Here is a 60,948-nt window from a genome sequence, read left to right on the forward strand (position 1 = left end):
GCAGACTAGCTAGCACACTGAGGGAAACCAATAACTGGCAGTGATTGCCAGTCTTTGCCCGACCTTTAAACAAAAGCCTCCGCTCAGGGGCGGAGAGAGGGAGACAGCCAACTCCCAACAGAACATAATAAAAGGGAGCTCGTGCATAGCAGCTGCAATCACAGGTGCGCCACCAGCACCACGCCGCCCACACCTGCCAGGCACCCACGCCCTCGGCAGCCAGACAACAAGCCGCGGGGACGTGCCCCGACTGCGGGACCCCGCTCACCGCTGCCCCGGAAGGACCAGCAACCGTTGCATGGTAACAAGCCATGTGTTTTGTATATCTGTGCAGGTGGCCAGACATGTGCCCTATGTGCAGTCCTGTTCCATGAGGTATGCATGACCTTGTGTGTTGATGTGAACAGCGGCTTGTTCTGTATGTCTGTGTAGGTGGCCCAACATGAGGTGTGAACTGTCATGTTTTGTGTGTGTGAACAGTGTTGTGTTCTGTGTTTTGTGCATCTCTAGAGGTTCATAATCAGAGATAGCTAGGTTACAGATGAAGACAGCTGTCCTTATGGAGACAATCACCCTGCTTTTAGGCAGGGATGCCCACTTTCCCTGATTAGTAAAGAACAGAGGTCCTCCCATCTTTACCTGGAGAGGTGTAATTGGTCCTTGCAACATTATGAGAATTGTTGCGGTTTTATTAGGGCACCATCTTGCGTCCGTGCTGTGGTGTTGTGCTTTAGTGTGCCGCATGGACATAACATAATGACCATCCTGACCTTTTTGCTGCAGACTGCTGTGGTAGGTACCTGTGTTTGATTCCTTCTGCTGCCTGACATGTATGCCTCCTACACTAGGCCCATATGGATAAGTTCTATGCGATGTTGTGTCAGTAGGGAGGGTTGCCATCTGTTCCCCTCTGGATTTGTGCAGTCTCTATGCAGGCTACACTTAGGTGGCCTTTTGGTAGGAGGGACAGTGATCCTGCTTAGTATGGTGCACAATAATTTTTTACTCCTTCATATTTGCCATCTTTGCCTTGGTGTCAGGGCCTTTTTTGATAAATCCTATACAAGTGTGTGGTTTGTAGACGTTGCATATTTTTTTGTATTACCTTAAGGGTCCAGAGGCCGCTTTTTTAAAAGGGAAGGTACTGTTAGGTTGTGCATCTGGAACCTGTGGTTCTGCAGGTTTCTATGAGCACAGCTTCCCAGGTAGGGGCTAATTGAGCTGGCTGAGTGTAGTATTCCCCACCAGCCAATCCTACTGGTCTTCTGCACATATTTACCAGCATCTCTAGGTAGTTGATGCTGGTCATTTTACTTATTTCCCTCTGTTGTAGCACGCTGTGCTAATCCCACTCAGAGCTGCAGTTATGTATGCTTGTCTGAAGTATCTCTCACCTTCCCTGAGGACGGTCTGGACACCGTCCCTCCCCTTATTGCGTTCTGGGGTGCGTGCATTGAGTAGTGTGTGACATAGTGATCGCACAGTTGTATACACCCACAGGTTTATCCCTAGCCCTTTGCAAGTGCGGCCTCCAGACGTATGATGTCTTATGTGTGTGTCAGATGGGTGATGCCGGACATTGTTTCTTGTCTGTCAGCATGGTGACTGACTCTCTATCACCTTGTTGTGCGAATTCTTGGACTAGCTATGGGTTACTATCTGTATGCATGTGAGTACTGGGTGGGGTTCCTGTTCTATGTGGTATGCATAACCTTGTGTGTTGGTATGAACAACAACTTATTTTTTATGACTATGCGGGTAGTCAGACATGCTCTATGTGCAGTCCTGTTCTGCTTCGTATGCAAAACCTTGTGTGTCGGTGTGAACAGTGACATGTTTTGTATGTCTGTGCAGGTGGCCAGACATGAGGTGTGAACTGTGTTGTGTCCTGTGTTTTGTGCATATCTCCGGGTTCCTAATAAGGGATAGCCAGGTCCCAGATGAAGACAGTGGAGCTGTCCTTATTGGGACACAATCATCCAGCTTTTAGGCAGGGGTTGCCCACTTTCCCTGATTAGTAAGGGACAGGTGTCCTTTCATCTTTAACTGGAGAGGTGTAATTAGTCCTTGCAACATTATGAGAGTTGTTGCGGTTTTATTAGGACACCATCTTACTTTCATGCTGAGGCGTGGCGTTTTAGTGCGCCACATGGAAGTAACAACTAGGTGGGGTGTTCTAAAAAAAAGTTGAAATGTACTGGCATAAAGCCAACCATGGACATCTGTGGGGAGTGTTTATTGAATAGCTTGTAAAATGACAGTACTGTTTAAAAAAAAAAAAAAAAAGTAAAGCTTTATAAAAGGCAATAAAGGGCTGTTTGGAACATCCTAAGAACATGCATAAAAGATGATATTTCTTTGATAAAATTATGTAAAAGATCGCCTATCTATAATAGGGTCTGCAGTGACCGAGACACAAGGCCCATGCTGAGGAGATGACGGGGGTAGAGATGGCACTTGTCACGGTGGCCCTACCAAACTCCTCCCCTTAGGGATGCATGCAACCTTGGCCAAGGTACTGCTAGTTCTCTTCCAGGCAACGCTGGGACAGCGGTTACCTGTATATGTGTAATGGACAGAAGAAGTTGTCACTCATGACGCCACTGTTCCTTCACACCGATGATTCTCCAGCGGTAGAAATAATAGAGTCTACACACGGTTAACTTTGGAAACTCAGTCACTGGGAATGGGCAGTGATTGGAAACTATACTTCACACTTGCAGAATACAGCGTTACATGCCAGTGCAGAAAAGGCAGTTTTAGCAGATGATCAGGGAGGAAGGCTGCAGGATGAAACCAGGCCTACAGTTGCTCTCTGTATGACTCCATTCTGGACACACACACTTTGCAATGCAGGATAACACCAGAGAGGGACACAACACTCTGCAGACACTCACTTGAGAATTAGTAGCTTAACCCCTTGAGTGGCACGCCCGGAAATTTTCCGGGACGAGCTCCACTGCTCATAGCGAGATAGCCCGGAAGATTTCCGGGCTATGTATCACTATGGGAGCTGCAGAGCACAATGCCACAAGCTGTGACAGTGTGCTCTGCCTGCACAGACCCACAGTGAACAAAGCAAGGGCTATGACAGAAGCAGAAGATATTGCCGATCTGCCGGCAAACTCCTGATTCTAATTCTCCTGCTTTGTTTACAGGTTGCCATAGAGACCATCGGCTTGTCAGAAGCAAGCCGATGGTCTCTGTGGCAGGGAGAGCTTGGTGTTTGGCTGTCAGAGGACAGCTAGCTACTAGCTCTTACAGCAGAGATCAGAGAAAACCTCCGATCTCTGCTGTGTTAACCCTTTACATGCTGCAGTCTATGTGACTGCAGCATGTAAAGGGCTGTAACTGCAGCATGTAAAGGGCTGTCACCATCGGACCCCCGGAATGTGATCAGGGAGTCCTGATGGGTCTCTGTGGAAGTCCACTAAAGGGACAAAAATAAAAAAAAAGTTTAAAAAAAAGTAAAAATTAAAAAAAAAAATAAAATAAAAAAAATTTAAAACACTTGTCTCCCTTTACTTTGTGAAAAATTAAAAATAAAACTACACATGTGGTATCCCTGTGTCGTAATGACCCATAGAAGGAAGTTAGTACATTATTTAACCCCTTAATGAAACGGTCCCTTTTTTTCTTCTTTCCCCATTTCTTTTTTTCCTCCCCCCGTTTAAAAAATCATAACTCCTTTATTTTTCCATCGCGGTACTTGAGCAAGGGCTCATTTTTTGCAGGACATCCTGTAGTTAACATTGGTACTATTTTGGAATACATACGACTTTTTGACCGCTTTTCATTGCATTTTTTCTGGGAGACAGGGTGATTGAAAAAGTGCATTTCTGGCGTTCTTAATTTTTTTTTCGGATTACGTTCACCGTGGGGGGTAAATAATGCACTACTTTGATAGATCAGACATTTACGGACGCGGCAATAGCAAATATGTATTTTTCTCTTATGATTTAGATTTTTTTATTATAGATATGTCAAAAGGAGGGTGATTTAACTTGTATTACTTTTTTCCCTAATCTCCCTACAAATTCTTTCACAAAAGTTATGCAATACATTATATATACCCAAAAATGATGCCATCAAAAAGTACAACTTCTCCAGCAAAAAACAAGCCCTCACATGGCTGTGTCAATGGAAAAATGAAAAAGTTATGGCTCTTGGAACGCGATTGCTAAATTAGTTGAAATTAAATGATTGGCCCATTTAAAAAACCTGCCCTGATGGGCACGACAAGTGGGTAAGAAACCTGCCACTCAAGGGGTTAATTGCTGCACAGCGGACTCCTTCTCCTCTCTTTAACTCCTCAAAGAGGGTTCCTGGAATTGTTGACCTCAGGATACCTCCTCTTAGCTTTCATCTCTTCACCACATGAGGGTTGAAGGTACCCCCATTTGGCCAGCACTCTCACTCCACTCTCAACCGTTGAAGAAGATGGATCCACCCAGAACTCTCTCAATCACTCATATTAATCTCATACAATCATCACGTGACTAGATAAACTTGTTACATTTTCCAGACATATCCCAGTCACTTCCAGAAATTAACCTCTTACATGCTGCAGCTGTGCAACACACATAACTAGAAACAATACACTTTGCACAATGCATCCACACTGAAGACATGTCATGTTTGACAATTATGGAGGGGCCAGATATATAGACTTCAGGCCACTACAGGTCCGTTCGCTTTCTGCTCAGCAGCCTGCATTTAATACATCAGTACAGAAAATGTCTATAACTATGGACTGGATTTAACTTTAAACTTCTGTATATTTTTCTTCAGAAACTCCTTTAACCCCTTGAGTGGCACGCCCGGAAAGTTTCCGGGACGAGCTCCACTGCTCATAGCAACATAGCCTGGAAGATTTCCGGGCTGTGTATCACTATGGGAGCTGCAGAGCACAATGCCACAAGCTGTGACAGTGTGCTCTGCCTGCACAGACCCACAGAGAACAAAGCAAGGGCTTTGAAAAACCAGCAGAAGATATTGCCGATCTGCCAGCAATCTCCTGGTTTGTTTACAGGTTGCTATAGAGACCATCGGCTTGTCAGAAGCAAGCCGATGGTCTCTGTGGCAGGGAGAGCTGGTTGTTAGCTGTCAGAGGACAGCTAGGTACCAGCTCTTACAGCAGAGATCAGAGAAAACCTCCGATCTCTGCTGTGTTAACCCTTTACATGCTGCAGTCTATGTGACTGCAGCATGTAAAGGGCTGTCACTGCAGCATGTAAACGGCTGTCACCATCGGACCCCCGGAATGTGATCAGGGGTCCTGATGGGTCCCTGTGGAAGTCCCCTAAAGGGACAAAAAAAAAATTTTTTTTTAAAAAAAAGTTTAAAAATTCTAAAAAAAATAATAAAAATACTTGTCTCCCTTTACTTTGTAAAAAATCAAAAATACAATCACACATGTGGTATCCATATGTCGTAATGACCCAGAGAAGGAAGTTAATACATTATTTAACCCCTTAATGACATGGCCCCTTTTTTTCTTTTTTCCCCATTTCTTTTTTTCCTCCCCCCTGTTTAAAAAATCACAACTTGTCCCGCAAAAAACAAGCCCTCATATGGCCTGTCAATGGAAAAATGAAAAAGTTATGGCTCTTGAGACACAACTGCAAAATTAGTTGAAATTCAATGATTAGACCATTTTAAAAAACCTGCCCTGGTGGGCACGACAGGGTGGTAGGAAACCCGCCACTCAAGGGGTTAAGTGTCTCAGTAGAGAAATCCAAAATAAGGAAACCTGATCAATATTCATATTGCCAAAGGAGGATGGTAAGGTTGATGATAAATGCCCAAACCTCTCATTACGTAATTGAGAAAAACACACCTTTGTATGACTAAGATAGTAGTATTTGAACAGCACATTAGCAAATAAGTTCAAACCATTTCAGATACCATGTAGTGTAAAGGCAACACCTTGTAGAGGATTGTGTGCAGTGCTTTTAGAATGAAATCCGACCTTATTGCAAAGGAAAAGGAGGAAAACCAGTGTCAGTCATTCAGATCAGAGTCACCAATAGGAGGACTGCTGCATTCATATGCAAGTAGTCTCTCCCCGAAGGCCGGCACTATTAAAACACAAGCTTTCAGAGGAAACAGACACACTGTGATACAAGCTGATAAACATCCTTCTTTCCAGGCAAAAGAGGAGGAAAATGATGACACCTGGAACCCACAACTAGAGGAAGATGAGGTTTTTAAACAAGTACGATACGTTTTTTATTTGTTTGACCCTGGAGAGAATGTCCCTATATTTTCATTTATTTATCTTTGTTCTTACCTTGGCAGTTGTGCTATTGTTCCTTTGTAGTTTCAGCCAATTGAATGGACAGAATAATTTTCACAGATTTCAGTTTTCCCACGACGCGTCTTTGTTACAAATGACTTGTGACAAACTAGCCAAACAGGAAAATGCTTTTATTTGGGTAAATTCTTTACCAACGCCTCTAAAAAGAATGAAATGTATGGAAGACCATCTAACCCAGAATCACTACATCACAGCTCCTCTCTCTGCCGAAGAGGCAAATTTTCCCCTAGCCTACGCTATTGTCTTGCACAAGGAATTTAATACATTCGAGAAACTGTTTAGGGCTATCTACATGCCCCAAAATGTATACTGTATCCATGTGGATGAGAAGTCAAGTGCCGATTACTTGCAGGCGGTCGGTGATTTTATAAATTGCTTTCCTAATGCTTTTCTCGCCTCAAAAATGGAGCCTGTGGTTTATGCTGGAATATCGAGGCTGCAGGCGGATCTGAACTGCATGAAGGATCTGCTGAAGTCAGAGGTGCGCTGGAAGTATGTGATCAATACGTGTGGACAGGATTTCCCTTTGAAGACTAACAAGGAGATTGTGCAACATTTAAAAAAGTTTAATGGGAAAAATATCACTCCCGGGGTCCTGCCTCCAAATCATGCCATCCCCCGCACCAAATATGTCCATCGTGAGGATATAGCACATGCTTATGTGCGGAGGACCGACATTGTAAAGCCTCCCCCTCCTCATAATATCACCATATACTTTGGGTCGGCATACGTTGCTCTGACAAGGGAATTTACCAAATTTATTCTAGAAGATCCGAGAGCTTTAGATCTACTGAAATGGTCTAAGGACACTTACAGTCCGGATGAACATTACTGGGTGTCACTGAATAGAATACCAGGTAAGTGCACTGCAATAGTATAATGGTGTATTTAACTGCAAGTATTTATTTAGTAATATAGTAGAATCCTTTGCAGACCTCTTTAAAGGCAAACATAAGGCTCCTTCTGTGTGAGTCGGTAGACATTGTCTTTGGCATGGTACAATGTTGACAAAGGATTTAATGTAATTTAGTATTACACAATGCGGTTTATTTTGTAGGTTATGAGTTTCAGTTACCTCTACGGTCAAAGGGAAATGGAAGACACATACAAAAGGACAATATGAAAAGAACACATTTTGCTTTACTCAACTCTTGGAGAAATGCCACTGCTGCATATAGCTTCTATAGTTGACAAGTACAACCATTTACTTCCTCCGGGTATTCAAAGGACCCTATCATTTCCTATAGGCACCAGAAATTAAGTTATAGAGCTTGTAGGACAGGTCCTGCCAAATCCAGGGGTGTACATTTTATATAGTTAGTGGGTTTCCTGTTCCCACGTTGTCACCCTGGGAAGTCGACACTCTGTCTATCAGTATGACATTCTGACTTTTCATGCATTCCGTATGCGCACACGCCCATACAAAACACAGGAGTGCACTCACAGACACAAGGAATGTCATACTGATAGACCGAGTGACAATTTTCCAGGATGACGGGGTGTAAGTAAGTTTAAAAAGTACTATATATCCCCAGACTTTGCTGACCTCTTCGATAGGCACCATAACTGAGTCTATGGTGCTTATAGGAGGTGGCAAGACATTGGGAACTGCATAAAAAGGGCACATAATATTGGCAAGATTTACCATGACTGTCATGCATTTTTACGACACATTCAGACTAATTACACTGTTGAATTCAAGTAATTATCTTGATATAATGGTCTTGACTAGAGATGAGCGAGCATACACGCTAGGGGCAATTGCTCGAGCGAGCATTGCCCTTAGCGAGTACCTGCCCGCTCGAGAGAAAAGGATCGGGTGCCGGCGGGAGCGGTGAGTTGCGGCAGTGAGCAGGGGGAGCCGGGGGGGGGGGGGGAGAGGGAGAGGGAGAGGGAGAGAGAGATCTCCCCTCCATTCCTCCCCGCTCTCCCCCCCCGCTCCCTGCCCGCCGCCGGCACCTGAACCTTTTCTCTCAAGCGGGCAGGTACTCGCTAAGGGCAATGCTCGCTCGAGCAATTGCCCTTAGCGTGTATGCTCGCTTATCACTAGTCTTGACATAAGCAATCAGAATAACAGAGGCATTCGGGCTTTAAAGGGGTTGTGTCAAGATGGCATCCCCTATTCATATGCCTGGTAGACTTTCTGCCATCCTGTTTTTTCAACGCGGGCATTTGTGTGAATGGCCATTCTGTAATACTTCATTTGTAGATACAGCAGCTGATGGAGGGAAAATGTCAAGATGACTTCGGATTCCCCTAGCAAAAACATTTGCATGCCAGGAGTGCCAAGAGCGGGACCAGGGGCAATCAGCTGATTGTCCTGAACCCTGCAAGTTCCAAGAAGTTGTGTATCTTAGTGTATTGGCACCCCTTTAAGATGCCAATACACATCAGAGAAAAGGCACCTGAACTTGTTGATTTAGGTGGGATTGGCAAACTAGCTCATGTGTATGGGAGCGTCTTAACTCTCCTGGCAGATATCAGAGGAAGGGAGTAGCCATGTTGGATTTCAACATATTTGATTCATTGTTCCTACAGGTGATAAGACACCTTTGACAGCAGCTTATTCCCCTCTCCCTATTGAAAACATATGTACATTCGGCCGAGCTGAGTGTTTATGTATAATGGGGAGTTGGGAAGTATAGCTGTTGGCCAAATGACTGTTTGGCAAGTATCGAAGTTGTATGAGCAACTTTAGGGATCTGAAGGATACAATTAATTACCCAAACCAAAGTTTCCATCATGATGTGTTCCATAAGGCCTACCTTTGAAGGAAGGATACTATACTAATCTGAAGAAGCCCTTAAATTTCTAGTGTCCATCCTGCAACTACCTTTCTGATAATACTGTAGATAGATACAACTTATAGAAGAGTTGGTAAGAAAATGCCACTTCTGGCCTTACAACAAATGGAAGGAACACCTAACAGGGAAGAGCACTACGTTTGATGACAGATGGTTTTTAAAATGTAGCACAGATATGTTGAGAACGATTAATATATTAAGCTACTTAACTGTTCCCTCTACTATTCCATATGTATTTTTTCCTTTCATTAACATACTGTGCCAATATGATGGGAAGCAATCAAATTATACGGCCATTTTAACCCGTTTAGGACCAGCCACAGTAAATTTACGGCGGCTGGTCCTGGGCTTAGAGCACCGCCGATAGTAAAATTACAGCGGTGCTTTAAGTCTCCTGTCTCAGCAATCAGTCAGAGACAGGAACGGGTTATCAGCTGTTAGTGACAGCTGATAACCCGGAGCAGAAGGCAGGAGCACAAGGCAGGAGGGGTTTTTAACCCTTCCTGCCTTCTGCTTCCCCAATATACAGTGCTCAATGAGCACTGTATGGGGAAAGTGAAAGTAACATGTACTTTCACTACGGGAGCCTCGGGGGGGGGGGGGGGGGGGTCATGTGACCTCCCGGGATTCCCTGCTACTGCAGAGCTGGAGGGTCAGTCTAGACCCTAGCAGCTCTGCAAGTGACTAATGTCACCACATGGCTTGCTTTCCCCTGTAACTAGGGCTCCTATGGACGCCCCAGCTACAGTGGGAAAGTGTCAAATAAAGAAAAAAAAATATATGTGAATATCCCCCAGAGGTCTTACATGACGTCATGGGGGACACAGATAGTAAAAAGCACAATTACATACATCAGTAAAACAAAACAACAGAATAAAACAACAATACACACATAAGAAAGAGAATAACACAAAGCAGACGCCAACAAAAACCGTTGCCGTATGCGTCCTGTAAACCAAAACCATGCATACTATATATCAAAATGTCCGAAACAAATAGAGGAGCCCATTCCCATACTTTATTTTAGTGTAAATATAAAAATTTTTTATAAATGTTAAAAAAATGATTTTTTTTTTAGCTTCTTACCCACAATAAAACTAAAACACGGGAAAAAAAGTGAGTGAAAAAGATATAAAAAAAATTGCCCTATATGTCACAGGAAAAAAACGCAGCAAAAATAATTTTGGTAGCTAAAGGAAAAAAAATAGAGCAGTAAAACCGCCACATGGGTAAAATCCCTAAAAAGTGTCTGGTCCTTAAGGTACAAAACAGCTTGGTCCTTAAGGGGTTAATGTCGGTATCGGCCTATAAATTAACTGAAATCATTCAGCTTGATCAACACTGCTTTTAGGTCCTTTTTAGACAAAGCAATTTGCTCCAGTAGTTGAGTGCTGATCCATGAGTACTCAATTAACAGGCCTTTAAAGAATGAATGTTTGCTTATCATTGGATGATGGGTGACCCCTTCACATGTGCTGATAATTGGGCAAACTAATATTCCTAGGAATGTTCTTACCTGATCATCAAGCCAATTCAGACTCTCTTATGGGACAAATGGTCGTTTATACAATCGTTTGTCCCCATAGAGGTTGGTCACTGTTGGAAGCCCATCCTTAAATCCCACAGGGATGTGGTGTTGGCCATCCTGATTTTTTGAAACATGCGATCATCCAACAAATGAGTCATTGAGAACCTGGTGACACTTTTACGTGTCCTGATGATCTGGGAAACAAGTGTTCATAGGAATGTTGTTACCCGATCATCAGGCTGTGTAAAAGGCTCTTTAGGGTACCCATATACATTAGATAACAGTTGGCCGAACCAGGTTCCGAATAATACTTTAATGTGTAGGGCAATACTCTGACTCCTTCTTGACAGCAGATAACAGGGCAAAAACATTCAAAATGTTGCCAGAGAAGCCCAGTAAGTATAGCTTTTTTTTCCAGTACTCTGCCTACACATAGTAATAGTGTTGATGAAGTAGTGGAAACAGCAGATCAAGGTGCAAAGCAATGAAGTTTCTTTATTTCTTTCCTCCCAGACAGAAAAACACGACGTTTCGACTACAAGAGTCTTTGTCAAGTGACAGAAGTTGTGTTTGGACCATTCTAGTACAGAAAAATACCGTATTTGTCACCCTATAAGACATACTTTTCTTTATGGTCAAAGTGGGTAGAAAAAGTCAGTCTGTCTTATAAAGCGAACATGCCAAAATTCGGACCGGCCGGCACCTGTGTGATAAGGAGCCCACGTTCCTATAAGACAGCTGCCAGCAGGGTCTGCTCCATAGCAGGGGAGGAGAACTGCCCGTACATACCGCTGATTGGTGGTGAGCGCCAACGGGAACTGACTTTCCTTCAAAGACGTGAAACTGGAAGAGCCGTCTGCATATATCTATGGCTCTCTGCATTTAATCTTGTCTTGGCCTTCTCTCTCAATTGGCGGCTACTGCTGGCTAAATACTAAAATCACTGGTGGCAAAATAGGGGGACATGTGCATGTATCCTTCAATATTTAATAATCAAACTTATTTATAGAAGTATTTAGTGTTTTAAGGGATTATCTGGTTTCATGACTACAGAGACCAAAATTACCTACAAACCAATGATGGCGCTCTTACTCTCAACGTAAATAACGCACACCACCGCAATAATTTATTTGGCTGGATGGGGTCAGTCACAGCTTTTCTTTTTTAAATTCAACCACCAAACTGTTAATATTTCACAAGATCTGAATCGATATGCCGATCACTGGACTCCCAGTGAGTAAATCTGCCTTCAACTTCGCCACTTCGTCTCCACAATGACTATCAACCATCAGCTGTGGTTGGGGAAATGGGTGACAGAAAAAACTCAGTGCTCAAGCGGTGTTCTTATCAGAGAAGTAATGACAAGGCAAATAACTTACTTCATGGGGGTGCCCGTGCTCAGGACCCCCAGTCCCAGTAGGCGTATAAATCGTGGTCGGCAGCAGAAATGAATTCCACAAGTTTATTCTGTACAACGCGTTTCGGCCTTCCCAAGTATAGGCGTTTTTCAAGGACAATATAACAATACAAAACACAAAGATATATATATATATACTAATAACTAATTACCTCTCGCCCCCCAAGCTGCTGTCCGCCAAATCCACTTCCGGCGTGTGGCAATGACGCGGTGGTCAAAATAAGATCTAGTTGGAGTGATGGAACGCTGTTTGCATTCCACCTCTATGAGTCTGATCATCATAAAGTTACGCTTGACGTCCCGAAGCTCTTCCGGATACAGGCGTGTCCCATCAGGGCACGTGACATAAGACGTGATGATGCAACCTTACGAGGCCCTGACGGTGAGGGGCTTAGTCACGTGACTACTCATAGTGGAGACGTGGTGACGTAGCAATCATGTGATCTCAGCTTTACGTCACAGAACTTTTCCGGATACGGACGTGTCCCGTCAGGGGACGTGACATAAGATGTGATGACGTAACCTTACGAGGCCCTAACGGTAAGGTGCTTTGTCACGTGACTACTCATAGCGGAGACGTGGTGACATAGCAATCATGTGATCTCAGCTTCACGTCACAGAACTCTTCCAGATACGGACGTGTCCCGTCAGGGCACGTGACATAAGACGTGATGACGCAACCTTACAAGGCCCTGATGATAAGGTGCTTGGTCATGTGACTACGCATGGCGTAGACGTGATGACGTAGCTATCATATGATCTAAGCGTAGGGGCTTATGGTCACCTGACACAGCGGCCAAACAGGTAGAACCGATGAGTCACCATTGCAACCAGATGTAATTTCCTGGCATCCGGGTCTGCCATGTTTAATGATCGTTAGCAGTAGCAATAATACATTACTGATACGACAGGTACTGCAATGTATTTTCACAGTGATCATAAAATTGTTGGTTCAAGTCCCCTACAGGGGCATAAAAAATGTAAAAACAAAAGTGGTAAAAAAAACCCACATTCTTATAACTCAGCTGCCAGCCGGGTCTGCTCCATAGCAGGGGAGGAGAGCTGCCCGTACATACCGCTGATTGGTGGTGAGCGCCAACAGGAACTGACTTTCCTTCAAAGACATGAGACTGGAAGAGCCGTCTGCATATATCTATGGCTCTCTGAATTTAATTAAAAATCTTGTCTTGGCCTTCTCTCTCAATTGGCGGCTATAAGGTTTTAAACTAACCGTATAATCTATACTTTAACCATCCGTTGCTCAACACACTGTTATGATACACCATTACCCTCCGCAGCTACATAATAACCATCTCTGCAGTATCTGTGCTGTTACACCCTGCTAATTACATGATAAAGAGGATTCATTAAAGGCATGTTCCCTAATAAATCTAGTGTTTGTGTCACCGTCCCAAGGGCTTAAACTCACGGAGGTCTTTTTCTGCCCTTATACAGTCATGATAATCACGGCTGCATGACGGGAGAAAACTAAGGGTGCCTGCACACGAGTGGAAATTCCGCGGTGGGATTTCCCACTGAATTTCCGCCCCTGGAAGCTGCCATAGGATTGTGTTAACAAACGCAATCCTATGCAGACGGCCGCGATTTGGCCGCGCGAAATCTCGCGCGGCAAACAAATTGCTGCATGCTGTATTTCTGAGAAACGTCACTCGCCGGCCCCGCTCTGCGCATGCGCTGGAAGCCCGCACATGAAACAGCCGGGGCCGCGGGAGAGGTGAGTGCCCGCGCTGCTCTCTGCAGACGCTCGGGTCGGGTCCCGCTGCGACAATTCTCGCAGCCAGATCCGACCCAGCCGTCTGCAGGTGGCCTAAATCACTGATTTCTATAAGCGTTCAGTTTCACCATTGGGGTTCTTCGGTGTGAATACTACAGTCAAGAAAAGATAGGACTTTCTCTATCATCCCCGCACGAAGTGAATACATTGTGAGGGGAAAAAACGGGCAGCCGCTGTCTTCACGCCTCGTTTTTCAAACTCCAGCACTCTGGCGCAGGAGTTTCAACTGACAGCAAGGGAGAAGAAATCTCCCTCATTCAGCCGCTGCTGCGCTCCTTACTTCCTACGGCACTGTGTTTTACCACTATTTTAGGACATTCACCATGTGAGATAAATAAAATATTTTCATTGCCTCGGTTGTTATGAATGTGGTAATACCTATTATGTTTGCTTTAAAAAAAATTATGGTATTTTATTCATTTTAAATGAGTTTTTGTGTGGGGAAAAATGCCTATTTTTTAAACTGGATTATTTTTCTTTAAATGAAACCTCATAGAATGTTTTGGACACTATTTTTTAGTCCCTGAATGGAATTTGAAGATGCAATTGTTCGATCACTAAAATAGTACACTGCATTACTTATGTAGTGCATTCTATTAAGCCTATGATAGCAGTCTATTAGACTTCGCTGGAGGTGGGGCCTAATAAACTGAGTTACATGGCAGACATGAAGGTCTTTGTAAAGGTTCGTTTACACAGAGCGATGATCACTCAAAAATCGCTAAAAAACGATCGTCTTAGCGATAATCGTTGCATCTAAACGCACGCCCATCGTGTTCTTTTCGTGCACTGCTAGCTGATCGTTAAATTTAGGCCAACCTAAAAATTGTCCTCCGGCCCTATCAGCAGTTCTCCACGGGTAGTGCTGATAGCATTATTTCCTGTCAGAGAACAAAGGATCTGAGCGCAGATAAGAGCCCTAGGGCTATTAACTGCATTCAGCTAAGGCTTCATTTGCACACTTAATTGCTATTAAGTAGCTGAGTAGCTACTTAATAGTTTATGCAAAGTGATCGCTCAAAGCTGTCACTCAGACTGTCATTTGAGCGATCATAGCTCCATGTAAATGGGACTTAAGGCTTCTGACTACCATGAGAACCCATTGGTACTTTGCGATCACATTGCGTGGTGCTGATGGGTGACATAAGGAGCCCCCTGTCATCTGCTTACATACAGATGACAGTGGCCATAAGGGGTTAAATTGTCAGGATATGAGGTTTATCTACTAATGGCTATTAAAGCAGGAGCCTGGTTTAACATGACACTTTCTGTGCCACAGTTTATTGTTTACAGTGGATTTTGCTGTGTGTCGGACAGGGTTTGTTCTACTGGATTGGCACATAGGAAATTTGGTGCAGATATTAAAAAAGGGGTCAAAAAGAGAACCTGGAAACTGCAGGCCAGTAGATTCTATTGTGTGTAAAATGTTTGAAGGGTTTCTAAAGGCCCATTTACACAAGCAGATGATCGCTCTAAGATCCCTCAAACGACAGTTTGAACTACAGCTTTCAGCTATTATTTTGCATAAAAAATAATTGGTATTTAAGTAGCTACTCAGCTACTTAAATACTAATTATGTATGCAAATGAAGCCTTCCTTGAATGCAGGCTAATATCTGTGCTCAGATCCTTTGTTCTCCAAGGAGAAACAATGCTATCAGCACCTCCCCATGGAGAACTAAGATAAAAATGAGCAATGATTTTTAGGTGAGCTTGATTTTAACACTCACCTAAAAGTGCCCGAATGCTGGTGCCCCGTGCCTATTTACACGCACCGATTATCGCTAAAATGATCGTCGATTAGCAAATTTTTAGTGATAATCATCCCGTGTAAATGGGCCTTAAAGGGGTTGTCCCGCGGCAGCAAGTGGGTCTATACACTTCTGTATGGCCATATTAATGCACTGTGTAATGTACATTGTGCATTAATTATGAGCCATACAGAAGTTATAAAAAGTTTTTTACTTACCTGCTCCGTTGTTAGCGTCCTCGTCTCCATGGTGCCGACTAATTTTCGCCCTCCGATGGCCAAATTAGCCGCGCTTGCGCAGTCCTGGTCTTCTGCTCTCTTCAATGGAGCCGCTCGTGCAGAATGCAGGCTCCGTGTAGCTCCGCCCCGTCACGTGCCGATTCCAGCCAATCAGGAGGCTGGAATCGGCAATGGACCGCACAGAAGAGCTGCGGTCCACGGAGGAAGAGGATTCCGGCGGCCATCTTCACAGGTAAGTAGAGAAGTCACCGGAGCGCGGGGATTAAGGTAAGCGCTCCGGTAAGCTTTCTGTACGTCCCTGCATCGGGGTTGTCTCGCGCCGAACGGGGGGGGGGTTGAAAAAAAAAAAACCCGTTTCGGCGCGGGACAACCCCTTTAAGAGATGCTCTACTGGAGTGCCTCAATAAAAAAAAATAGCCTTATGACTCCATATCAGCGGGTTTATAAGGGATCGCTCCTGTCAAACCAATCTAATCAGCTCCTGTCAAACCAATCAAATCAGCTTCTACGAGGACATTCAAGACTGCTTCGGGGAGAGTCATTGGATCTTGTATATTTGGAATTTTTTCAAAATGTTTGATACTGTGCCGCATAAAAAGTTGGTATATAAAATGGGAATGCGAAAATGTATGTAAGTGCGTAAGTAATAAGTAATTGTTCAGTCATAGAAAGCTGAGGGCGGTTTTAAATGGTGCATACTCTGATTGGGTCACCATTACCACAGGGGGCAGTACTGGGCCCTATTCTTTTTAACATACTGTATTTATTAAGGCCGCCTGCAGATGGGCGGAAATTCTGCGGCGGGATTTCCCGCGGAATTTCCACCCCTGGAAGCTGCCATAGGATTGTGTTAACAAACACAGTCCTATGCAGACGGCCGCAATTTGGCCGCGCGAAATCTCGCATGGCAAACAAATCGCGGCTTGCTCTATTTCTGTGCGGGGCTCTGCTACCCCGCACAGAAACGTCACTCACCGGCCGCCGGCTCCGCTCTGCGCATGCGCCGGCAGCCGGCACATAAAAGAGTCGGGGCCGCGGGAGCAGGTGAGTGTCACGCTGCTCTCTGCAGACGCTCGGGTCGGGTCCTGCTGCGAGAATTCTCACAGCCGGATCCGACCCGGCCGTCTGCAGGTGGGCTAACAATGTTATGCAGAAATTGTACTTTAAAATATCTATATGGGCAATATTTCAGGAATATAGAACATGCTGCAGTGTGTTTCCCGCATAGCATCGCATCACAGTGCATGCAGAAAAACATCACTTATGTATATGAACCCAATCAAATGAATGGGCTCATATTAGTGCGAGATTTGTGCGTCTCACGATGCGCAGATCTCTTGCGATTTTCTTGGCCGTGTGAAAACGGCCTCACTGTCAAGTGCAAACTTAAGGCCGATTTACACAAGCCGGTGATCGCTCAAACAACAGTTTGAGGGACAGCTTTGAGCGATCATTTTGCATAAACTTTTAAGTAGCTACTCAGCTACTTAATAGCTATTAAGTGTGCAAATGAAGCCATAGTGGAGAACTGCTGATTAGGGTGAACGATGATTTTTAGGTTGGACTGAATTTAACGATCAGCTAGCAGTGCACGAAAAGTGCACGATGGGCACACATTTAGATGCAACGATTATCGCTAAAACAACCACCTTTTAGCGATTTTTTTTTAAAGCGATCATCGGCCGGTGTAAATGGGCCTTTAGGTTATGGTGTCTTTCAATGTGCAAGTGTCACAGTGACACTTCTGAATGTTAAATCTGGCGTATCTTTAGACTGTCTAGTTACAACAAAATTTGCTTCAAAGTTTGGCACAATTTTTTGCAAAACAGCAGCCCTTTGACAAATGAATCATAAAACGTGTTTGAAAGCATCTAAAATAGATGAAAAATCTGACATAAACCATGCAAAACAGCTTTTTGGTGCAATTTGGCCAGAAAATTGTCAAACTTTCCATAGTAGATGTGCCCCATGTATGCTGCCATTCTTCACTGCTTTGAAGATGCTTCTTGTCAGTAAACGGAAACATATTTGTTTATATACAAAGGCTCAAACCCAGTCCTTCTTACAGCTCAGCGTTTGCTACAGTGTATCCAGTGTAGACAAACCAAATCCTAAACTGTTAGGCTCCAGGCTGATACAGTTTATCTACACCGACTCCGAACTTGTTGTTCGTGACAACAGGAATGGTAACAGGAGGACATTCCATTCTAGATTAAAGCTTCTTTCACAGGTTTTTGCAGCATTTTCTACCTTGAAAAATGCTATGAATTTCTTGTGCTGTTTACCAGCTTTTTTGTGATTTGTTGTATAAACACATGTGCATTTTTTACGTTGGAGAAGTCTGTCTAAAGACAAACTGAAAAAGAAACCTACAGATAGAGAATACTGCATTAGGAAAAATAGCATTGACCCAAAAAATGCATCAAAACAATGGAAGAGGAAAATGGCACAAAAACCCTACAACATACATCAGACTGCAGAGCTGTTTGGTGAAAGAAAAACACAGCAAAAAATGACACAAAAAATGTTTTTCCTAAAAAACACACCATGTGTCAACTTCCTTAATAAGGGACTCTGACCTTTTTGGAACGCAATGAATTGCAGATTTGATTGGTTTACTTTCTATAAATATATTTGCTGAGGGAATTTATTATGTCATGTATTTTCTTATCCTAACACTCCAATTAAAAGAAGATAACAGAAATGAACCAGGAAATGACAAGCCGAATACTTGTGTAATCTCTAACTGCATTAAAAAGGACAGCACATCCATGCAAGCAGTTATTTTAGCATGTCTATTGATTAGGGTCTCCTGCTGCTTTACATGGTGCGTCACCTTACGCCTAGCTCTTAAGTGAACTACGGAACTTCGAACGAGACTCGCGAGCAGACATAACGCAACGACTGACAAACACCCGAAGCACTCACCTAACATACCTACACGCATAAACACATGCATAAACAGATGGAATTACTGCAGTACGTATGAGATATTGGTTCGTATTTTGGCCAATATACTTAAGCCAACGAGCCCACGACAAGGGTCCTCGTTGTCTCGTTAGTCCCTACTCCAACAAGACAACTCAAACCCCAAGGAGTCCTGCCTAGAAGTGGAGTGATTGCCCCAATAGGGATGGCCCCATGCTGGAACCTAAAGAATTTGCTCGCTCTAAATGGAAAACAATCCAAGCAGAACAGGACACAGTTCACACCAACACACAAGGGAATGCAATCATTGGCTACAGAACTTTGAACGGGACTCGCGAGCAGACATAACCCAATGACTGACAAACACCCAAAGCACTCACCTAACATACCTGCACGCATCAACAGATGGAATTACTGCAGTACGTATGAGGTATTGGTTCGTATTTTGGCCAATATACTTAAGCCTATGAGCCCACGACAAGGGTCCTTATTTTCTCGTGAGTCCCTACTCCAACAAGACAACTCAAACCCCAAGGAGTCCTGCCTAGAAACGGAGCGATCGCCCCGATAGGGATGGCCCCATGCTGGAAGCTAAGGAATTGGCTCGCCCTAAATGGAAAACGATCCAAGCAGAACAGGACACAGTTCACACAAACACACAAGGGAATGCACACCACACGGAACAGGATTGATCACACCACATGTCCGGCTATCTGTACAGATACAGAACACGTCACTGTCCACACCAATACACCCTGAACATTAATGCTCACCTCATCTCCAGTCGCCTGTACAGACACTTCACTGTTCACACCTATGATTTTGATGCCTGCAGAAAATGAATGAAAAGTGACTGATTCTCATTTGTCCTCAATCATTGGCTCACGTTTAGACCAAACAATTATTGTTCACTTTCACTCTTTTGAATTATTTATTATTAATTTTTCCATCTAAAAGCACCTTTAGTGCCCAAAAGTTGTCTCAACCGTTATCGCTTCTATGCCACATAATTGTTCAGTGAATGGAGGCGGAGCAAGCTCGAGATTGCTTTCGGCTGCCCACCTCCATTCACAATAAACTAGCAGTCGTTCATAAATGAATGATTGCCTCTTTATGCAGGCCAGTCAGCGCTTTGTTTTTAGGCCTGCCTATAGTGAATGACGAACAATAATAATCGTTCAGTGTAAAAGAGCCTTAGGTACTTTGGAAGCAGTTTGTTGCATTATAATTAAAGGATCTGTCATTTTTCTGATCTGATCTGACCGGTAAAAAAAAAAATACTGCAAAAAAATATGTGATGCTACATCTGTGCTCTTACCTACTTAAATGGCATCATCCTCTGGGTAAGTGATTAGGGACCGGACTTTCCAGTTACATGAAGTGCAAATAACTACTTTTGTACTAAAGGGATTGACTCATCACATTCCAAGACCAGTGACACACAATGGATTTTGTTGGGGGGTAGTTTCATTTCTCTTGCAGCATTCACTATAGCAATGCATGTAGTAATCCTGAAGGCCATTCAGATGCTCATTTACATAACACATGGATAACTTGAATGCAATAAAGTCAGAGCTGCTTCTCAGCATTTCTACCCGATGGGACCCAAATGGCCCCATAAATGTCATCCACTTGCACAGAGCATACGGAAACCAGTTGTCCTGATGGAACCCCAATACGTTTCATAAGTCACCATGCAAAATAAGACTGGCAGAACTGTAAGGCTGTGATCACATGGGGCGTAAATCTTGCGGAATGACCACAGCGAGACTGCATGGAAATTCCGCACGATTTCCGCGGCAGGAAGGCAGCTTCGCCGCCTGTATTCTGCTGCGGTCATCTCTTCCCATAGAGAGGAGAGATGTCCGCAGTGAAAATGGCGATACATGTCAGTTGCAGTACGGTATGTCAGTTTCAGTGCGGCTTGGCCGCAATGACTTTTCCGCAGCGTATGGACGAGATTTTTGCAAGTCTATTACAGTATAAGGCCGCGGTCAAACAATCAGTTTTTTAGCGCATGAATAGGCGGGCTTAAAAAGCGACTCTATTAGAACCAATGCTTTCTAATGAAAGCGGTCACATGTCCCTTTTTATAGGCGCTAAATAATTGCACCTGCAAAAGATAGGACATGTGAGTGCGAATGCACCCAGTCACATGGATTTTTTTCTACACGCGATGTGCAATCTTTTTAATCGTGCCTATTCATGCGGAAAAAAAAAAAAAGCTCGTCTGACCGAGCCCTAAAAGTATGAGTGTAAGATGATAAAAAAATAAAGTAAAAGCATAAAAATATAAATTCATAAAAAAGATAAGGAGCCAAGGGGTCTGAGAGGAACATGGGTTATAAGACATCAAGAAGCGCATCATTGGGTATAATTGTCCATAATTACATTTCAGCAATAAGGGCATGCGCACACATCGCGGAGAAATTCTGCATCAAAATCCGCTTGAAGAGCCACACCAAAATTTGCACAAGGATTTTCATGCAGATTTTGGTTCCAATGTTGACTGTGGAATTCGCTCATTGCAATGAATGAATTCTCCGGTGTGCCATTTCTGCCACAAATTGAGCATGTTGTGGAATTCAAAATCCACAGCATGACTCTTCTGCAATTGATTTTTTCGGCTTTAAGTCAATGAGGTTTATAAAAACCCCATTCACTTACATTGTATGGTACATTGCTGCAAAACTTTGGGGTCAAATCTATAGCCGAAATTCTGCATCAATTCTGCGATGTGTGAACTCACCGTAGAATTCCAACAATTAAGTCCCTTCTAATACTTGCAACCTATTCTAAGGATTGGTTACACATTGACTAAAACTGGAAGCATCTAGACTAAACAGCACAAATGCGTGTATGTATATCCATGGGCAGGTGAACAGCATGACGCGTCTTAAGCACAAAGGTGAATGCTCGCCCTTTCAAAGCAAATGTAATTAATAACTACCAACAAGTAAAGTTATAGGTGTAGCAGTGATACAATCATTTTTAGTTCCTTACTTTTTCGGATTACATTTACAAACTATTATCCATGTGCAAAACAAGAACTGAACAGGTCAGGATCAGATCAGAAATTTATAATTCCGAAAACTTGTATTCAATTTTTTTTTTTTATAGGCGAACTCTCCTATTGCTTCATCAAAAGAACTTCTGAGTTAATTCTAGAGAGCATTACAATTGTATTTAAGCAAATCTGCCCCATTATTTATCATGCTGTTATATGTTTGTGTGTGCTATACAGAGTTAGAGAAGAAGAAATTGTGCTTTCTCTGTGCACAGTGTAAAGAACACAGCATAACAACAGGCTCATCCCACCAGCTCAGAGAGAAGTGAAAATTAGAAATACATATGAGGACTGTCACGTCCCGTACAGTTAGGACATGGATCACACATTGCAGTAAACCAGAACAATCTTTGCTTGGCAGCTTAATTAGTGGTATGATCACTTTAATGTATGTCAGCCGTGCATTCACTGTAATTGAACAGACAGTTTTAGAACATTGCTTAACAGTTCCCAACACTCTGACAATGCTGATTTTACTCTTTGACAACACTGTCTCTGCCTGTATAAACAAGCTGCGCAAGCAAAGAAGCGAACGCTGTCCTCCTTCAGTTGTACGAACGATTTATCGCTCCAAGTAAAAGGATCCTTAGGCCGCCTGCATACGGCTGAACTGGATTCCGTATGCGGGTTCACGCAGTGATTCCGGCTCTGACCGTGGCTGGCCACCCTGCGTACCTGTGTTCTTTCATTTTCATCTGTATTGCTGATGGTCTGGACGGCTTGCTATTGGACATGCGCAGTACAGTTTTTTTTCCAAATGTTTATTTTTCCCGCGCAGTCGCTGAGCAATGACACGGGTACCTGACACCTGTCCATAATGTCAGAAGAGCCATGGGTCGGATAGCTTTTATTGACATCATCGGAAGCCATCCGTGTGGAATCCGCGCAAAAATGGAGCATGCTGCTATCTTTCCTCCACGAGTGGAAATCGCAATTGATTACCGCTCATGTGCAGGAAGAATCGATTTTCCATAGCGTGCCATGGATGGCATTTGCTGCGGATCTGACGCCCGCCACGGATTCTGCAGCAAAAATCAGTTCGTGTGCAGGCGACCTTACTGAGTTTTTTTATCAAGTAGATCTCTTTATCAAGTCTTTTAATGATCAATGGACTTTTGTAACTACACATCCCCTGTTAAAGGGGTTGCCCCGCGCCGAAACGTTTTTTTTTTTTTTTCAATAGCCCCCCCGTTTGGCGCGAGACAAACCCGATGCAGGGGTTAAAAAAGAAAACGGGATAGTGCTTACTTGAATCCCCGCGCTCCGGTGACTTCTTACTTACCTGGTGAAGATGGCCGCCGGGATCTTCTCCCTCGGTGGACCGCAGGTCTTCTGTGCGGTCCATTGCCGATTCCAGCCTCCTGATTGGCTGGAATCGGCACGTGACGGGGCGGAGCTACAAGGAGCCGCTCTCCGGCACGAGCGGCCCCATTCAGAAAAGAAGAAGACAGGACTGCGCAAGCGCGTCTAATCCGGCGATTAGATGCTGAAAATTAGACGGCACCATGGAGACGAGGACGCCAGCAACGGAACAGGTAAGTGAATAACTTCTGATAACTTCTGTATGGCTCATAATTAATGCACGATGTACATTACAAAGTGCATTAATATGGCCATACAGAAGTGTATAACCCCACTTGCTTTCGCGGGACAACCCCTTTAATAGATACTGACAGTCTCTTGGCAATAAAGCAGGCACCGCACAGTGTCCAGCACTGCTCTTCCCAGTCTCCCCTGTGACACACTGTTTACAGGCTGCAGCAGCCAATTTCAGATCTCATCATTTAATTGCTGGGCTGTGTCATTGGCTGCAGCAGCCTGTGATGTTCTGTACACATGCTGCTACAGCCTGTAAACAATACACACAGCAGAGGTCTGGATCACAGCTGGAATCAGCTTGATTGTTTTTTTACACAGGAGGAGCCTGTTTAGATAAAAATTTGAATAAGTTAGACAACTCCTTTAAGGCTTCACTCACACGGGCATGCACAAATTCCACTGCTGAATCCTGCAATGGAATCTGTGCTTGCCCGCAGAAATAGGCATTAAAAGATATTTTCTCACCTCTCCCGATCCAGTGCACGTCTCTGTTCGTAACCAGGGAATACTTGTCTCTTTAATTAAAAATCATTGCAGTGTTTGACCCTACACAATAGACCTGTTGTGAGTCTGGACTAGTGTGCATACTTGTGATCTGGATCGGAGCAGATCTCACTTACAGTTTGTCGCTGAAGAGTCCCAGAGTCTCTATTTTGGTATTCCCTTAACCGCCTTCCAGTTACACGAGCTGTAGCACATGGGCGTTGTAAAAAGAAGCACTAGCAATTGATCTTCCTCTCTGCAGATCGTGGCTCTGCGGTCTCCATAAAACATACAAATTTATATATATATATATATATATATATATATATATATATATATATATATATATATTGAACGCCCCCCAAATACCCTTTGGTTCATTCTCAGATGCTCAAGCAGGCTGTACGGCTGGCTGCACATGACCAAGTCCGATTCTGCATGTGGAATTCCGCAGCAGAATCCGACAATGTGTGCGGCCGGTGACCCGGCGTACCTGTCCAGATTCTTCATATTCTGTACTGTGGATGTGCCGGCCATCACGCCGGCTCACATGCACAGTGCAGATATGCTGTGCCATCACTAGGCAATAACGCAGATCCCGCGACCTTTCCGCAATGATGATTGCAGAAAGGCCGCGGGTCGGACAGCTTCCACTGACTTCAATGAAAGCCGTCTGCACGGATTCCACCTAAAAATAGAGCATGCTGCAATTCTTTCCCCGCAAACGGAAAATTGCAATTGATTTCCAGTTGAGGGCAAGAAAAAACGCTTTTCCATAACATACTATGGAAAATATTTGCTGCGGAATCCATAGTCTTCCAACCATAAATCCAAATACAAAATATCCAATAAGTCCAGCTTCTTAAAAGAAACCCCTTCATCCCATAACTATAATCAGAAGCTGTTGTCTGTGATTGGCTGAGCGCCTCAGCCAATCCCAAACAGTTCTTTCAGCAGGCAGGGATTTTAAAGAACTGTTTAGAAGAGTCGGGGACAGCGCTGTAGGATGCAGCTGAGGCCCGGCAGCTGAAGGAAGGTGCATATGTTTTGTTGTTTGTTTTTTTTTAACACCACTTTTCTTTGTTTTTCAGGTAAGGGCTTATATTTAAAGCCCTTCCGTGAAAAACAATTACAGGATGCCGGCAGCTGGATCCCCTACTGCAGCTGTCATCTGTGACAGCTGTGGTAGAGAATCCTTTATTCCCCGCAGGGATCAAGAATTCCTTTGCTGCATCTGTCACAGATGTGGCAGGTGCAGCAGGGAATTCTTTTTCCTCACGGGGATGAAGGACACATATGCCGTATGCAGCAGATGTGTTCTTCATCCCGGCGGGGACACGGCGGCGGCAGACAGATTTTTTTTGCTGTTGTTTTTTTTTACACTAAAATTCAGTTTTTTCAGGGAAGAGCTTATATGTAAAGCCCTTCCCTGAAAAACGATTACGGTGTGCCGCCAGACCATTGTCTTCAATGGAGCCGCCGGCAGCTGTCGCGGCTCCATTAATGGACATGCACGTACCTGCATTCACACGTGTTTATGCACATAGATGGGTGTGCACTTATGTATGCACCTGTGTACGCACAAAAACACGCTTGTGTGAAGCAGCAAAATTACATGATACATTTTTTTTCTACGGGTCGATACGATTACAGCGATACTAAAATAATTGTAAATTTTTTAGGTTTTTCCACATTTGCACAATAAAAATCTTTTTGGAAATTATTTTTTCTTCATTGTTGAATTAAAAGTCCCCAAACTTTTCTATTTTTCCATTGATGGAGCTCTGTAAGGGCTTTGCGGCAGATTGCCCTTTCTGATCCTCTAATAATTGAGTCTCCCACTACCAGGACCTGTCTAGCCTGCCCAGCGCTCCTATTCCCCTATTTACTGGAGCAGACATCCCCCTGGTGGTCAGAGGGCATATCATGCTGCAGCATTGCCAAATTTGCAAACTTGTTGGGATGTGCTAATTCAGGACTAGCCTCCCCGGATCTCTTCCCTCTACCCCTCCTAAGGCCGCCTGCACACGGGCGGAAATCCCGCCGCGGGATTTCCCGCGGGATTTCCGCCACTGAAAGTTTGCATAGGAGTGCATTACAATACGCACTCCTATGCAGACGGCCGCGGTTTGGCCGCGCGAAATCTCGCGCGGCAAACAAACCGCGACATGTCCTATTTTTGTGCGGGGCACGCACTCACCCGGCCGCCGGCTCCGGTCTGCGCATGCACCGGCTGCGCCGCAGCCGGCACATGAAAGAGCTGGGGCCGCCAGGCGCGGGAGAGTACGCGCTCGTCCCTGCAGGCTCTCGGGTCGGGTCCCGCGGCGAGAATTCTCGCTGCCGGATCCGACCCGCTCGTGTGCAGGCGGCCTAACTGTGACCCACCTAGCTGCCTGGTCATCCTGCACTCCTAAACTATTATCCACCCCCACATCTACCCCATTGAGTGCCTTCTCAGTAAGCAGCAAACTCCTTTTCATATAAATCTCGGTGCTGCAAGCTGCTTATTCATATTCAGGATCTGGGCTTCCAAATGTGCAACACGCTCACATCTCCTACAGCAGTATGCACCCTCCAACAGCTGTTCAAGGACTGCCTACATGGTACAAGATGTACACTAGGGTGGCCCATTGAGATACAGCAAAAAATAAGGTGGCAGCTATACAGCAAGACACCAGCCCAATGTGTTCCATCTGCTAATAGTAATGTGCGGGTAAAGTTTTAGCTTTAAATTCCAACTGCAAGATGGAGCTCAAAACTGATGTATTTTATGAGAAATGGCGCTTATGCGCAAGATTTCCAATTACACAAGCTAGAGCATTTATATTAACTATTTGCTTTTGCAAAACAACCATGATACTTTAAAACATTAACCCTTTGAAATCCAATTTTGGATTCAGGGTTTCCTAGGGGGGGCTTTCTGTTTCTGCCATTATACAATAGAGCCATCCCCTGGCTAGAGCCAGTACTGCAGTATGGGACATGCTGGAGAGGCTCCTGACAACAGAGCGGCCAGTAACATTCAGTAAGAATACCCTGCCGGACGACTTCCGACACCAGAGCTGTACAGCCTGCAATCAGAATGTCTTTAGATGTCAGACAGTGGATTGGAAAGGGTTAAGCATTGGCAATGGCATTTATCCTGACAATCTACAGATTTGTGCTGTTCCTACAAAAATACCTCCAAATATATGAAAATAGTCAAACTTACGACACAAATACTTGTCAGTCAGTGCTTAAGGACTGGACAGCAGACTTCTTGGTCATCTGTGTTGGAACAGCCTTGTGATTTGCTTCCACGACTTGAAGCAAAAGTTGTTTTACTTCTTCGTTGTTCGTAAAAAGTCTGAAAATTCATGATCTTTTAGCACAACCTTGTCGTAGACATAAGAACCTGAAACTGCCCCAAATACAGGTTGGTTAAAAGGAGAACAATTAGAGGGTGCCTTGCTTTGTAGTTGGAAGTTGAGTTTTTTGGGCCACTCTAGAACACTTGATGGTATTGTCAATCATGGAGCACATTCTAAATGGGGATCATATAGATAGATTAGATAAAAGTAATATCATGTGCAAAAAATGAAACTACATATGCAGTTAGTAAATGCAAGTGATTCTTCCAAAAATCCTGAATCCAAAGTCACACACGAAAAGGGTTTTATCATTAGAAAAAAAATCAATACTTACCAATTCTTTCCCCATCAGTCTTATTACCGCATCCCTAGAGTGAAGGGAAACCAGCATCCTCTAGCCAGAGGTGCTGGTATGTATGTGCAGCAGACCAGTGAGGATAGGCAGGCTGCAAGGTGGGCTCAAGCACACCTTGCAAATAACAACTACAGTTACTTTATAGGGGGCACAGAGGTGGTAGCATTACTTTGTGGGGAGGCCACAGAAGGACTATGATTATTTTGTGGGGTCATTATTATTTTTGGGAAGCAACTGAGTGGAAATTATTGCCTTGTGAGGGAGGCAAAAAAGGAAAATTACTCTTTGGGGGCACAAAGGAGGCATTGTTTCTTTTGGTTGTCACTGTGAGGAGACTGTTACTTTGTGGGGGACTATGGGGAAGTAATACTATGAGGGCACTAAGAGTAGTGGCAGGATGGGGAAAGTGAGCAGAAATTAGTTGTGGCTGGAAGACGTTGTCATGGTGGTCTGAGCCCAGATAGAAAAGAAAAGGAAAAATAGATGAAAATGAGATGTCACCTGTGATCACTGGAGGTAACTGCATTGTTATAACTATTACTGTGTAGAACTGGTATCTGACTACAATTTATGGTGACAGCATTATTTAGGCGTATAATCGAGCTTAGCTGTTGTATCTAAATCCACCACATTGTAAACATCTTAGATATGCTATAACTTTATGTTAAAGAAGGTGGAGGTAAACAGCTTCAGCGTCCTCATGTTCTGTCTTTACAGACTATTGTTTGGAAGCGTTTTGAATCAATATTTTCTATTAGTCCAGAATAAAGAATGTCCTACCAGCAGCACCAATGTCCTCCTACCTCGGGTCAGGCTGAAAACATGCAATAGCCAGTAGAAGGAGTTCAAACCAGGAAAACTCCAAAATGTAGATCATAGAGCATTGAAGTAACTGGCAGCATATAACGATGCAGTAAAATGCTGTTTGTTGAAGAAGGCCATTTTGGCCAAAACGTTGCTTCTGTGGTGATGGAGCAATAAACAGCATTTTACTGCATCATTATATGCTGCCAGTTACTTCAATGCTCTATTTTCTATTAGTCTGGACCTTGAAGAGACCATATTATCTTTCTGGGAGGCCGCTGTACATGCAGTATAAGGGCTAATACCCACGGCCGGATTTCTGGAAATGCGCACAGTTACACCGCAGTTATTAAGTTCTATTGAATCTAATAGCTGAATGTTCCTCATGCGGAATTCCGCAGCATGAAATAACCCACGGCATGTTCTATTTGCCACGGGTATATGCGCGGCCGGCTTCCATTATGGTCAATGGAAGCCAGCCGTCACGCTATACTTCCGCTGCACTGTGAATAAGTGACCCTGCCCACTGCCAGCCGCGTCATGCACTGTACTGCGCATTGGATCCGGGAGGTGAGTATGGGGTCCTTGGTGGGGGACGAACTCCGCTGCGATATTCATGGGCATGAGCCCTAAGGGTCTTTTGGACATTTATTTACTTTTGTAGTTTTTGTTTACTGCGTGGATTCCACAGTTATTCCATTTTATCTTCATTCAGAGTTTCTCCTGATCATGAACTGCTTTTAATTTTTGTTGTTTACATTTTGTATCAATTGTTTTTATTTCCACTAAACACATCGTCTTTTACTACATTTATTTTTTTCAGTTTTATTTGTTTTTATTGTGATGTATGCTTTTTATACTATATATCTGCTTATAAAGACACATTGAAAGTTGGTGTTTCTATTCACTACTTATTTCTCTATGGCCTCCCGCAGTGGTATCCGTGTGTGCCCACGGCCATGGAGAGGAAAGGAATGCTTCTCACCTCTCCAGGTCCAGTGCGGATCTCCTCAGAGCTGGACGGATATTCTTTCTTCAACACGGTGGATGCATCCGGGAGCACCGGGCCCGGTGCATGCGCAGTGCTCACTTTTTTGTTTTCAAATCCCATGCTTTCCTGCAGATCCGCAGCACAGCCACAGTGACAGCTGTGCTGTCCCCAGCACTGTGGTGCTGATCTATCAGTAAGCGGGGATTTAAAATCCCCACCTGCTAAAAGAGCTGAATGTGAGGTGCTCAGCCAATCACAGGCAGCTCTCCCCAAATGAATGACAGGGGAGAGCTGCCAGTGATTGGCTGAGCACCTCAGCCAATCACATTCAGCTCTTTTAGCAGGGGGGGATTTTAAATCCCCGCTTGCTGATAGATCAGCACCACAGTGCAGGGGACAGCAGGAGAAGACACCGCTGAGCCCCAACAGCTGAAGGGAGGTGAGTATCTATTTTTTTGTTTTTTAAACCACTTTTAATTGATTTTCAAGGAAGGACTTATATTCAAAGCCCTTCCCTGAAATCAATTGCCATCAGCAGAATCCTCTACCGCAGCTGAAATGTGTGACAGCTGCGGTAGAGAATTAAAGAATTCCTCTGCTGCATCTGCCACAGATGTGGCAGATGTAGCAGCAGGGAATTCTTTTAACTAGCGGGGATGAAGGAAACATCTGCCACATGCAGCAGATGTATTCTTCATCCCCGCGGGGGACACAGCAGCGGCTGACAGGTAAGTACATTTTTTTTACACTACTTTTAATTGGCTTTACAGGGAAGGGTTTATGAAGCCCTTCCCTGAAAAGCCATTGACAGCTGCCAGGGCTCAGCGTTGACTTCTGCCATTGTCTCCGGCTCTGTAGCTCTCAGCTATCAGCAGCTGGGGATTGTGATTGGCTGAAGTACTACAATGGAAAATAAACTATAGACATTCGGTATCATCATAAATGTACTGATCCACGGAATAAAGTCATGTCATTTTTCTGCATCATAGAACAGCAAGACCCCCCAAAATGCCTTTTTATTTTCATTTCATTCCACTTAGAATTATTAAAAAGTTTTCCACTAAACTACATGGCACATTAAATACTAGAACTGCAAAATACAAGTCCTCCCACAAAAAACAAGCCATCAGACAGCTACATCAAAGAAAAAAAAAGTTATGAATTTTTTTGCTTAATGGAGAGGAGAATATAAAAATGAAAAAAAAAATGGCCGTCTCCTAAAGAGGTTCACACATACTTTAGCTCTTATACTAAATGTACAAATGTGCATTAATTGAAAACTATTTTTCCGGAAAAGCTGTTTTATTTTCTATCAATTGTAATACTTTCTGTTAGGAAAAAGCCAACTCCTTTTTGAATCTATCTCATTGACAGGCACCGCTGATATACTCTTCCTGAGAAAATGTTTTTTTTCCTTTTCCAACAGATTTTCCAGGGTCCATGCCAGATGCTAAATGGGAAGGTAATCTCCGAGCGATAAAGTGGAGTGATGACAGGAGTCACGATGGTTGCCATGGTAACATGATTTCATTGTTTTGACTGTACTATGAAAGTCAAAGATAACGAGACACATGATACACATAGCAGAACCGGATCTAGCGGATCCACGTGGTGGAAAGGAGGCTTCTTTATAACATGTCAAACTAAAGTCTCACAATGCTGACAGACAACTGTCTTCCATTACATGATACACCGCTCTCCGCACAAGTCCTTACAAAGTGACATTATTCTTTTATAACAGATACAACAACACGGCGGAGTCCGACTGCTGCCATAATGATTGCTCCATTGGGGTTCTAAATGTAGCATTTCTGTTCACATCTCATTTTCTACATACCGGCGTGTCCGTGGATTTATCCATGGGACCTTATATCTACGATGTAGAGCGTCCTTTTGGCATCCGCCAAGCCGGCATGCTTTGAAATCAATGGGTTCGCTTTGTCAGGTTTTGCGGGCGTGAGTTTCATCTGTTTAAGCCTTAAATAATACTTTTTGTGAATCCACCCCTTTAACTCCTGAACACTGCAGGACATACAGTTGCATCTTGCAGCTTCAGGGTAATGTATAGAAGAAGATCCCGCTCCATACAATGCAGGTGCTGACTGTTTCTTACAGCCAACACCCGCTGCAACAGCTGCAATAAGCCACGCAGCTCATCGGAGCTGTTAACCCTTTTAATGCCACCATCAATTCTGACAGCAGCATTTAAGTGCCTCAACCGACTGATGAAAGCGTGGCTTGCCGTGTGGTTGTCATAGCAGCCGAGGGTCTTCTGAATAACGCCAGGGCTACCACCGCAGATTACCTATGAAGCGATGCCTGTGGGGTGGCTAGATAGATTGACTGTCAGATCGCTGTATAAAGCCTGGTTTAGACACAATGGTTATCGCTCAAAAGATGTCTTTTGAGCAACTTTTGAGCGATAGTTGTTGTGTGCATTTACAGGGCAAGGCGATCGCTCAAACGTTGAGCGATAACTTTGAGCTCCGAGCACGGTATGCAGAAGACAAGCAGGTCCGCTTGTCTTCTGCATTTAGCTGTTCTCTGCTCGGAGTGCTCAGCTGTTATACAGCTGAGCGCTCCGAGCACGGTATGAAGAACACAACTGGACCGCTGTGTTCTCCATACCCCAGCTGTGTTCATGGAGCGCACAGCTGTTATACAGCTGAGCGCTCCAAGCAGGGTATGCAGAAGACAAGCAAGGGTGCTTGTCTTCTGCATCAAGCTGTTTTCAGAGCGTCCGGCTGTTACACAGCTGAGCGCTCCGAGCTGGGTATGCAGAACACAACTGGAGCGCTGTATTCTTCATACGCCAGCTGTATTCACGGAGCGGGATATAGTTGAAACAATAGTATCAACTGTGTCCCGCTGTGAATTCCTGATAAGGCTGATCGTTGTCCTTCAGCAGGCTGAAAGAGAACGATCAGCGACTGGTTAACGAAAACTGCAAGATATCAGTGCAGTTGCACACAACGATTATTGCTCAAAGGACAGGTTTGAGCGATTTTTGAGCGAGAATCGTTGTGTCTAAATCAGCCTTAATGTAATGCTATGGTATTACATTATACTGCAGGAGTGATTTAGTCCCCTCTGGGGACTCAAAAAAAATAAAAATACATTTTAAAAAATGTTACTAATTAAAAAAAATAAAAGGTAATAAAAGTAAGAAAAAACTCTATTACCATATTTAGAATAAAAAATAAGAACAGCAGAATTGCGCTTTTTTGGTCACCCTGTCTCCAAGAAAAAATGCAGTAAACAAAGTACGTATTCCAAAATGATAGCAATAGAAAATACAGGATGTCCTGCAAAAAAATGAGCCCTTGCACAACTATGTTGATGAAAAAAATAAATAAGTTATGGCTGTCAGAAGATGGCGGCAGAAAATAATTTAAAAAAATAAAATAACTTTAAAAAAATAAAAATAGTACAACAAAAAAACACTTTATAAATTTGGTATTGTAGTAATCATGCTGACCCACAGAATAAAATTATCATGTCATTTTTGTTGGAGTGTATAAGTCGTAGAAACAAAAGAAACCCAACGATGGCGGAATTTTTTTTTTTTTCATTTTACTCAACTTACAATTTTTCAGTACATTATATGGTACATTAAATAGCACCATTGAAAACTACAACTCGTCCAACAAAAAACAACAAGCCCTCATACAGCTGCGTCAATGGATAAATAAAAGAGTTATGATTTATTAAAAGAGGGGGGAAAAACCAATTATGGGAGGGTGGAAAGGGCCGCGTCCCCCAGGCGTTAGAGAGCTCCATAATGTGGTAATTTATAGTAAACACCCCGACTGATATGCCCCTGTAATATTGGCCCGTCTGATTCATCTTTCCAAGAAGAATTTATAACTAGGAAACGGCTGAAAATAATTTCAACCACTTGACAGAAGATGTCAGGCCTGCATTTCTTCTTCCATCCCCTCAGGGTTCTTTCACACGGGCGGAATATTTCCGCATTCTACAGCTAAAAATATTGCAGTTAAGGGCGGTTCCACATGACCGTGTTTGCATGCAAAGTCTGACGCACACAACACAGGGAATAGAACCCATTGATTTCAATAGGCTCATTCTTATGAACGTTTTTGCACACGTATCACGCATGGGCGGAAAAAAGTTGGACCTGCTCTATCATTTTACGCATCAAAGACCTAAATAGAAGTTTATGGGAGGTGCGCAAATATGCAAGGGGATGCGTGAAACCCTGCGCAAGACCACAAAAAAAAGAACACATCTGGACCTCATTAGGCTAATATTCTTTTAATCCATGGCAATTGTGTGTCACACATGCGTGTAAACGGGCCTGCGTGAGCATACAGTACAGTTCGATGCCAGGACACGTGTAGCTCATCTAAACTCGTTCATGCACAAATACGTTACGCAGCGGTGAATGTTTTTGTGCATATGGTTATGTGAAGCCTTCCTAAATCTGCTGCTGTGGATTTGCGCTCCCATTACCAGATTTTGATACAGAATTTTCAGTGTTTTTAGCTGCGGAACGCAGAAATATTCTGCCGGTGTGAAAGGACCCTTTAGGACTTGGTCAAATGAAAGTATTGTACCCATGTTTAAGGCCTCATGTCCACAGGGAAAATCAGGCCCATGGAGAATCCGTAGCGGGTCCCCCCTGCCCCACGGACATGATGCTAAAAAATCAGAATAAACTTACCCGCGGCGGTCCGTGCATGTCTTCCTTCCGTCGCGGCCGGATCTTCTTTCTTCGGCCCGACGGATGTGCTCAGCACGTCGGCTGCGTGCCGCGCGTATGCGCTGGGCACATCCACCGGGCTGAAGAAAGAAGTTTCCGGCCGCGAGGGAAGGAAGACCTGCATCGCCCGGAGCAGGTGAGTTTAATTCAGGTGCGGGTCTCCCGCGGATCCTGACGGCTTCCATAGGCTTCAATAGAAACCTGTGGGAGCCATCCCCGCAGGAGACCCGCACCTAAATGGAGCATGTCCGGATTTTTTCCTGCACGTGGGACCTGCGCCTGCAGGGAAAAATGACATCCGCAGGTATTTAACTACCTGCGGGTGTCTAATGCATCCCTATGGGGCGCGGATCTGTGTGCGGGAGAAATGCTGCGGATTTAAAATCCGAATTTGCCCATGGACATGAGGCCTAACTGTCTGTATTCCAAATGTAGAAGCCAGGCTCCTTGTGGTTTGATGGCCTGGGAGATACAATGTATAAAACCTATTCTGCAGTAAGCCTGCTTCACCAGAACCCCCTATTGGTCGTGGCATTCCATCTGGCTTACAGACTCAGTACCTTACCCACATGGATGAGAGCCTCAGAGCTCTGAAGTCTACAAGGCCCCATACTAGTGGTCATGGGGTCCTAGCGAATATTGATAGTTCTGTAAGCTTTACATTTTGCTTTATTAGTCCTGCATTCCTCTGTTCCAGGTCGTTACATCAGACAAGTGTGTGTCTACGGCGCAGGAGATCTACAGTGGCTATACAACTCCACAAGCCTTTTCGGCAACAAGTTTGAGCAGTTGACTTCTTTCCCTACGATGGAGTGCCTGGAGCTGAGGATGCGGCGCAAAGCTTTATCTCAGAGTGAAACGGCGCTGCAATCAAGCTGGTTCTTTTAACTTCGGCGAAGAACATCGCATATTGTTCAACAAAGTTAAAACAATGTAAAATATTATGAAAATGTGTAAAATTATAATATATTTTATATTTTTATTATTATGGTGTTAGTCTTGATAATTCCGTCCATTTTTAGGCTGGATTTACACATTATTTTACTGCATAATTCATTATTTATTTGTTTGTTTTTGTTTCTGTTTTTGCCGTCTTTAGTTAAAAAGTGCTGTGGGCAAACATTACTTGGAAAATATACTAAGCTATCATTATGTGTATGTAACTATCAATTCACAATCATTGTTACATAGACATCTCTAAAGGGTCAGACATTGATTTGCAGGAATGCTGCCATCCAATAGGTGACGCTGCAGAGGTATTCTTCCATCTTCCTTATTTGCATATATTTCCCAGAGGACCATGAATGGCCTTATACGTCTCCTCACTCACCTTCTATGTGCTCTCCCTAGTAGTGATGATACCCCTCTCGACTCATATGCAAATGGGAAGATGGAACAAAACGGGTGCAGCGCCACCTATTGGAAGGCAGCATTCCTTCAAGTCAATGTCAGACTTTTTGGTTTCTGCTTCTACTGTATGTTGCAGTCATGGTTTAACAGGCACCTATATTTTCCTGTTGAGATATATTTCCATTGGGTACTGCTGATCTATTCTATCTTTTTTTTTAAACCACCCTTAGTGATTACACTTTAAGGCACAGTTCTTGTTGGTTACAGTTTTTTAAATACAATGCCTGGCAGTTTCACTACTGGGAGGCATGAACTCTTGGCAGTTGCAAAAAATCCAATTCAACTAAACAATAATGATACCATGATGCTACTTGCCAGGGGTCTTTGCTTGCAGCACGGGGGATGTTAATCCACTCACAATTGAACCAGTCTCCAGTGCTTAGCTAGCAAGTCACTACTCAACCAATTATCGATAATCTCTAATTGACCTTACTTTCTTTGCAATTGGCAGCTGGCACCATGCCCTACACACAGACACAGCAGTTTTCGTGCCGTCTGGGTCTCCGGTACTCCTCTGATATGACTTCTCTCCATGGACCTGCCGCTTATCTCTTGCAGCTCTCACTCAGACTGAGAGCTGCCAACCAACTTTCTTCCACCTAAATGGTCTCAATATATGTGCGCTTCTCCTCCGTTACTGGAGCAGTCTGGTGTCGCACCCAGATATCCACATGTTCCAGACAACTGACCTCTATCCTGGTTATTCGCTATCACAGTACCCTACTGATAGTAGTACAGAGCTGTACCATTATCTTGGTGTTCTAGCATAGATAGTGAAGGGTGCAGCACAGTATAACATAATATTAGCAACTAGTGCATAGCTTAAATGGCATTTCCCCCAGGACAACTTGCACAATGACATTCCCCATGGTATTTATACTGGGAGGACATGCAAGAATATAGTTTTAGATAAGTCATTCATCAGCAGACTTGCCCCATGCTGTCACAGTGCCATGAAAGGTGGCAGACAAGTGTCCATACCTTGATTTTCTTGTTTTCTATTCTTGTACTTTGACATAATATTAATGCGAGCCTCTTAAATGACAGAAGGCATTTAGTACTGGCTATGCCAATAAATTATGCAGGTCAATGACCAGATACTGTTGTAAGTTAAGACCAGCTTTTAACTAAGAAGATCATTCCGGTACTAAATACATTTGTCATTGATGGTATCAGCACCTAAGAGAAACATCATTCCATATATTGTTACAGGTCCTTTCTTCTGATGTCCCTGTCCCGTTCCCTGGGACAGTACAAGGATGCTTGACTCCCGAGTCAGAAATCACGTAGCCGTTAGAGACGGAAAATATCACAAAGTGTGGAGCAAACTGAACCAATAGCACCCTGTTTTGGGTCAAACTTTGTTAAAAGTTCGATACGGAAAGAACCCAAGCCTCAGGTGGTTAGCTTCAGCCTATGTTCAAATCTGACCAGAACAACATCTGCATGGAGTTTGTATGTTCTCTTTGTGCTTCTTCTCTGGAGAAGGAAGAAGCTGCCTGGTTACACAGTACTGTTGCCTTACAGCGCTGGGGTCCTAGGTTCAAATCTTACAAAGTCCATGCAGATGTTGCCCTTGGTAAGATTTGAACCTAGGACCCCAGCGCTGCAAGGACCACCACCACCATAACCATTTCAGAGCAGTTAGACAGTGTTCAATACTAGTTTTAAGGGTTTTTCTAAACTTCCTGCTTGATTTGAACAAAAAGTTTTGACACATGGAGTTGGCAAAGAAGTTGAAGTAAACTTTTGTAAAGTTCACTGATCTCTAATCATAAGGAACTGATTGATTTGATTACATGCTACAAGAAGACTCCGCCTCTTCATTTCACCCACTCACCATGCTCTTACAGTGTGTATGGACTATTTTTCTTAGGATTTACACCATACTGTATGCAATGTTTGGGCTTCAAAATTCAGCATACACCACAGGAAATACTCCTAAAGTACAGTACTGTGCAAAAGCTTTAGGCAGGTGTGGAAAAAATGTTGCAAAGTAAGAATGTTTTAATAGTTAATAGTTTATTTTTGACAATTAACAAAATGCGAAGTGAATGACCAAAAGAGAAGTAAATCAAATCAATCATTGGTGTGACTGCACTTTCCTTCAATTCTTCTAGTTGGGGATTATGTAGGATTATAGTCAGATGTGTGATTAATAGAGATGAGCGAATATACTCGTTTCGAGTAATTACTCGATCGAGCACCGCGATTTTCGAGTACTTCAGTACTCGGGTGAAAAGATCCAGGGGGCGGGGGGAGGCGTGGCGGAGCGGGGGCAGCAGAGGGGAACAGGGGGGAGCTCTCTCTCGCTCTCCCCCCCCACTCCCCGCTGCAACCCCCCACTCACCCACGGCGCCCCCCCGAATCTTTTCACCCGAGTATGGAAGTACTCGAAAATCGCGGCGCTCGGGCGAAAAAGGGGCGTGGCCGAGTAGGTTCGCTCATCTCTAGTGATTAACCAATGATTATCACTTTTATATGTAGGTTAAAACAGAGTCATTAAAGGGGTTGTACCACAATTACACTATCATAGGGGACAACCTGCTGGTTGATGGGAGTCTCACTGCTGTGACCCCTGCTGATATCGAGAACAGGACTCGCGTGTCTCGCTCTCCGGTCACTGTGGGGTTGCTTCCCATTTTGGCATATATTTGACAGGTTAGCGTTTACTATAGGCATCATCTATAGACCTCTGTGCACACGTCTACAGCTGCCGGAGGAGGTAGCACTCAGGTGAGCACTGCAACCCCTCATTCTAGCGATAAGTGGGGATTCTCAACAGCAGGACTCCTACTGATCAAAACTTTTGACATGTCTCTATAATGTCAAAAGTTAGTTAAAAGTGCCGCTTCTCTTTAACATCCTTTTACATTCCCTTTCTGTAGGCCTTATATTTATCCACACTTGCGCTGGGCGTATTGTTTTAATGTTCTGTCATGGTAGCGGGAAAACAGAATACCGGACCCGTCCTGTGAAAGCACACCGTACTGGACAGATCCCATTGACTATAAGGGTATGTTCATTTCTTTGTGAATTCCACTTCCGCGGCTTTTTGCTGCGGATCCGCACACGGAATTTGCTCAATGGGCAAAATCTGCACATGGATTTCTGGCACGGACAATCGTGTTTGCGAATCAAGAAATGACGTATCCCTTCTTGACGTGAAAAAGCTCGGAAAGGAGATTTTCAGAATCTGAATTCCAAACGCGGATTCTGTCCATAGACAGGGCAAATTCCGTGCACGGATCTGCAGCAAAAATCATATCAGAAAGACGCAGATTTTAGAGGCGGAGTTCATGTGAAACCTTCTCACAGTGAATTCCGCCATGTGAACATACCCTAATGGGGTCTGCCTGGTTTCCATCATGCCTCCCGGCATTTACTCTAGCAAAGTACCGTAGAATACTGCACTATTTTGTATTTTGAGCTGGATTTGTGCCAGAACCTCTAAACAGCATCCGAGGCAGAAGTGAACAAACCCTGAAAAATAGAATTAACATTATTAATAAGAATATGTTTGGATGTTTAATGTTAGTCTGGCGATTATACCAATAAGGGCTCTTTCACACGAGCGTATATCGGCTCACGGTCAGCCGACATACGCTACAATCTGATGCATTAGATTCCAATGCATCAGATCAAATGGCTGTATTCCCGTGACGTCAAAGCGCCCGGCTGGCCAATATAGCACCGGGAGTTTTTACGTTGGGCACAAAAGATAGTCCTGGAACTATCTTTGTGCCTGGACTACGTCGGTTGCTGCATGGGCTCCTATGGGAGCCAATGACAGCGGCCGGAAAAGGGAGGTGGGAGGGAGCTTAGTAGCGTGACTGCTAAACTCAATCCCTCTTCTCTCCTCTCCTCTGGCTGATTACAATGGGTGGGGGCGGGATGGGGCAGAGCTAAGCGCAATGGGAGGGGGTGGGGCGGGGGCAGCCTCGGGTATATGCACCAGGGCGCATGCTGTCTGAATGGGCGCACAAACGTTAGATTTGTGCGCCCGTTCATGAGTTTTGTACACCTCAGATAGTAGCGTATATCGACCAGCCGTGGAAACGGCCCGTCCCGCCTTGTCCCATTGATGGCTATGGACAGGGGGTGGGGAGAGGGTGGGGCTTGGCTCCGCCCATGTCCCACCCCTTGTCCACAGCCAGCAATGGGATGAGGCGGGATGGGCTGCCCCCGCCCCACCCCCTCCCATTGCAGAGATGCCGTGGGGAGGAGAAGAATGGTGAGCCTGCACGGGGGGAGGAGAGGTAAGGGAGGGAGTTTAGCCAACGTATTCCAGCCCAAAAGATTTCAGGGCTCTCTATTGGGCCCGACGTAAAAATTTTGGGCGCTATATTGGGTTGGCCGGGCGCTTTAACGTCTCAGGAATACGGCCATGTGATCTGATGCCTTGGAATCCAATGCATCAGATCACAGCGTATATCGGCCGGTCGTGAAAACGCATGGCTGATATACATACGCTCATTGAAAAGAAGCCTTAAGCCAAGAGCTCTCCGTGTTTTCTGTTGTTTTAGGGAGGTTTCACACTGGAGTACTTGTGTATGCAAAATTTGTGTGCACAATATGTAGAGAATAGAATCCATTGATGTTAATGGGTTCATGCACATCTCCGTATTTTGCACGCATGAAAAAAAACTCAACATGCTCTACTTTTGTGTGCATTTGTACACCAGAAGTCTACATAGAAGTCTATGGGAGGGTGTGCAAATGCACACACAATTCACAAGGAGATCATAATATGCTGCACAATTCCGTTGGAAAAAGTACACTTCTGTAACATATTAGGCTAAATAGCCATCTAAATTGGGGCCTTCATAGCGTTGTGCAATTGCGCATAGCCCTATGTGAAGCCAACCTTAATGTATGGCATGATTGTCCATAAGTATAATTGAATTTACCAGAAATGTCTAAATACTCATCACTTGGTTGGTTTACACACACAAATGTATGAGGGGGATTCAGACCAACGTGGTTTTGTCCCTTTATGTGACCGTGATAATCATGGCCACATAACGGGACAAAACCAAACCACTGATTTCAATAGGACTTCAGTGGTTTAATTTCCACTAAAGGCCCATTTAGACACAACGATTCTCACTCAAAAGCCATCTTTTGAGTGAGAATCATTGTGTGCATTTACACAGCAAGATGATAGCTCAAAATTCGCAGCCAGCAATTGAAGGGGACAGAGCTTAGCTAGAGAGGGCAGGATCTGGGCAGAGCTTATCTCCGCCCCTCCAATTGCTGGCTGCAGCCAAGGGGCAGGGAGGCGCAGAGCTTAGCTAAGCCCCCGTCCTGCCCTCCCCCATTGCAAACAGTCGGAGGGGAGGAGAGAGGAGGTGAGCCAGCGAGGGGGAGAGAAGGGGAACACAGCTCAGATGGTAGCGTATATCGGACAGCCATGAAAACGGCGTCCGATATTCGCTCGTTTGAATAAGACCTTACACAGATCAACTCAGATTGATATTAATATGATTGAGTAACTTTTTAAAATCACCAAGGAATGATAAGTAATTTAAAGAGCCATTGCCATGAATCTGATGAACATTTGTGCCAGCACGGTGAAGTGAGCAGCTAGGCGGTAAGCACAGTTGCTCATCAGCCACTCTTGTATGAGCCATTTGCTGAGCAGCAATCTCTTGTATAAATGTCAATTCAAGCAGCTTTCATGCATTATGCTGCCATTAACGATAATCTTTACGGAGGTGCGACCAATGAGCAATAAACTACAGTTCCATTATTTAATGTTCACCTTATTCAGTTGATCTATGAAATTATCGTTACAGTCACTGGAAAATAAATGAATCATGATGATAATTAGGAGTATAAATGAGCCATAAAAATTGGTCCTAATTCAGTGTAAATTCAACTGCATTGGGACACGCACAAAAACAGTTTCCAAGATACTAATTATTTTTCCCATTATTTGTATCATTGTGCACTGTCATTTACCACATACCGACTATATAATGCTAAATACTATGATGGGTGCCCAAACAATAGAGAAGAGTTTCATAGACCTAACAATTATCTTTAGTAGCATGGTTATTCTACGACTGGGATCAACTGAATTATCAAATTTGCCAACTGTGGATGCTTATTTTAGCCCCTTAAGTACGAAGCGGGGTAAATATATGGCGCTTGGTCCTGGGTTCAAATCCCGGACTGTAGCAGAAGTACGGCACAGGATTAAAGCTTCTGCCTTCTCCTTTCCAGACTACATAGTGCTCAATGAGTGCTATGTACTAAAGAGTAAAAGTGTAAGTATTACTTTCACTATGCGACCATGTGACCGCCAGGATTCTCCTGTTAGAGCAGAGCTGCAGGGTGCTAGTAGACCCTGATCAGCTCTGTTAGTGACTATTGCCACTACAGGGAGATGTTTTCCCCTATAACTGGGGCTCCTATGGATGCCCGAGCTACAATGAAAAAATGTAAAACAAAAAAAAGAAATACAATGTGAATAAGCCCCAGAGGTCTTACATGATGTCATGGGGGCCATAGATGGTAAAATATAATAGAAAATGACTATTAGCCAAAAAGAAAACTTTTTCTGCGCTCAGTGAATTGTACGTTTCCACAAATGATAGTTGTCAAGGATATATAGGAGTTACACTTACTGGGGAGGAGGGGGGTATGATGACCATGAGCCCCCTCCTTGAAGTGATGTCTCCTTTCTCTCCAAATAGAGTTTTCCAAGCGTTTAAGATAGAATAATAACACCTTTCTCAAGCCATAGTTAAACAACACAATCATCACATATATATAGTATTATAAGGTCACTTACATTACAAGTTACCGGTGTCTCACGGTGGCGGCGGCCATATTGGGGGCGTGTTCGTGTAGGCTAACGTCATCACGGTGGTCACGTGACCAGTGTTTGGCGTCCTCATAGTTAAACGGCATAAGGGATATCACTAGGGGCGTGTCTGACGTATTCGACGTCTTCACGGCCGTCATGTGATCGGCATAAGGCATTCCTACTATCAAATGCATGGGGAATATTGTTAGAGGCGTGTCAGATGCTTCCGCCGTCATCACTATCGTCATGTGACTGACACGTGATGTGCCCTTAGTCTGTATATTATGGGCGACGCCATATCTATGGTCACAGCGTCATTGCGCCTGTCACGTGATCGATACGTGACGTTCTTATATCTATATTGTTAGGAGCGGTATTCTGAGCAAAATTTCGCTCTCCCTGTATATCGCATGTATATCATATTTATACAGATGGGGTATTATTTGTTTTTCTACCATTCTCCTATGAGGTGGAGTAAATATGCCGATCACATGACGGCCGTGATGACGTCGAATACGTCAGACACGCCCCTAGTGATATCCCTTATGCCGTTTAACTGTGAGGACGCCAAACGCCGGTCACGTGACCACCGTGATGACGTTAGCCTACACGAACACGCCCCCAATATGGCCGCCGCCACCGTGAGACACCGGTAACTTGTAATGTAAGTGACCTTATAATACTATATATATGTGATGATTGTGTTGTTTAACTATGGCTTGAGAAAGGTGCCTGTGAGCACAGAAACGCGTTGCGCGTTTTTTAAGGAATACTGGAATAAAAAAGTGTTATTATTCTATCTTAAACGCTTGGAAACCTCTATTTGGAGAGAAAGGAGACATCACTTCAAGGAGGGGGCTCATGGTCATCATACCCCCCTCCTCCCCAGTAAGTGTAACTCCTATATATCCTTGACAACTATCATTTGTGGAAACGTACAATTCACTGAGCGCAGAAAAAGGTTTCTTTTTGGCTAATAGTCATTTTCTATTATATTTCTTTGGGATCACTCTCTCACGAGAGACCCCAATCACTTCCGCAGCTCTCCCCCTTCTGGAGCCGAATGACGATCCTGAGGCGCTATCTGGGTACACTTTTCTTGTGATAGATGGTAAAAAGAATAGTTACAAAAAGTAGTTTACAAAAATTACAGAACAAAAAAAAAAAAAAAGCGATGCATAAAAAAGAAAATGACCCAATGCCAATGAAAACCGTCGCCATATGCGCCCTATAATCCGACACTATACAAATTATATATCCAAAACAAAAGGAGGAACCGATTCCTGTACTTTATTTTAGCATAAATATACTAATTTTAAAAATAAATAACTTTAATTTTAAAAAATGTAGCTTTTTACCCCCAATAAAACTAAAAAATGAGAATAACACCCTGGTCATTAAGGGCTTAGTAAGGAAAGGAGACAAAGCTTAGCTATCAGGGAGAAGAAATGATGGGTAGATGCGGTCCTGGGTTCAAATCTGCATGGAGTTTGTATCTTTTCCCTTTGTTTACGTGGGTTTCTTCCAGGCACCCTGGCTTCTTCTACACCCTAAAAATACACCAATAGGTGAACTTAAGATTGTAAGCTCCAATGGGACAGAACCCAATAGAAAGTCATTTGTAGAGCTGCAGAATATGTATGTTGTCAGCTGTTACAGGGGATTCCTTCATCCCCGTGGGGAGTCCCCTTATTACTGAACACTGTGACATTTGGCTGTGATTGGTCAAAGCGCTCAGCCAATCAGAGGCAGCACTTCCAGGAGGCGGGGATTTTTCAATCCATGGCCAGAAGAACATGAACAAAAAGAGTGCTGGGGACCCAGGAAGAACACACGCCAGAGCCCAACAGTGCTTCTAGGTGATGTATTCATATTTTTTTCCCCTGTAGATAGGGCTTATTATGTGCAAATCAAAAAACGTGTATTTTTTTCCAGAGCAAATTTTAAACGCATGTAAAAACCGGACATGTGACCGCTTTTATTCGAAAGCTTTGGTTCTAATAGATCCGTTTTAAAAATGTGCCTATACATGCGTTTAGAATTTGCTCGTCTGACTGAGCCCCAAGAGGTTAAAACACTGCTTCAAAGGTGAACATTTAAACCTGCACTACGTGATTACTCCTTGTTGCTCAATACATGTAGTATATGACAATACTGGCTAGTAACCTGATATTATCATTGTCGTTCTTCAGTCCTGAGATTTGGTCTCAGGAATGTGGGTAAAAATAAACACATAAGAATCAAGAGAACATCTGATATCACATATTCTGGAGTTATTATAATGCAAGTAGTATCGAATTCAATGTCTGAGAGGACAGAGTAGAAAAGAGAAGTCTCTTAATCCGTTAATCGGATTTATAGTATATGGTAAATATACTCAAACCAGTCATGGGAAGATATAGAGTACATGGCAGTGTCTACCTAATGCAACTGACAAACCTGCAGTTCATGTAAATGGCTTTCGATGCCCAGACATATTAGATAGAGGTTGGCTAAACTGTACAAGTTTGGCTGGACTGGCCAAGTATGGTTGCCTGCACATGGCAGAGACGGATTCTGCATGCAGGATCCCGCAGAAGAATACGGTTCTGACCCCGGAAAGGGGGGGGGGGTGACCCCATGTACCTGTCTTCTGTAGTCTTCATCTGTACTGCGGATGGTCCGGATGGTGAGCTGTTGGACATGTGCAGTCAATATTTAAATGCCGCTGTAAGAATTGAATTAACAGCTCCGATGAGCGGCATGGCTTATCAGAGCTTTTGGGAGCGGGTCACCCATTGACTATAATGTAAAAAAAATATGGAACTGACAATCTCATACACGAACTCGAGACACCTGTACTGGCGTGGCTGAAGAGGGGCCCCGGGCGTTGAGGCGGAGACCACCCCCAACAACCCAGGTGGAACTGGAGCTCAGCTTCCCCCTCCTTGGAGCAGAGGTTGGTCACAAGGCGAATAAGAGACTACATCATCGCGGTTATACATACAGAGCTACCTATCCCACCCTCTACACCCCCCCCCCCACCTCCCCCACCCTCCTACACTCTCGTTATCTTGAGTTATGCTACTTTTACCGACGGATATAACCTGCATTTAATTAGCCCCAGAAGGTTATATATTGAGGTCTCGGATCGGGGAGTAGAGGGTTCCGAGAATAGCCAACCCCACCTCTGGATGTTATAGCCACTATACCTATTGTCTTTAATGTATTTGAAAAATTTTTCAATAAAGATAGGTTTAAAAAAAAAAAAAAAAATATGGAAGTGCCCTTTCCATTTGATTTCTGTTTTTCTCACATAAACAGTAGCGCAGCAGTCAGCGCTAGTACTTCTTTTTAAAAAGGAGAAATCAAACACAACAGAGGCAAACTGAGTGGAACTGAAGCACTTCAGTCCCCATTGAAAGAAATGAGAACTTAAATAGAACTGTTGTTTTACACTTGGTGGTTTCTTCTCAGACGGAACAACTAAATTGAAAACAAAAGCGTATGTGAATGAGCCCTGAAGTACACGGACAGATTTATCGCTTCTGTTTCACTCAACCAAATTCCTAATCAATAAAATACAAATATGTGATGTTTTCTAATGAAAAAAGTGACTACTTTACAGAACAATATCATTAGTTTAATGTATTTTATTCCATCTGCCACTAGAGTGCAGAAGCTGATGTTAGATGTGACTGTCTGGGAGTTACGAAAGGAGGAAGTGAGTGAGATAAATAGGTTCAAACCTCAGATTTACAGTACAGGCTTCTGACTTCCCATTGCACATTTTTAGTAATTCAGTTACCGGCAATTGCTTGTTTTGTTTTCTACCACAAACGGCAATTGTTTAGCCAAGTGAATATTCTGCACATGGACAGCTATTACATTGCTTCAGTAAAATGTGACTGTTCCCAGCAAGAGAAACCAAGCAATCATGTAGATATGATACCTTTTAATGGCTAACAAAAATACATGATGTTAATGCTAGCTTCTGAACCAACGCAGGGTTCTTCTTCAGGCTTAAATGGAATAGATCTGAAGAGGCATGAATATTTATACACACTTATAACATACATACTTATGACAAGGCACAGATATGGATGTGATTGGTTCGCACTTAAAAGGAATTCTGCAACAGAGAACAAACTTTTTTTTAGGCACTGATAGCGGAGTGAAAGTTTTATGGTCCCTGAATTACTGTGGGGGGGTCGTCAGGCTAGTAATGCTACAAGAGGTACACAAACTTTTAAGTGCGAACCAATCACATCCATATCTGTGCCATTGTGATGCTATCATGCGTGTGAAGACCGGAATTTCACAATAGCGCTGCAATTTTTTTTTAAATCAAAAATGCTTCGCATCGCTGTGAAAATCACTCATTGGCCTGTGAAATTGGGCTGCGAAATCGTGCTCGCCTGTGTGACTGTAGCCTAAGGCCAGATTCACATGAGCGTGAGTGCATTGGCGCACACAAAAGCGTGGCGTTTTTGCAGAACCAACTATGCTTTTCTGAGCACAGATTGGTGTAATTTACTGTACTTTTTCTGCATGGAAAGTATGTGTATTTGCGTGCGGTAAAAAAATATGCAACGATTGAAATGGCTAATTAGTTTAATGAGTTCCAGAGGTGTTCTTTTTCCTGCTCAATTCCGCAAAGCTTCACGCATCTCCTTGCGTATTTTGTGCACATTTGTGCATCCCCATTGACTTCTATGGGGACTTTTGGTGCTCAACTGCGCAGGAAAATAGAGCAAGCTACGGAGCATGTACTAAAATCAATGGGTTCTATTCACTGCATATTGCACATGTACATTTTCTGAATCTGGTCTATGGGAAGTACCGTATATACTCGAGTATAAGCTGAGTTTTTCAGCACATTTTTTTATGCTGATAAAAGCCCCCCTTGGTTTATACTTGAGCGAGGAGAAAAAAAAAAACCCTCAATGCTCACCTCCAAGCCGGCGTCTGTGTCCCCGACGCGATGGTCTCCCCGCGGTGCGGCAAGCTGCTTGGGAATTCTCCCCGCTGTCATCTCCCTGCTTGGCTTTGAATTCCCCCGCCGTCAGCGCTTTGTAAGTAAGCGCTGTCATTGGATCGAGTGCCAGCCAATCACAGCCAGTGCTCAATCATTCACAGCCATTCAGTGAATGACATCACTGAATGGCTGGGATTGGTTTATGGAGCGCCGGCTGTGATTGGCTGGCGCTCGATCCAATCGCAGCGCTTACTTGCTGACAGCAGGGAGAATTCTCAGGCTGTTTGCCGCACCGCCGGGGAGACCATCATGCCGGGGACACAGACGCCAGCTGGGAGGTGAGTATTGCGGTTTTTTTTAAATCTACTATATACTTGAGTATAGCTCGGCTTGTACTTGAGTCAATAAGTTTTACCAGTTTTTTGTGGTAAAACTTATTGACTCGGCTTATATCGGGTCGGCTAATACTCGAGTATATACGGTAACTGTTCCCAGTCAATACTTCCAGCAGTATAAGTTAATAAAGTGCGGGATAAGATCACGGCTCTTGGCTACCGAGGCTGGCCTTGATAATTAATAGCTGTTATAATGGAAATCAAATCTACTTTGTGCTTCAGTCCGTGCTTTTGGCTCATTACTGCAGCACCTGAGGGGTCACACAATAGAACGCTGGAACGTGATATCCTTTGGATCAGTGAAAGATATACTGCTCCGATCCTTGACAACTACTTTGAAATCAGACCAAATATGGCACACCTCTTGGTTCTTTATCAGAATAATTCAAAAGAGAGGAAAGTATCAATTTGCTTTTTTTTTACTTCTATTTATTTATTGGTCACTAGATGTTCCCTTTGGTAATTTAAAGCTGCTTTCTGCATCAGGAGTTCTGTTTTCCTATTCTGTCTTATGACAGAACCGAACATCGCCCAACGGCCCCCATTGACTATAATGGAGTCCATTCGATTTCCACCCAGCTTCCGTTATATTGTACTGGATCTGCAATGCAACCTTCGAACGGAGGATCCAGCATAGATGTTAAAGGGCCCGTATACAGTTGTTTGTAATGCATACACGGATAAGACATTGAGTTACAGGGTAGCTACCTGTAGGTATTGCTACAAAAAGAATATTCCTCTTCCCAAGAATTCAAATTCGTAATTCTTTTTGGGGAGCATCTCTTAAAATCTAAAGTTCCACAGACCTATCCGGTGGTTTGCCGTTGCCTTCCATCGCTAACTGTGCCGTCTACAGCTTGGGTCTGTTAATTCTATCGAGAGCGTTAAGCAGCTGGCAGGCATCACAAAGAGAACAATACAGTTGGATAGGTTGAAAGCCAACCTTTCCGGCCACGGTTTTACCTGATACGGTATATTTGATTAATTTAAGATTAATGAATTTGGTAGAATCCACCAGAAAAAATTGTTTCCGTAAAACCAGCATAAACCTACATTTTTGTTGTCTTGTTAAAAAGAAATGGTTTTCTGAGTGAAGCCTTTAACCCATTCAAGGGGTTGTCTCGCGGCAAACATCAAAATTTTACATTACCCCATTCCCCCTGTCACCCCCCTGGCATAAAATAGCAATTTAAAGCGGTTTTTAAACAGCTTGCTACTCACCGATCCGACGAAATATGGAGTTATAAAAATCTTCTCCCAAAGATGGCCGCCGGTCCTTTCCCAAGGATGCACTGCGGTTTTCTCCCATGGTGCACCGCGGGTCTTCTCCCATGGTGCACCATGGGCTCTGTGCGTTCCATTGCCGATTCCAGCCTCCTGATTGGCTGGAATCGGCACACGTGACGGGGCAGAACTATGATGACGACGCGGTGACCAGCTCTCCGGCACGAGCGGCCCCATTCACCAGCCAGAAGCACGGACTGCGCAAGCGCGTCTAAAAACGCCAGAAGACATCAGAATTAGACGGATCCATGGCGACGGGGATGCTAGCAACGGAGCAGGTAAGTGAATAACTTCTGTATGGCTCATATTTAATGCACGATGTACATTGCAAAGTGCATTAATATGGCCATACAGAAGTGTATAACCCCACTTGCTGCCGCGAGACAACCCCTTTAAGGACCAGGCGCGGTAAATATACGGCGCCTGGTCCTGGCCTTAAACCACCGCAGATAGTAAAATTACAGTGGCACTTTAAGCATCCTGTAACAGCTGATAACCCGGAGGAGAAGGCAGGAGGGGTTTTTAACCCTTCCTGCCTTTTCCCTCCCCAAGTACACAGTGTTCAATGAGCACTGTGTACTAGAAAGTGTAGCTTTCACTACAGGAGCCCAAGGGGTCATGTGGCCGCCGGGATTCCCTGTTACAACAGAGCTGGAGGGTTTAGACCCTGGCCAGCTCTGCCAGTGACTAATGTCACTACAGGGGTTGCTTTCCCCTGTAACTGGGGCTCCTATGGATGCCCCAGCTACAGTGGGAAAGTGTCAAATAAAAAAAAAAATGAATGTCCCCCAGAGGTCTTACATGACGTCATGCGGGACATAGATAGTAAAACACATAATTACATACACAAAGAAAACAATATTACAGAATACAACAACAATACATATATAAGAAAGAAAATAACACAAAACCAACGACAATAAAAACCGTCGCCGTATACGCCCTGTAATCTAAAACCATACATATTATATATCAAAACATCCAAAACAAATAGAGGAATCCATCCCAATACTTTATTTTAGCATAAATATACTAAATAAAAAAAACTATAAATGTTAAAAAAAAATCTTTTTTTTTTGCATTTTACCCCCAATAAAACTAAAAAACGGAAAAAAGTCAGTGAAAAAGATATTTTAAAAATCGCCCTATATGTCACGGAAAAAAAAGGCAGTAAAAATAATTTTGTTAGCTAAAGGAAACAAAATAGGGCAGTAAAACCGCCAGTTGGGTAAAATCCCTAAAAGTGTCTGGTCCTTAAGGTACAAAACAGCCTGGTCCTTAAGGGGTTAAAAGACCAAATCTGTTCACAGATGAATATCTATAGTTAGCTTGTATTACTTATGTCTTAAAACTCTCTCTTCAGTTTCCTGGCATAGAAATCTACTTAGACTGGCGTTTTACATGCTGGCGTAAGTAAAGAGTGCTCTTGAGTAAAGTATGCCAAGTTTATTAAGAGGTGCAGTGCATGCCTCGTAATGAACTTGGCGCATGTCTGGCCACTCTGTGCTAGAGACTAAGAGCTATGTCCATTACGAACTGCCTTAGATTTCCACGATAGTTTACAGCAGTTTCTGGCATAAATTATAGTAAATTGACATAAGGCGGTTTATATATATATATATATATGTGTGTCCCAATTGTTACTTAATGAAGAATGCAAGAATTTACTAAGACACGTCAGGGAAGATGGTCAGTCCTCTATATTATCTTCTAGTCCTTACTCGTGCACCTGTATAGTGTTGTCTTTTCTATATAAAAGGTTTGCTGCCATGATAGCTAGTAGAAATAAATGACATAGTAACATAGTATGTTGGGCCCAAAAAAGACATATGTCCATCCAGTTCAGCCTATTACCCCCTAAATGTTGATCCAGAGGAAGGCAAAAAAAAAACCAATGAGGTAGAAGCCAATTTTCCCCATTGTTATTGCTTTAAGTAAGAGCAATAGATATGATTCCTTATAATGGCTAACAAAAAGAAATGCTGTTAAACAGCAAGCTTTTGAGACTACTTTCACAGAAAAGAGCAGAGACATTGTGTAACAAATAAAAAAAATAGAATAAAGAATAACCGAATGAGGTTGGAAAGTAAATGTACCTTTACAAGGGACAACTATAGGCCAAATAAGCACTCGAAAGAGTCAATTCAAGCAATACGTGGTTAAGTGCAAACATGGCTACCGACAGGGTGATGAGCAGTAAGTCACCAGTCATTTCATTTCAGCTTCTCAAAAAACAGTCAGTGGTTGATGAAAAGTCATCTCATATAAGGTCATATGCATTCGTGTTTGAATGAAGGCGTTCGCATGGAGATCCCCTCTATGAGCCATACTTCTGCAAACTAAAGAACAATCAGCACTGCATAAAAGCTAATGAACAACTGTCTCTTGTACGCATCAATGACTTTCCTTAGCGACTATCTGAACGAAGTTGCTCCAGTAAAAGTACCTTAAATCCTTTATTAGAGGATGTTTAGAGACCATAAAACTCTGTTACTCTTAAGGGCCATTTACATAGGACGAGTGCAGGGCAAACGATGCACGTGGAGCGGCCAGCAGGGGGGGGCGGGGCAGTGCAGGAGATTTCTCTCCTCTCGCTCCCCCGCCCCCCTCCATTGAGATACACAGCGGCCGTTCACGACTGAACGGCCGCTGTTTAATCCGCACGATGAGCTCATTGTTTATGCTGCATAGAAGATTGATGAAGCTCATCGGGCAATTTAAATAGCGGCCGTTCAGTAGCGAACGGCCGCTGTGTATCTCAATGGAGGGGGGGGGCGGAGTGAGAGAAATCCACTGCACTGCCCCGCCCCCCTCTGGCCACTCCATGACCCAGCCAGCTCTGCTAGCTACCGTGCAGGAGCATGGGAGCGTGGAGACACAGGGACAAGTGTCAGGCATCGTTTGCCCGAAACTCGTCCTGTGAAAATGGGCCTTTAGCTGTGGACTAATTAAAGATTTACTGGTCAAATGCATTTTATTATTCTGGGATTTTTTAAAGTCTGTTTATTGCACAATGATACAAAAATAAACTGTGTATAAACTATATACAAAAATTAAAAAATTACTGTGTATATACTGTATCTATTCGTTACCATTAGAGATGAGCGAATATAGCACCGCGATTTTCGAGTACTTCCGTACTCGGGTAAAAAGATTCGGGGGACGCCGGGTGGCGGGGGGAGGCGTGGCGGAGCGGGGGGTAGCAGCGGGGAACAGGGGGCAGCCCTCTTTCTCTCCCTCTCCCCCCCCACTCCCCGCTGCAACCCCCCACTCACCCACGGTGCCCCCCCGAATCTTTTAACCCAAGTACGGAAGTACTCGAAAATCGCGGCGCTTGGGCGAAAAAGGGGGGCGTGGCCGAGTTGGTTCGCGCATCTCTAGTTATCATGCATGATGAAGAAGACCTTAGTAGTCTTGAAAGCTTCCTGTAACATCACTTCTTTCTGTCAGCCATAAAGGCTGCCTGTCCACGAGCATTATTGCATTGCATTCCCTGCGGCTGTAATCCGGCCGCGGGGAACACAGTGCACGCTTTCCATAGCGTTCCTATGGAAAGCACAGCCCCCCTGTCCACGAGCGGAGAATCATAGCGATTCTCCTCTCGCTGCCGGCAAATCGCAGCATGCGATTTTGTTAAAATCAAAGGCATCGCTTAATTACATTATATGGCTAAGATTTTCGCGAGCGAATATGCCGGCGCAAACACATTCGCCTGAATCAACCATTAAACAGACAATGAGTTTGTAGAGTATGAGGAAGAGAAGCCATTGGGTCCTGCCCTATCTTTTTGATTTTTTTTTTGCGCGTCCAATAACGCGAAGTTTGATTGGTAATAAAAAAGACTTCTGACTGGTTCATGAACAAGCATGCTCCGTAGCGGTGAGCGAATTTGTGCATGCGCTTTCCTGTTAAAGCTCTAAATGAATGAGAAGGACTGAACGATCGATATTTAAACCGAATGACTAGTCAACGAGCCAACGATGGTTTTATACCTGCATAGAATAAACTATGAGCGAAAAGCGAACAATACATCGTTGGCTGCGTTGGCACTGAACGATTCGGTCATTTCGGCTCGTTTGAACGTTTTTTGAACACTAATCGTTCCGCGTAAAAGGCCCCCCTGATGTCAGTGTAATGTGGTGATTATTTTGCTAGAGGGAGCCGCAAATCCTTTTGTCCTTTTAGCCGCAGATCAGCTTATTTCCTGTTCTCAGGCTGCTTCTAACAACACTAAGCACTAATTAAAGGGGTATTTTACCGTTTCAGCCGATACCGCCTAATTCTGATGTAAGGTAAAGCGATATATCCTTTGTATCAGTTTCACAGTTTGTAGCCATCTGAACAATTTTCTAAAATAAGGATTTAGCCCTGCAAACACCACTATTTCAGGGCAAAAACACACGCGCTAATAGGCTCGCTACTATTTTTTATTTACCGAAGCAGAAAGAGTCTAAATTTATTCAAAAGCCCTTCACAGTTAAGACAATATAAAATATCCCAAATTTTATTAAATATCACTTAAAAACATATCTCATGGGCACACGGGAAGAAGACATAAAGACAATAACAAAAACTTCAATAAAGTGGGTATCGTGATATCAAAGACAATGACAGACACATATTTGATACGTGTAAACCAAATACTGTGGTTTGCCGTAGTGTACGTGAGTAGTCCTCAAAACAGAAAATGTATTCACGCAGATTTTGCTGTCTCTAGTTATAAGCTTAGCATATATTATGATCTAATATATTAGATCATAATTAGAGATGAGCGAACGTACTCGTGTCGAGTAATTACTCGATCGAGCACCGCGATTTTCGAGTACTTCAGTACTCGGGTGAAAAGATTCAGGGGGCGCCAGGGGGCGGGGGGAGGCGTGGCGGCGCGGGGGTACCAGCAGGGAACAGGGGGGAGCCCTCTCTCTCTCCCCCCACTCCCCGCTGCAACCCCCCACTCACCCACGGAGCCCCCCGAATCTTTTCACCCGAGTACGGAAGTACTCGAAAATCGCGGTACTCGGGCGAATAAGGGGCATGGCCGAGTACGCTCGCTCATCTCTAATCATAATATATGATCTAATGAGTTTTATGTTCAACTCAAAGTACTTCCACAAGCTCAGGTGGACTGCGATGGGGACTCCTTGTGCCCCATCGTATGCCAATCTATACCTGGGCTGGTGGGAGGAACGAGTTGTCTTCTCGGAAGATAATACACAGTGGACTCAATATATTCTTTTCTGGGCCCGTTATATCGACGACATCCTGCTTCTTTGGACTGGAAATGAATTACAGTTCCATGAGTTTGTCTAGTTCCTGAACTCCAATGAGCTCAACTTGAGATTCACGTCAACAATTAATGACACCTCTATTGAATTTCTCAACGTTATTATTGCATTAAATCAGGATGGGTCGATTTCCTTAAATCTATATCAGAAACAGTGACTAACAACTTGCTCCAGTGGGACAGGTTTCATCCTTACAATCTTAAAAAGAGTATTCCAAAAGGACAATACCTTAGGATCAGAAGAAACTGTTTAGATCTCCCAGCCTTTGAACTCGAAAGTCACAAACTTCAACGTAGGTTCCAGGAAAGAAGATACCCATTGGAAATTTTAGAGAGCTCATGCGAATTTGCTCGGCGTCAAAACCGGGAAGAACTATTGATACCAAAGAAACAAGATGAGCCGTGCACTATGAGAGTATTGGGCACGTATGACACTTGTCATACAGAAGTTAAAGAGATCTTTAAGAGATATTGGGATATCCTCAGTAATGATAAGGATTTAAAAGGTAGAATCCCGGAGACACCACGTATTACATATAGAAGAGGATGAAACATCAAAGACCATCTGATTAGAAGTCATTTTGATCCAAGGACACGTCAGGAGAACTGGCTGGCTAGGAGTAGACCTAATGGAACTTTTCCATGTGCGGGCTGTCTAGGATGTAATTATATACAGAGAAGTGAGTCATTTGCTTCTACAAATACTGGCAAAATATATCAAATTAGGAATTTTTCTAATTGTACCACAAAAAATGTTGTGTATCTCATTACTTACTAGTATTTAGATAGGTTAATTATTTGCATTTTATCATTGGGCGGTAAATTAGATGACACATCCATCGTTATATGCATGGTTTCGACGGTCTCAGTTATCAGCATGGATTGTATGGGTCCCGATTGCCCCTTAAAAAATATCTAGAGATTGGTTGGTCCAGGAAGTTTTCAGGGGTTTGTCTTGATCTACCTCTGCCTCTGCAATGCTATTTCTATACTATATTTGATTGGGGAAATAATAATACTGCCCTATACATAGCATATTATTTATAATTGTGTCCTGTGTACTCTGTACTTACTATTAACAACTGTCCAACTCATATCATGTCATCTTTAATTGTATATTAAGTGCAATATTACTTTTTATAGTTGCGCCTTGTGTATTTTATACCTACCATTAATAATTGCCCAACTTTGATTATGTTATCTACAAGTGCATTCTGCCATATAAGTGTTCTTGACTGTCAGTTGGCTACTACATATCACTTTTTACTCTGGGAAGGTCTGTTACAAAGATGGCCGTTTCCAGCTATTTGCCCTCCCGCTGCCGGCTATTTGTCCGACGTGAGTCATGGCGTCAGCACATACCGCTGACGCATCATGTCATCGGGTTGCAGTATGCCTTTGCATCATCACGTACGCTCCGCTGAAGCGTCGTGCGTAATGACGTGATTACACTACATGATGTCATAAACACCTACAACAAAGTAAGTCCGGAATCGGGGACTAAAATGAAAATCTTTACCCGTATTAGAAATCGGACATAATCATTGACATTCCTCTGTTGTTAAAGCCTATTGTAGATAGTCTTAATAATAGTTTGGCAGAGTAGTGTGTCTGGAAGATCTAATCATGTGGCTCATTCTGTTTTGGTATTCTCCGGATTGGACTAGCCTCTACAAGCACCACTCAGGGGAGGGGCACATATAGCTCCGACCTACCATCAAGGCCGGAGGCTCTGCCTCTCTTATCATTAATGTTACCAGTTCCTCTGCTTAACAGATTAACACTAGGCTGATCATACAAAACCCCTATATTGGTTCCTAGTCATATTGAATCAGGATTCAACTATATCAAATAAGCATCGATACATCTAGGAGCCAATTGTCTTTAAAGAGGGAAGGATTTAGTGGAAATCCAACTAATGTCTGATCATTCCTAGAGTTGGTCTAGCTATTATGCTAAAGGCAATATCTTCAACACTTATATCAACCAATGGTGCTATAATAGATACCTAACAACTCTAATACAGACCAATGTCCGTTCTGTTTGTATCATTACAAACAGAAACAAGTTAAACATCATAAATACCGCAATGATTGTTCATGGAGTTGGTCTATAGACATCTATTGAACGGATGAACAAACATCTTTGATCATACAGTTTGCATATCTATCTTTGTCCTCACTTATTTCTGGGTAAATGCGGGTATTCTCAGAGCATCAATAAGATGAAAATACATCTATCCCAGAGTACTAATAGATGAAAATACATCTATCCCAGAGTACTAATAGATGAAAATACATCTATCCCAGAGTACTAATAGATGAAAATACATCTATCCCATAGTACTAATAGATGAGAATACATCTATCCCAGAGTACTAATAGATGAGAATACATCTATCCCAGAGTACTAATAGATGAAAATACATCTATCCCAGAGTACTAATAGATGAAAATACATCTATCCCAGAATACTAATAAATGAAAATACATCTATCCCAGAGTACTAATAGATGAAAATACATCTATCCCAGAGTACTAATAGATGAAACTACATCCATCCCAGAGTACTAATAGATGAAAATACATCCATCCCAGAGTACTAATAGATGAAAATACATCCATCCCAGAGTACTAATAGATGAGAATACATCCATCCCAGAGTACTAATAGATGAAAATACATCCATCCCAGAGTACTAATAGATGAGAATACATCCATCCCAGAGTACTAATATATGAAAATACATCTATCCCAGAGTACTAATAGATGAGAATACATCCATCCCAGAGTACTAATAGATGAAAATACATCCATCCCAGAGTACTAATAGATGAAAATACATCTATCCCAGAGTACTAATAGATGAGAATACATCTATCCCAGAGTACTAATAGATGAGAATACATCTATCCCAGAGTACTAATAGATGAAAATACATCCATCCCAGAGTACTAATAGATGAAAATACATCTATAAAGTGGATATCGTGATATCAAAGACAATGACAGACACATATTTGATACGTGTAAACCAAATACTGTGGTTTGCCGTAGTGTACGTGAGTCGTCCTCAAAACAGAAAATGTATTCACGCAGATTTTGCTGTCTCTAGTTATAAGCTTAGCATATATTATGATCTAATATATTAGATCATAATTAGAGATGAGCGAACGTACTCATGTCGAGTAATTACTCGATCGAGCACCGCGATTTTCGAGTACTTCAGTACTCGGGTGAAAAGATTCGGGGGGGCGCCGGGGAGCGGGGGGAGGCGTGGCGGCGCGGGGGGTACCAGCGGGGAACAGGGGGGAGCCCTCTCTCTCTCCCCCCCACTCCCCGCTGCAACCCCCCACTCACCCACGGAGCCCCCCGAATCTTTTCGCCCGAGTACGGAAGTACTCGAAAATCGCGGTACTCGGGCGAAAAAGGGGCATGGCCGAGTACACTCGCTCATCTCTAATCATAATATATGATCTAATGAGTTTTATGTTCAACTCAAAGTACTTCCACAAGCTCAGGGGGACTGCGATGGGGACTCCTTGTGCCCCATCGTATGCCAATCTATACCTGGGCTGGTGGGAGGAACGAGTGGTCTTCTCGGAAGATAATACATAGTGGACTCAATATATTCTTTTCTGGGCCCGTTATATCGACGACATCCTGCTTCTTTGGACTGGAAATGAATTACAGTTCCATGAGTTTGTCCAGTTCCTGAACTCCAATGAGCTCAACTTGAGATTCACGTCAACAATTAATGACACCTCTATTGAATTTCTCAACGTTATTATTGCATTAAATCAGGATGGGTCGATTTCCTTAAATCTATATCAGAAACCAACAGTGACTAACAACTTGCTCCAGTGGGACAGGTTTCATCCATACAATCTTAAAAAGAGTATTCCAAAAGGACAATACCTTAGGATCAGAAGAAACTGTTTAGATCTCCCAGCCTTTGAACTCGAAAGTCACAAACTTCAACGTAGGTTCCAGGAAAGAAGATACCCGTTGGAAATTTTAGAGAGCTCATGCGAATTTGCTCGGTGTCAAAACCGGGAAGAACTCTTGATACCAAAGAAACAAGATGAGCCGTGCACTATGAGAGTATTGGGCACGTATGACACTTGTCATACAGAAGTTAAAGAGATCTTTAAGAGATATTGGGATATCCTCAGTAATGATAAGGATTTAAAAGGTAGAATCCCGGAGACACCACGTATTACATATAGAAGAGGATGAAACATCAAAGACCATCTGATTAGAAGTCATTTTGATCCAAGGACACGTCAGGAGAACTGGCTGGCTAGGAGTAGACCTAATGGAACTTTTCCATGTGCGAGCTGTCTAAGATGTAATTATATACAGAGAAGTGAGTCATTTGCTTCTACAAATACTGGCAAAATATATCAAATTAGGAATTTTTCTAATTGTACCACAAAAAATGTTGTGTATCTCATTACTTACTAGTATTTAGATAGGTTAATTATTTGCATTTTATCATTGGGCGGTAAATTAGATGACACATCCATCGTTATATGCATGGTTTCGACGGTCTCAGTTATCAGCATGGATTGTGTGGGTCCCGATTGCCCCTTAAAAAATATCTAGAGATTGGTTGGTCCAGGAAGTTTTCAGGGGTTTGTCTTGATCTACCTCTGCCTCTGCAATGCTACTTCTATACTATATTTGATTGGGGAAATAATAATACTGCCCTATACATAGCATATTATTTATAATTGTGTCCTGTGTACTCTATACTTACTATTAACAACTGTCCAACTCATATCATGTCATCTTTAATTGCATATTAAGTGCAATATTACTTTTTATAGTTGCGCCTTGTGTATTTTATACCTACCATTAATAATTGCCCAACTTTGATTACGTTATCTACAAGTGCATTCTGCCATATAAGTGTTCTTGACTGTCAGTTGGCTACTACATGTCACTTTTTACTCTGGGAAGATCTGTTACAAAGATGGCCGTTTCCAGCTATTTGCCCTCCCACTGCCGGCTATTTGTCCGACGTGAGTCATGGCGTCAGCACATACCGCTGACGCATCATGTCATCGGGTTGCAGTATGCCTTTGCATCATCACGTACGCTCCGCTGAAGCGTCGTGCGTAATGACGTGATTACACTACATGATGTCATAAACACCTACAACAAAGTAAGTCCGGAATCGGGGACTAAAATGAAAATCTTTACCCGTATTAGGAATCGGACATAATCATTGACATTCCTCTGTTGTTAAAGCCTATTGTAGATAGTCTTAATAATAGTTTGGCAGAGTAGTGTGTCTGGAAGATCTAATCATGTGGCTCATTCTGTTTTGGTATTCTCCGGATTGGACTAGCCTCTACAAGCACCACTCAGGGGAGGGGCACATATAGCTCCGACCTACCATCAAGGCCGGAGGCTCTGCCTCTCTTATCATTAATGTTACCAGTTCCTCTGCTTAACAGATTAACACTAGGCTGATCATACAAAACCCCTATATTGGTTCCTAGTCATATTGAATCAGGATTCAACTATATCAAATAAGCATCGATACATCTAGGAGCCAATTGTCTTTAAAGAGGGAAGGATTTAGTGGAAATCCAACTAATGTCTGATCATTCCTAGAGTTGGTCTAGCTATTATGCTAAAGGCAATATCTTCAACACTTATATCAACCAATGGTGCTATAATAGATACCTAACAACTCTAATACAGACCAATGTCCGTTCTGTTTGTATCATTACAAACAGAAACAAGTTAAACATCATAAATACCGCAATGATTGTTCATGGAGTTGGTCTATAGACATCTATTGAACGGATGAACAAACATCTTTGATCATACAGTTTGCATATCTATCTTTGTCCTCACTTATTTCTGGGTAAATGCGGGTATTCTCAGAGCATCAATAAGATGAAAATACATCTATCCCAGAGTACTAATAGATGAAAATACATCTATCCCAGAGTACTAATAGATGAAAATACATCTATCCCAGAGTACTAATAGATGAAAATACATCTATCCCATAGTACTAATAGATGAGAATACATCTATCCCAGAGTACTAATAGATGAGAATACATCTATCCCAGAGTACTAATAGATGAAAATACATCTATCCCAGAGTACTAATAGATGAAAATACATCCATCCCAGAATACTAATAAATGAAAATACATCTATCCCAGAGTACTAATAGATGAAAATACATCTATCCCAGAGTACTAATAGATGAAACTACATCCATCCCAGAGTACTAATAGATGAAAATACATCCATCCCAGAGTACTAATAGATGAAAATACATCCATCCCAGAGTACTAATAGATGAGAATACATCCATCCCAGAGTACTAATAGATGAAAATACATCCATCCCAGAGTACTAATAGATGAAAATACATCTATAAAGTGGATATCGTGATATCAAAGACAATGACAGACACATATTTGATACGTGTAAACCAAATACTGTGGTTTGCCGTAGTGTACGTGAGTCGTCCTCAAAACAGAAAATGTATTCACGCAGATTTTGCTGTCTCTAGTTATAAGCTTAGCATATATTATGATCTAATATATTAGATCATAATTAGAGATGAGCGAACGTACTCATGTCGAGTAATTACTCGATCGAGCACCGCGATTTTCGAGTA

At 43.3% G+C, this 60,948-nt stretch overlaps 1 protein-coding gene across 3 annotated transcripts; it reads left to right on the forward strand.

The window, feature by feature from the left end:
- Nucleotides 1-6,050: 6,050 nt before the first annotated feature.
- GCNT2 (glucosaminyl (N-acetyl) transferase 2 (I blood group)) lies at nt 6,051-37,623 on the forward strand. 3 transcript variants are annotated; one of them, XM_066579351.1, is made up of 4 exons: nt 6,051-7,176; nt 30,856-30,945; nt 34,850-35,085; nt 36,014-37,623. In XM_066579351.1, exons 1-3 carry the CDS (start codon nt 6,201-6,203, stop codon nt 35,038-35,040), a joined length of 1,257 nt encoding a protein of 418 aa, XP_066435448.1. In that variant the 5' UTR covers nt 6,051-6,200; the 3' UTR covers nt 35,041-35,085; nt 36,014-37,623. The 3 variants fall into 3 exon arrangements, with proteins under 3 accessions (XP_066435448.1, XP_066435446.1, XP_066435449.1); XM_066579352.1 differs by lacking the exon at nt 36,014-37,623 and having other exon boundaries at nt 6,053-6,217; nt 6,301-7,176; nt 34,850-35,140; XM_066579349.1 differs by lacking the exon at nt 36,014-37,623 and having other exon boundaries at nt 34,850-35,140.
- The last annotated feature ends 23,325 nt before the right edge of the window (nt 37,624-60,948 follow it).

This window comes from Eleutherodactylus coqui, chromosome 9, assembly GCF_035609145.1.
Source record: "Eleutherodactylus coqui strain aEleCoq1 chromosome 9, aEleCoq1.hap1, whole genome shotgun sequence".
Lineage (NCBI taxonomy): Eukaryota > Metazoa > Chordata > Amphibia > Anura > Eleutherodactylidae > Eleutherodactylus > Eleutherodactylus coqui.

Bases quoted from the DNA above. Each gene is read 5' to 3' on its own strand.
- GCNT2 (XM_066579351.1), top strand. From the start codon at position 6,201: ATGAGGTTTTTAAACAAGTACGATACGTTTTTTATTTGTTTGACCCTG. The intron at 7,177-30,855 runs GTAAGTGCACTG...CTTTTCCAACAG, and splicing joins GTCACTGAATAGAATACCAG to ATTTTCCAGGGTCCATGCCA. The intron at 30,946-34,849 runs GTAACATGATTT...CCTCTGTTCCAG, and splicing joins GAGTCACGATGGTTGCCATG to GTCGTTACATCAGACAAGTG.